At 43.0% G+C, this 59,794-nt stretch overlaps 2 protein-coding genes and 1 pseudogene across 4 annotated transcripts; all 3 read right to left on the bottom strand.

Moving 5' to 3' along the window:
• Nucleotides 1-4,354: 4,354 nt before the first annotated feature.
• On the bottom strand, nt 4,355-12,283 carry CDCA4 (cell division cycle associated 4). 2 transcript variants are annotated; one of them, XM_066321665.1, is made up of 4 exons: nt 12,192-12,278; nt 8,652-8,732; nt 6,494-7,103; nt 4,355-6,331 (listed from the first exon to the last, which is right to left on the bottom strand). In XM_066321665.1, the coding sequence occupies exons 3-4, from the start codon at nt 6,494-6,496 to the stop codon at nt 5,576-5,578; spliced, it is 759 nt and encodes a 252-aa protein (XP_066177762.1). In that variant the 5' UTR covers nt 6,497-7,103; nt 8,652-8,732; nt 12,192-12,278; the 3' UTR covers nt 4,355-5,575. The 2 variants fall into 2 exon arrangements, with proteins under 2 accessions (XP_066177762.1, XP_066177761.1); XM_066321664.1 differs by lacking the exon at nt 6,494-7,103 and having other exon boundaries at nt 12,192-12,283.
• Nucleotides 12,252-25,942, bottom strand: LOC136362028 (SHC SH2 domain-binding protein 1-like; annotated as a pseudogene).
• A 2,644-nt stretch (nt 25,943-28,586) lies between these two features.
• On the bottom strand, nt 28,587-38,766 carry GPR132 (G protein-coupled receptor 132). 2 transcript variants are annotated; one of them, XM_066321650.1, is made up of 2 exons: nt 38,702-38,762; nt 28,587-29,939 (listed from the first exon to the last, which is right to left on the bottom strand). In XM_066321650.1, exons 1-2 carry the CDS (start codon nt 38,702-38,704, stop codon nt 28,800-28,802), a joined length of 1,143 nt encoding a protein of 380 aa, XP_066177747.1. In that variant the 5' UTR covers nt 38,705-38,762; the 3' UTR covers nt 28,587-28,799. The 2 variants fall into 2 exon arrangements, 1 of the variants encoding a protein (XP_066177747.1); XR_010743846.1 differs by lacking the exon at nt 28,587-29,939 and adding an exon at nt 36,457-36,548 and having other exon boundaries at nt 38,702-38,766.
• Nucleotides 38,767-59,794: the final 21,028 nt, after the last annotated feature.

Raw genomic sequence — 59,794 nt, 5'->3', positions numbered from 1 at the left:
CCATTTTCTTCTGGTATCTCCACACTTGGAAACATTCTAAAAATGTAGTGACTGTGAGATCTGCCAGATTTGATTGAAATAAATTAGCTATTCTAAAGTTGAATGGCAGAATGATCCTGTTATACCCTTCTTCCGTAGGAAAGTGAGAAAGACAGAGCACATTGCACTAAAGCCCAGTTAGTTTTACCACCTCTTTTTGACGGTCAAGCCTCTGTGAACAAACTAATCCTACACTTAGTCAAGTTTACTAGAAAAAGCTATGACACAAGATGGTTATTATAAAACCTAACAACAACTTACTGAATATTTCTCAGAGTAGGAAATCAGCCACTGTTCTTTTTTGTCAAAAGAATCAAAATTTATAAGAAAAAGCACTTTTCCCCTATACCTTTCAAACAAAGCAGAGACACAAAAGCAAATGAGCTTCAATTTAAACAATTAACCATTCAACAATTTTGTCTTAGACTTCAGTCAGCTCACTGGACACAAAATAATCCAAGCACCCAGTGCTTTCCATATCTACCCTTTCTCTCAGTAATGACTTCAAACACAGAAAAGTTAATTTGTTACAAGTACTGTTTTTTGGGGTGTTTTAGCGTATTAAATTCTTTTGGTTTCTGAGTTTGCTTTTTATCAACATACCTCCTCTTCCCTTTGGAAGTCCTGTTTTGTACGCTTGCACAACCCCAGGCTGAAGTTGTGTTACTTTTTCTTGATTTCCTCTCCAAATCTTGTCTGTAAATGGAACATGAAAAATAGTATATACAGTTCTTTTGCTGCAGCCCACTTCCCACAAGCTCTTTGGGGCCTTTCAAATACAGCATACATGGGGATACAATTTTTGTTTAATTCTGGGTTTGCAAGTAATGTAATCACCTGTATCTTCAATTACTCTTCCCTAAAAAGATGACAGTTGAAATTACCCAAATATTTCCTTGGCAATGTAAAGCAGCCTCTAGCATTAGGTTTTCCTGTTGACATGTTTGTCATGCTTGAATGTTTACCACAATAATTCTTCAGGTCATAAACTACTCATTTTGGGGGAATGTTGGTTAAGCAAATGAAAAATTATTGTGTTTTTTAAGAAAGAGCTACCATACAAACTATGAAAATTATGTCAAATAATAAAATTTCTGTATTTTCCACTAGCTGTTTTTTTTTTTAAGGCACTACAAACATCTAAAATAAGTCTCTTTCCTGACAAATTATTCGATGGGATTTCACTTCTCCATGAAAATTCCTTGGAAAAAAGTAGGAAAACTTATCTTAACTGTCCTTTGCAAGAGACAACAAAAGAAGTTCAGACAATCCATGCAAAACTTTGTATTTGATAAGCCAGATTGACAAAAACACGTACGTTCCCAAAATGTTTATTTCATTTCTTTGAAACTTAGTGGCTTTGTACTCTTAATATTAGTCACAGAGTGTGAAATAACACTCATTTAAGAACTGATGAGCAAACAAAATTTGTCATCAGCAGTCTTTTTTTCTTTTTGCATATGGGACTATACGTCCTAGGCCTGAGATACAAGCTATCTCATACTTTCAAAATGAAAGTATGAGATACTTTCATTTTGAACAGAAGTAATTTTTGGAAGAATTTTTATTTGTCTTATCATAGATGTCATAAAACAAATGTTTTTTTTTTTCATTCTAACTTTTCACAGTTTGTTTACTTATAAGGGAGTATGGAATAAGTTGCAGGGCTATAAAGCAGTCACACAAATCAATATTCCGAGACACAAAAAAATCCATACTGGTCTGGTAATTACAATATTAAACTATACTCTCAGTCAATTTACAACAGTTCCTTTTAAAATGCTTACTAAAGCAGCCCAGACATACCTGACACTTCAAAAAAATTCTAAGGACAGCTTTGAGAACAGGTAATTCCTGGTGAGTCTGAAGGCTCAGCTCATGTATGAATCCCTAAGCTGCTCCAGGCTGAAACCCTTCACTGCTGCGCCTCCAAGGCAGTCTGGTCAGGAAAGGAGCTTTTCTTATTCAAAGACCTGATTCTGTCTTCAATGACCAAATTTGTCCTTTAGGCAAATATAGCTACAGACAGGCGATGTCTTTTGCTCGGCAAACTCCCAGAGCTGCAGCAGAGAGAGGGGGTTAAAAGAAACAAACACCCAACGGAGAAGCAATAAGCAGACCAGCCATTGTTATAGCAGCCTGGATCCTTGCACTTCTTGCCTTTGCAGAATACCCAAGTTCTGATTTTCTGGCAACAGAAAAGGAGAAATAAAGCCACAGGCACAGAATAAGGGGACAGATAGTCAGTGTTACCTGCAAAGGAAGCAGATTGGGTATTAGCTATATGCTTGACAGTGCTTTCTTTTGTGTGAGTCTACAGCCCAGTGACACCAGGCAGACCAACAGCCTTGTCTGACACACGGCACTGATGCTCTGCAAGCTCCACGACTCTTCCCTAGGAGTACAAGAGGAAAAAGGCTGCTAGGAGAGGCAGCAAAATCTGTCAGAAGCTTTCCTGATTTAAGAGGCTAAATTTTTGTGTTTTTTTAAATTTCCCATTTACATGCAGAAATTAAGAAAATCCCCATCAGCAAGTATCATCTCTCACCATTTGTAGCAACAGATCACTAAAGAAATGAAATGGCAGTTAGAAAATAAGCTTCTTTATTACTATTATTATTTTTAAAACCAGGAGAAGCAAAGTATGAGAAGCTGAATTAGACTGAGACACGTTATTAAAGCAATAGGGAGACAAGGTGATTTTACAGACTGGTCTCTGCAAAGTCAGACCAGTTAAAGGCACCCATCAGTTCTGCATGGTGACTGTGCAAGTTTCAGCAATACCAATTATTATACCTGCTGAGCCAAGATATTAGGCTTGTAAAAGCACATAAGATTTGGCATAAGTTTTAAGAATGTAATAGAATAGGATATATATTTGTTTAAATGTTTAACTCCACAAATACCTACTTACCTAACACCTTTCCTGTTAAGCAAAGTAATCTCTATAAATTGTAACTAGGCACAGCTTCCTCAGTAAAGGAATGCACCCAGCTACATGCTTTGTACAGTAATAGTTATAAATATACACATGTGCATTTGACCTACACAGTTTAACAGTTATGAACAAGTTATACTGATTCCTATCTGTAACATGCAAACTGGTGCACACTAAGGAAGTGGGGAAGAGCATTTTTAAAATATCTTAACATGAAATTGCTCATTTAATGAAAATAGAGGGCGTGGGGGCAGAGGGGAACAGCCATAATTGCTCAAACCTGTGGTTTTTCAACACATTCAGAGCAGTTTTGGGAAAGTTTCCCAGAGGAACAGAAGATATTTAATTATTCCAATCAATGCTGATGTTCCCTTCATAAAACTCAAACTGCCTGGCTCTCTGATTTACCCTAAGGCCTCTGCTGTCGAGTTCAGGGGTTCACACACAGAAAAGCAAAAAGAAAACTTACCTGCAGATTTATGATTTTAGAAGGAATCTCTGATGCTACAACAACCACTACCAAATAAGCCAGCTTTACTTCACTGTGAGATAGAACAGTCTGTATCTATATTTGGATCTTCCTGAATGAACATTTATTACTGCAATACCTAAGAGTGATCTCTCTTGAGTAAGAGAGATGGGTTTCTTGGTCCAGCTACGGACTGAACTTGTAAGTGCCTATATGCTATTTTGTCATTTAACATGAAGTTATTAATTGAGGTTTAAGTGAGAAAGTTTAACTGCTGCAACTACAAGTTAACTTATGCCAAATTTAATACAAGGAAACATCTTCCAGTTCACTGAAGACTCACACCAAGTGCATAGTTTCAGAAGATGAATTCGATATGCATTCAGCAGTTGAATTTGCAAAATTTAGCTAAATGATATGACCTTTCCTCAAAGCAGCTGATTCTAAAGCACATAAGCTCAGTGGTCTCCTTATTCCTATTCAAATGTTCTTAATACCCCCTTGGTACCTCCACCTCCAATCCCATTTCCAGGTTTGAGAATCTGTGCTGTAGGTCAGGTCACTCATGGGAAGACAGAGCCTGTCACACAGAGCAAGATTCTCTTTTCTTGTTCAGCAGCTTGCTTGGCTCAGATCTACAGAAAACAACCACGTTACTGACAGATGTCTTCCCCCACCACAGCCATGGCAAACACATTCCAGAACCCAATCCATATCTTCCCCCTTCCCTGCTCCCTGCTAGTTTGGGGGGCTTTTCCCCAGTAGCAGTTCTGATGGTAAACATTTGTTATTTTATAATAAAATCATAGGCTATACTCAAATTATCCCTTTCCCCCAAAAAGTCTCCTAGGAAGAAGCTTAGTTATATACGCTCTAAACCAAATGATCTGGAAGAAAAGACCACCATCCCATGTTGTATTACATTTTTGTTATTGAAAAAAGCCAAGAGGAAACCCTTGGTAAGAATGGAGCATATTAATTATGACAAGACATTATGACATACCAACCAGTGAGACTTAAAGGCCGCTAATAACATTTTTTGTAGTAATTAGTGCAAGATAGTTATCCCAAATAAACAAATATTTGATGGTAGACTTCAATGATAAACAATTCACTTGATGACATTTACATATAAATACACATAAATAAAAACCTACATCATTTAGGTTTATATCTAACAAAAAGTATGGCCTGAAATGAATTAAATGTAATTGTGTCTAGCTGGATCAGAGCTCTTCCTATAATGATACTCAAATATGTGGGGTATGAAAAGCATAAATGTACAATTCTCAATTTACTAAAGTACTACTCTATAAAACAGAATCATGAAAACAGCTCTTACATTTTAATGCAAAGTATAAAATTGCATATTTACATTTACATACACTTTACTGAACTACATTGGGTAGCTCATGGTAAAAAAACATCCCTTTTTGAAAATCTTGCAAAAAATACATCAGCTGCAGATATGATCAAAAGCTACTAAGTTAGCAGCTGACATAACATCTGTAGTAAAAAATATATTTTAGGAAAATACCTGGAAAAATCTAAACACCAATAAACACTTTAAAACTATTTTTGAAGTAAAAATTGTAGCAAAACCCAGAAGCTAGCAAGGATAACAAGAACTATTGCATACTGCTCTTTAAGAGCCATGTAGCGACTTAAAAAAGAAGCAGCAGGTATGGTAGGAGCTTTGTGGTGTAACAAAGTGGAAACTGGAGGAAAATAGGAAACCAGTTATCCGACTTCTCTGTTTATTACCATTTTTATGGGAGAAGTATAAAAAGATAAGAGAATCCCTCTCCCTGAGGATATCCTCCATCAAAGGCTAAAACAAATTGGTAAAAGGAACCCAATTTCAACAGCCTTGGACCTCCAACATAAAAACATTTACCATATGTACTTACAGTTCATTGGACGATAAATCAGATTATTACACTACAAGTTGCAGGTTAACTTTAAGAGTTAACACTATTTTGCAATATGAAGTGCTTCTTAATATATATATCTATATAATATATAGATATTTGTAAAATACTCGTGCAGATTTGATAGAACACTGTGGAAATTGCTTTCTCAAGTCTTTTCTTTCCACTAACAGATCTTTACCTCCTACACAAGGAGGTTCAGGATTCAACAAGGATTTCCACAATATGATCAAGGTCATTAAGATCAGATTTGCAATTAGAGTTAGAAGCTGTATTTGTTGGAGAAGAAAATGTTTCAAGACTATCACAGTGTCCCATTTTTGTGTTGCTCATCATGCCAGTTAACATAGTGTCGAGATCATAATAAGAATTGTCAACTTCTGAAAACAGATCTTCAACAGAATTAGGACTTTTATTCTCCAGTGTCTCAAATATTTGATCTAAAGATTTTTGAAAGTTTCCTTTATTGTCTTGTGGATTCTCCATTTCCCACATGTTGCTCTGCAGGTTCCTTGGTGCTTGTACTGAAGAGGCTGTTGACATAGTTTCTGAACCATCTTGTGCCTGGTCGCTCTCGAAGTCTTTACTGAAAGTACTATAGGGTGGAACATGCTTTCCCTCAGCCTGATCCCTAGATGAACGACAGAGGATATCTGTTGAAACAAGACGATCCAGGGATGCCTGCCCTGTACTCTGTGTATTTATCATCTGCCAAGTCCCGTCCTGAGTCATTTCCTCTTGGATCTGCCGTACCGTGTTGGCTATAAGAACTGAACGACACAGGTTGGGTTCCACCAGCATGTGACACAGCTGAAGTTTAACCAAGGACATATCTAAAAGTGACTGCCGCTGGAGATTATAGGAAGGGATAGCCTTAATACCAGCCAGAGTCCCTTCAATATCTTCTTCACCATCAAAACATTTCCTCTTTAATCCTCGCACAAACATTGTGTCCTGTTAAAAAAAGCAAACAAATAATAAAAAAAAAAAAAATTACAACATAAACAGCTTAAGAGGGAGGAGAAAAAAAAAAAGTACTAAGAAAGAGAACAGCAAAATTTAATCTTTTATTAAAAAGCAAATTCTTTAAAGATAGAAACATCGGAATTGTCATACCATGTTCTAGAATGGCCAGTGTGGTACAACAGGGGTCAGGAACATGTGGACCGGGTCCCAAAGGCGACTTTCGGGAACCAGGGCTGAGCAGTCCACAAGGCATGGCACCGGAGACAGGGACAGAGGCAGGGCTCCCAGCTCCTATTTAAGCTCCACACTAGACGCAAGTCAGGAGCCGTTGCCTCGCACAGAAGCAAACATCTCCCCGGCTGTATTTCACCTACTGCACAGGCAGTTTCTCCTCGCTCCTCCAGAGTTTCTACTGGCATGCTTAACCTCTAATTTTGGAAATAAAAATACAACCTAGCACACCATCTTTAAAAGATTTGACCCCTCCAGAACATTAATATGCCTAACAGAGTAACATGAAAACAACAAAACATGGGCAACACATGTGAAAAGATTTCCTTATTTTGGCTATAAAGAGAGTAATATCTAGATTTATTCCATGTAAATGGAGACATTCAGCAGAGGTGTCCAAAGCAGTCCTTCCGGTTGCCTTCCTCCGGTGAGCAAGTGAACTGTGTAATTCCAGTAAGAACTGGGCAAGTCCAGTGAGGATAGTCAGAGTCTTCCTCTGTATGGGCTTCTGTACTCCTTTCCCAGTTGACTGTAAGGTAGCAAAATTCCTGTATTTGTAGCTTAGGTTCCACAGCTAAAAATACACAGGGTGCATGTAGGCTTTTCAGTATTCACACCTAAAATCACTAGCTGAATTCTCCAAGGGGTGCTTCTCAAGTACCAGCTTCAGCTCTTCTTCTCAATTGCAATAATTTTGACAACAGTACCCCATGCAAATATTGCAGCTGGTCCCTTGGAATACAAACTTTTTTTTTTTTAATGCGGTATATATCACTTCTTTTAGTCTTACAAAAACTGAGCTGCAAATGAAAGATGGTACCTGATCTTTACATTTATGCTTTTTCCTTATTTTCCTTCTAAGCCTTCTGTCCTTACAATTCCTGTTTGCCCACTATTTGGGGACTTTTATTTTCAAGGTAGTGACTCAAACAAGACAGTTTTTCGACTAAACACTGATAAAACCAAAATACTTACTGCAGTGTCTTTCTATATAATCTCCCATTTTCCTTGATAAACCCTCAACTCTGCCTTGCTTTTCTGGTTGCTATGGTACATTTCACATATTTTCAAGGAATTCTCTTTCAGTTTTTTCAGAGACACTAAAAATCCACCAAAGGGCAACAACACTGTTCTTTTCAAAATACATTACATGCTTATCTACTGTGAAAACCTGGGGATAGTACAGTAGCTAGATAAACACTTGGTCTGACTCTGTACAACACTTGTTACATTGCTGTATATAACCATGAAATAACCTTCCTTGGGATTTGCCAACTCTTAAAAGATTTCTTTACGCTGAAGGTACAAAACTCTTTAGAAATCATAATGTGCAGAGACTACAGTATAGAATGAACTTGGTCTTGTAGTAATTTTTCATAACTTCTTAAAAGCTATCCATGGATTAGCTACATATTAAATACTTTGGACACTTCTTCTAAAATTTTATCCTGAAGCCTAACATATGTGCGTTACTCCTGTTAAATATAACACATGTTGTTGCTCAATAGATCCTTTTCCAGATTTTTAGACATTCCTGAAAACTTCCTATCAGAGGATATCCTCTTTCATTTTTCCTACACTTGTATGTACAGTAATTTCTGAACAATCCTTCCCCTCCCGTGTGAAACAACCTCTAGAAACGTCTTTTTGAACATAATCATGTATGATAGAATTGTCAAACATTAAACACTGTGCAGAAGCTTCTTTTATTTGAAGCTTCTTTTATTTCAACTTACATTCTTGTGAAGGGTAATTAAAACTTCAATTGAATGTTAACCTCATTTTCATCCATCTATAATTTGGCATTTATATGCCCTGTAAGGCACACCAACAGAACAGAACACAGGAGAAAACTTAAACATCTCAATACATCACACACACTTGGGCACCTAGAAGCAGAGGAGAAACATTTATCAATTCTTAAAGGTAAACCTTTTACAGCTTTCACTGGATTTTTTCCTAAAACTTGCTTTTAATTAGTATCTTACATCATAAAGCCAGTTCTTTGTCATCCTGTTCTCCTGACTGCAGAGAGTACCAGGTTACAGTTTCATTTAAGAAGTAAAAAGTGACTTACCAGGAACTGTGTTTGATGCAGTCCTTCCTCTTCTCCCATGCTACTGAGCAAGAGTCCATGCAGTAAAAGTGACAGCACCACCTGCCAAGCACAGGGGAGCAGGATGTCAGGCAGGGACAGGAGATGCAGAACAAAAGTTTTGCTTCAGTGTCTCTATCCTGTATGATGTGAGCATCATTCCCACAAACATCAATAGTACTATTAAACCCAATATACAATTACAGCACAAATGTGATTTGGCCAACAATGTCCCCAAAATCAGCAGCAGGAGGAAAATGCCAGTTTAATTCTAAGTCCTAGCTATTGCCCTGACCTTTGGACCAGCCTCTCCCTTATGCCTCACATTTGCCATTTAAAGAGCAAACAAAATTTTTTCATATGAGCATTAAAAGTGTCCACAAACAAAAGGTAAGGAAAGCAAGTCTTCCTTACTTTTATTACAAAACTATAGGTTTCACCTTTGCTGTACAAACCCATGTATATCTCTGTAGCATCTAGAGAAAATGAGGTGGCACAAACACAAAACTGTAACACAGCAAAACATGAGATAATTTTCCTTTGCCAGCATAGAAACTTTATGACTAAGATTTACTTTGCAATATGACAATAACGAAAGTAATGACAGTAATTAAACTTCTTTAATTATAAAGGTTGAGTTTTTAAAACCCATTTAAAGAGTAATAAGATTTGATATCTCAAATACAACTTCTCATTGCATGCAACAATTCCCTTAACTACTGAAACTAAAAAGAATGCTGTTCCAACAGGCTACAAAAGTTTTTATAATAAACCATGGAAACAATTCAGATACTTTTCTAGACATGTCTGTGCAGTACAAGACAGTTCCGTGTCTGCAACTGAAGTGCATACCTCGAAAACAAACAAATAAAGAGGATGCACATGGACATCTTTTCATATTTTCTGTTTTGTGTAGTAATAAACAATTTTTCAAGATTGCCTCTTGTCAAATGTGGGGGGGGGAAGCAGATGGCTGACAAAAGACTCGGGGGTGGGAGTGCAGAAAACATATTTTTCCTCAAGAAGCTGCATACTAGTTAAAATACCACAACTTTAATGGGGAATTTTTTGGGGAAAAAACCCTCATCTTTAACATTCTCAAGGCAAAATCTTTTTACTTGTTCCCAGATATTCAAACTAAATGATGTTATATCATGGAAACTGTATTTCAAGCAACTCACAGTCTCATTTTCTTTTATGGACTGAGCTCACAGCAACTTTAGAAACACTGTCTTAAGGCATCTGAACTACGACTTCAGTCAGACTCCATATCAAGTCAATGAACTATTTCTTATTTCTGGCAAACTTTACGACACTATAAAAGTTCAAAAGTTTTTGCTCTCCAAGTAGACTTTTAAAACATTCTGTAAATGAGAAGTGATCTCTTTAAGACCCTGTGTCTGGTATCAAATCCCAAAATTTCTGCTTTACTGGAGGGTATGTGACAAGAGCATAAACCGAATTTGAAAAAACCCAACCACACAAAACCCACCAAACACCACCCTCCCCATAACTACAGGTAAATATGGTGCAGTCATGAGAATAAGAAATTGAAGTCTTTTCTGATGATATTTGGTATATTAGACAATTTTAGAGGGAGAGACTGTGGCCGTTTGCCTAGAAACTAGTAGACAATACAGGAGGGGACCGTTGCTGTTGGTAAAAGAGCCATTATCACATCCACAAACTAAATGAAAGATGCTGGCAGACCAGTCCAGTCTGTAATTTATTTACATACTATAGAAGGAAAGTTTTCCCATGCAGTACAATAATGTGTAAAACCTGCTGCATGTGATTCCAGGTTCTTCCCTAGGGCAATACCAAACCACGTGGACCTCTGTTAAGTATAAACTTGAAGAATATGCCCATCACAGCAGTCATTTCTTTTGGTTCTATAAACTGGCATAGATATGTACCTCAGAAACCAAGTTCTCACTAAAAGCACATTAACTTCATAGCTATTATCAGATGCAATTAAAACCTTGCACACAAGTGACCTCCTGTAGACTTCTCTGCATTATCTCCAATAAGCGCTCATCTCAAGGGAATGCTAAATTTGAAGCTCAATTAATTAAAAACTAAGTACCTTTTCCTATTGATTTATGTATTAACATACTCGTAGCCATTATGTAAATCCTTTTGGAACATCAGAGCAAGGCTGCTGCTGCTTCAGAGTCAGTGTTCAAAACCCCCTGGTAATTTCAAGCAGCATCTTTCTCTGTCCAAGAGGCACAACCTGGATGAGCTACATCATCTCCTTTCTTCCTCTGCTACCCCAGTGTCATGAACCCAAATTTTGTGTTTAACTAAACTGCTGTTTGAAACAGCTATGCAAAAAAAAAAAAAAATGTTGTCAAGGAGACAACAGTTAGCTCCACCATAGTGCACTAGGAAAAAGGAGTTCTATGGGTTTTGCTGTTTTGCTTTTTTTTTTTTTTAAGTAAGAGCACAGTATTAGGGAATTCATTACAAGTTTTGCTTTTAGGACCGACAAATTCCCAGTCTGCTTTACAAATAAAGTGCTTGAAATTTGATCCAATTCTTACTAGAGCATCAGCTTCAGAACTCCAGGCTCACACTTAATCCAGACTCCTATAGTGATATGCTGCCAAAGATACAGTTAAGTACTTAAGGGAAAAAGCTGCTTCCCATTAGTTGGGGTAACAGAGAAGATAAGCACTGCTGAAATTCCCTATCTTTAGGAGAAAGCAGACAAGACCTACCTAGGCTAGTGCTGGAGGTTCAGAGAAGCACAGTGCTGCTTTTTGTACCGTGCTGCCGTAAGTACAGTGATGATGCTTAGCACGGGGAGACAAGGGGCCGTATCTCCCCTCCACCACTCTAATTCTCTCCACTCCAACACTGGCTTTCCTAAGAACCGTGGGAAGGAACCAAAGCTCTGTGTAACTGGAGAAAAAGACGGAAAGAGAACTACTCCTTCTCTTTAACCATGCACGTGTGCCCATACGGTGGTGTTGAGGTATAAAGTGGGATGCAGACACAGCAAAGGGCAGGTAAGGCCAGAAACATCTCTATTGGGACTGGAACAAAGGCCCCTATAGAGCACTGGGGTCTGCCCACCCCCGGGCATAGGGGGCTGGCAGGCACCTCTCCGAACTCGAGAGATTTGGGAAGGGGTTCCAGCACCCGGGGAAGGACAGGCCGGGCAGCTGGGGCAGGAGCTCGTGGAAACGCAGGCGGGGGCCAGGAGCGCTGAGCGGGGGGAGCCCGCAGAGCCAGGGGGAGAGGCGGGACCGGGGCGGGGAGCGAGGGGGAGCTCCCCAGTGGTGGGAGGGCAGCGGAGTGCCCGGGAGAGGCGCGGACGGGACCGAGCGGAGAAGTGCGGAACGGGCCCCCTATCCCGCCCGCCCCGGCCCCCTCAGCGCTCACCCTCAGCAGTTACTCATCGCCCCGCGCTCTCGCCGCCATTTTGAACCGACCCCATCCCCTCCACGGGTTCCGCCAGCACCGGCTTCCCGCGGATCCGACCCAGCCCAGCCCGACACAGCCCACGATACTCACCGCCTTGCCGCTGCTGTCGCCGGCGCACGCCCGTGCAGGAATCCCCGCTCCGCTCCCGCCTCACCGCCCACTCCGCGCCTGAGGGACGGGCGGGGCCAACCGGCCCCGCCTCCCCCCGCCCGCCATCTTATTGTCAAACCCCACAAAGGGACCCGCGTCCGCCGGGGGCGGGCCTTCCCCGGAGACCCCGCCCATCAGGGAGCGGCGGCGCCTGCTATTGGCTGCCGCCAGCCCTGCCGGCGCCACTCGCCGCTGCGATTGGCTGTAACGCACGCCTGTCCCCCCGGGCTCCGCCCCCAAGGCTGTGGGGTTGCCATGGCAGCTGGACCCTTCCCCTCGGCCGTGAGAGGCTGAGGGAGGCAGGGGTGGGGGCGAGGCGGGGCTGCCCCGATTTCAAATCGCAGCCAAGGCCCTGCGGCGCGTCTGGGCTCCCGGCCACGGGCTCCAGCGGGAACAGGTTGAGACCTGGCCGCGCTGCTGCCCGCGGGAAGCCGTGGCGGAGGAGGGGAAAGGGAACGTCGGCCTGGGCGCTCCCCGCCGTCAGGCGCCGCATCCCTCAGGGCTGAGGAGCTCCGTAGCTGCGGCCCGCGGGGCTGACAGGAGGCCTCAGCGCGCCATTAGCAAGGCCTGTGGCATTTCCTGTTCGGGCCCGGCCGCCCAGCCTCGGGTGTCGCAGTCAGAGCCAGGAACCCGCGTGCTTGGGGCGGGGATGATGTCTCACACCCCGCAGGGAGCCGCTGTCTCAACACGAGTCAGCAGTGAGTGCCCAGGTGGGCAAGAAGGCCAGTGGCATCTTCCCAGTAGGACCAGGGAAGTGATCGTCCCCTTTACTGGGCACTGGTGAGGCCATACCTCGTGTGCTGTGGCCCCTCAATTCAGGAAAAATATTGAGGGGCTGGAGTGTGTCCAGAGAAGGGAACAGAGCTGGTGAAGGGTCTGGAGCACACGTTTTATGAGAAAAAGCCGAGGAAGCTTATGCGTGTTCAGCCTGGAGAAGGCTCGGGGGGGACCTTATCACTCGCCACAACTCACTGACAGGAGGATACAGCCAGGCGGGAGTCGGGCTCTGCTCCCCGGCAACGAGTGACAGGGCAAGAGAGAACATAGCCTTAAGCTGTTCTGTAGGGAGTTTAGGCTGGACGTTAGGAAGAATTTCCTCACAGAAAAGGTGATTAGGCACTGGAAAGGGCTGCCTAGGGAGGTGGTGGGGTCACTGTCCCTGGAGGTGCTGAAGGAAGACCGGATGTGGCACTTGTGCCATGGTCTCGTTGACAAGGTCCCGTTTGGTGACAGCTTGGACTCGATGGTCTCAGAAGTCTTTTCCAACCTGATTGTGTCCTAAAGCTGCCGCCGCCCTACTGGGTGAAACCCCCTCCCCAAACCTTGCTCGCTGCTGTGACCCCACCCGGTGCAGCTGCACATCTGCAAGCACTTAGGCCGCCCCGGCGCGTCTCGGTCGCTCTCCCGGCCGAGCAGCTACGTGCCGGCTGCTCCGGAGCCGCCCGGGGGAAGGAGGGGCGGCTGGCCCGGGCTGCCCGAGAGCCGCAAAGGCGGCAGCTGCCGCCTCCCGCCCTCGGGGCGCGGCGGGACGGGGAGGGGAAGGAAATGGAGAAAGGGTGGGATAGGCAGCAGGGAGCTGGAGGATCCGCGAAGTTTGCGGCTGAGCTTCTGTAGGAAAGGCTGGGAAACAGCAGAGCCGTGGCGTCATACAGTAAAGCAGGAGGAAATAACATCAATACAAGATCTGCTTTTAGGACAAGACAGTTCACTCAGTCATCTGTCACTTTATCTGGCTCTTCTTTGTAGCAGTAGCCCCAAGTTCATTTGCAACTTTGAAGTTGCCTTCAGTTTGCTCAGAAATGTCAGCTCTCTCGTGAAGCTGTGCATTCAGGTAATTCTTCATGCCTGAAGCCTTTACACAAGCTGGCCATCCCCCAACTAGGTGGGCTTTCTGTTCTGGTTGCTGAAGCATCCTTTACATCAGAGACAATAATTGATCTGGCCAGGACCACACCATATCCTTTATTATTATGGATCACATTATTGACCATGGTTACCTTGGGAATGTCATAATATTCACCTAAAAATTGCCTATAAGTATTCCCTTCTTGCAGCAGTACATACCATTGCTCAACAGAGTGCATGCACTATGTGGATATATTTCCACACCTTGGCATCACACAGATCTGAGTTTTTCATTAAGAGCTTGGCTGATGTCTGCACTGCTATGCCTCTGGTTTCACACTGTAACACAAAATTTTTCCACGGAGGTTTTCTCATGATGGACATTTAAAACCTCCTTCACAACTTCATGTTGCACTCACTTCAAACTGGAGATCTTTATGTTGGATTCTATACAGTCAAGAAAGACGTCTCTTTTTTTTTTTTTAATTTTTTTTATTTTACCACAATATAAAAGCCATAGCCTTTGTATTCAACTGAATGAGTGCTGGAGAACAGACCCTCTAGAACATGGAGACCAGGACAGATGATGACTGTGTCTGCTTCATAACAGGCATTTACACCTGTCAGTGGATTACAGTGAAACTATATTTCTAGGGCTTTCCCACAATCAGCTACAAGCTCAGAATTCCACCGTGTTCTCAGATGTCAGAATGCAACTTCAGTCAAGGCTCAACACATCACACAAAGTAATCGAAGTCATCCTCCTTCTCCCTGTCCAAGTCCTCCAGATGCACTGGTAGAAAAGCCCGACATGCTCTACAGCTTGTGCTGTCTGGTCAAACTCTCCTGACTCACCACATACAACCCACAGCTCCCACACTGGTATCTGGTATCCCTTAAGTTTCAACGGTTCCAGCTGTCCCATGACTCACACAAGAAAGGTTGAGTTGCGCAACTGCTTTCAGAGCTGAGTACTCCATACCAGCCACCCCAACCAGAACTTCAAACACATTTGTACGCCAGAATTCCTGCTGTCCAAATGGTGCAAAGACTTTGTCCAGGTACTCAGCTGTGAATTGTGTCACCTCTGAAGTTTTGCAGTGTTAAGGAAGAGTTTGGACCTTAGGTTCTGAGCCAGAGTCAGTTTCTTTCAGCTCGAGGTGGTGCCTCTGGAGAGGGATCCCAAACAAAGAAATCCCTGTGCCTTTATATCCTCACAGTCTGTGCACCTGATCTTCTTGTGCCCAGTGGTGATTTCTGATCTGGAGTCTTTTAACATCTCATGGATTTCTCCGTGTCCATGTCAGCAGGCCATTAATTGTTTTTATCTTCCATCCTGGGGCCCTTGAGGATCTCAACTCTTATCTGAAGATACCCAGTCTTTCTCTGTTTACTCCCCTGCTTAGCTGTCCATGCTAACAAAGTTTATTTAAAGTTCCCTGACACCGAGCTTTGAGCAGGACCCACTCATGCTAAACTGTCAGCAAGTTACAATTAAACTTAACCCTAGACAATTAATTTCTAATATTTTATAAGTAAGCGCTGTAATCCCCAACATGCAGTCAGCCACGATGTAATCCTGGTAATCTCTAAATTCCTCCTGAAACAAAAGGTGATCAGTGTGAAAAATATCTGGAAAAAGTACGTTCCCGTTGGACACAATCTCTCCTAAAGCAGTGCCTGTTTTGTCACGATGATGCCTTATTTACTCCAGACACAGCATATTCCGGGAGCAGTTCTAGGCTCTGCCGCCACGGCTGCTCCCGCAGGCCACCGCCTCCCACAGCTGGCAGCAGCAGAGCCTGACCCTCCTCCCACGGCCCCCGGCAGCCCCAGCTCAGCAGGAATTCAAATAGGTATTCCCACAACAAATCCTGCAAGAACATTTGAGCCTCCGTGGAGGCCCCTTTCGAGGCAGTGTGGGGGTTGTTCCCTGAAGGATCACAGCTCGGAGAGTTCATTTGCATTGCTTTTTCTTTTTCTCTAGCGATAGCATCATCTGTATAGAGCAAGGTACTTAAGTCCCCTCTCCTTATCCTTTTTGCTTTTTTTTCTGTGTAGCTACAGTCAGAGGATGGCAACATTTTGTTTGTTTCCAAACATTCCAGCAGTTTTCCCCCCAATAACCTCTCCAGTGAAACTGGAGAATGTCTTATGGCTTAAGAACTACATCATCTGTGTTTCTGATTATACCAGTGAAAGAAAAATTGTGAAAGATTCTCCATCTTTGTTAAAAATCTGAGAAACTAGTGGTCTCATTTGATTATTCTTAGCAGAAAGCAACTCACATCTCACATGTGTGAGAATCAAAACTTGAAAAGTCAAAATGGAAAAATCTGGACAGATCTTTGCAAAACAATGCAGCCTGAAATATTTACTAGAAAGCTGGAAAGTGATGTCTGCAAAACAACCTGACAGGAGAAAAGGAAATGAAGAAAGTAACTGCATACAAAGAAAAGTAAAAAAATGGGGGAATCACTGGCCAGGATCATCAGGAGAGCTTTAAATCAAAAGGTAATTCAGAGCATTAAACCCAAAGCTTCTAGACAATTGCGAGGCATTGCACCTAGTAAGGCACTGCAGAGCAGCCTGCCTGCTGAGGAAATGAGTAACATGGGTGACAGGGAAAATGGTGAAAATCAGCTCAGCAGGTCTCTCCTGGGAAGCTGGGTCACCACTGACACATAGCAAGATCTCCAGAGTGAATGGAAGTCTGAAGGGATTTAAAATCACGGGCAGCATGTATAAAATATGAGTGGGACGCTCTCTTTGTCTGAAACAGGAGGCACAAAGGCTGGGATAACAGGAGCAGGCATTGCCTCCACCATTCCAAGCAGGTCCGAGGTGTAGATGCGTCCCTAGCGCCTGGAGGGGGTGATCTGAGCTGCAGCCCCAGCCTCAGAGCAGCAGGGCCGGGTCGAGCGGAGCTGCTGCCCTGAGCTCCCCTCCCTCGGCTGGGCAGCGGACGCCTCATGCTCGGTGGAAGGACGGGCTTGGCTTCAGTCCCTGAGAGCTGCGTGCGCTCCAGCCGTGCCGCCTCCCCGAGCGGAGCATCCGCGGCTGCGGGAGCTGTGCCGACAGCCAGCTCCGGCTCTCCCCATCCATCCCACAGCCCGCCTGCTCCGCCGGGAGCCCTGCCTGCCTCTTCCTCCAGCGGTGGCTGGTACCGGGTGGTGTGACCTGCGTGCCATGGGCGTTGGAAAGCAGCCACTGCTCCCTCCCGCCCAGCCCCCTTCCTTCCCGTCTGGAGCAAGCCTGTGCTGGGCTGTGCTTGATGCCTCGGGAGCTTTGGCTGCTCCTTTCTCGAAGCTTTTCAGCCCCTGCTGAGCTGGCCAGACTTTCACACATTGGCTGTGACGGGAAGGCTGCTTGGAGCTGGATAATGTTTATAAAACCGCAGAAATTAACAGAAACGCAGTGTCCAGGAGCAAGGGCTGAAACTACCCTTTTAAAAGACAAAAAAACCCCAAACCTAGCAAAACCAGACATGACTCAGCCCTGAACTGGAAGCTGTGAGCTGTCGCCAGTGCAGTGCTGTGCTCTGGCTAGCGACTCTTTTTCAGAGTCAGTTTTGGAGAGACAAGGTGTGTTAGCTCAAGCTCTGTGCATTACCAGCACAAACTGCCTGTGGTTTGGAAGTTTTTTGGCTGTGATCCCACTGGTTCAGAACGGGGACAGAGCTTGCTTGCCTCTGCCTGCTAAAGACAACGTGGACTTGTTCTGAGTCTGTATTGTTTCGCTCATAATTACTGTTTGATTAAAGCATTTAAGATATATTTGTCTTTTTAATTTGGCTCTAGAATAGGACAGGAGGCCCATTCCCAGTATACACAGCTTCCTCTATACCCAACCTGGCAAATTCTGATTACTTCTGAGATAGGCAGCATTATGAATCAGTCCTGAGTGCTTCTGCAGACAAGCACACTCCTGCAGCAGAGCTCCCCTAAAAGATCCAGAGGCAGATGGAAAAACAGCTAAGTAATTAAATGTGGCTGTTCCTCAAGAAACAAGCCTATAGTAGCAGCACAGCTGGGCCTCATAAGCCAGGTACATGATGCAACTTCACTGTGTGCACTCTGCAGTCACAGTGCACTGAAGGAGGAGAAAGTGGTTTTGTGTTGTTGCAGTGTGTTAATGCATGGATCACCAAAGGTGGCTGGAAGTTCTGCTCAGCCTTCAGTGAGGGCAATCTTCTCTTTCACTGCTCTGAGCCTGGATGTTACTCCTACCTGTAGGAGGGGTTAAATAAAGAACAGTGGGCAACCGGTGCCTGTAAAACAAACCCAAAGGTTTGTAGTAATCGAGTGAACATTTGTGGGCCAACTGTAGCTTGATGTTGGATGATAATGATGCTGGCATCAAATGTTAGTGGCTTACAAAATGAGAATAGCACAGTCAGAGCACTCATCACCCCAGCTAATCCACGCACCAGCTAATACATGTCTGAATATGGCAGTGTTGGCTCAGCTGGGGGTTTGACAAACTGAACAGTGGTAGGCAGGTGATGGGAGGGGTGTGTGGCTGTCAGCACAACAATAGCAAAGCATTCTGTTCTTAGGCAGAAATCCGTCTGCCTCAGGCCACCAGCCTCAGGCCTTAGGTTTTATGGCTGTGGTATCTGATCTATCTGCTAGGAGGCCATGGGGATTAGGAGTGACATGAGCCAAGAAATGAGTTCTTTGTAAGAACTTGTACAGACTAAGATACTGTGTGAGCTAAAAGCAGCACTGCTGTTTTTACCCAACCCAGCTAGTAGCTTTATGGAACCAATAACAAATTGCTGAGAAGAGGTATTAGTACATTTTGATTGCCGGAAATAGAGTGAAAACAGGACACAGGGAAGCAGTTAGGCTTGCAGTAGTCCACTACCTCTCTTAGCCTGCCTGGCTAAAGTGGTTTGGTTGGTGTTAAAGACCCCTCACAGCCCTCACTGTTGAAGTCAATGACCATGAGTTTCCTCTTACAGTGGAAAGGCACTGAAAGAAAAAACGCCCTCATTACAGTATTTGTTTATGCTCTTCAACCAGGAGGATATGACAAAATAAAAGTAAAACCCAATGTTTTCAGCAAGATCTACAGTTGCCAGCCAGTTCAGAGAAGAGGTTCTCTATGGCAGGTGAGAAGTGTGTTGTAGTGGATATTGGCAGGGAGGAACAAAGCCCAGATGATACCAAGGTAATAACAATAGGAAACTCTAGCGACAAAGCACCATATACTGGACCAAACAGCAAAAGTCTCCAAATGTTGCACCAGCAGTCAGCAAAGATGGATTTTAAAGTGCTGAATGTTTTTGGTGTTTTATTTGAAGGTAGCTCATTGTGATAGTTCAGGTTGACGTTTGTGAGGGACAACATTGTTTTGTTGTTGCAAAAGTGCTGCCTTAAAAAGGATTTTTAAGAACTAGAAGAACACACTTCTTAGTAGGGAATTTTTAAATGTGCATTTTGGATACCTGAAGTGCCATGTTATCTGGTGCTGCTTAAAATATGTGTTCTGTATCTAAGCATAAATACCATAGGCTATGACAGTTGCTATAGCAACTAAGCATCTACTATTAAATAGCACCCACAGGCTGAAAAACCATGTGCAGCCTGTCAGTACACAAGGTATTCCTTTCTTTTCAGCCAGCTAAGTACAGTATTTTCATCTCAGGAGCTCGTCTGTTTCTGATGAATGTGTTTGTGCTGGTCATGTGAAGATCTTTTCTCCGCCATCAGCTTTACCTTCCTTTGAAACAGCAGATACTGTAAGAACAAAATAGCCCGGAGTGGTTGCAGGCTGAAGAAGTTAATGAATAATTCCTTTTTTGTATATTTTTGAACATACATTAGAGTGTGGCTTTCAAATCTTTTAGTACAGATTTTGAGCTTGCACCTTTGCTGTTCTGCATCTTTTGATATTACAGTGTTTTGCTCTTGAAACCTAGCCTTTCAGGAGGCACCGTGCTGTTCCTAGAAGCCGTGTCCTTGAAAATTACAATATCAGTGGGAAACTGATTTCTGCAGTCATGGCAGACTGGAGAGTTACAATTCAACAGCACAGTTAAAACTAACAAAACTTTCAGGAAGATGTGGTCCAGTTATTTATTATTAAGCTTGCCTTAAAGTTGGTAAGCATTTGGACCATGAATTCTACCGGGAAAAAGTAGAAAAATAGGAATACTGAGTTTCATATGCAATAATAATTCTAGTGGTTGAGATTTCTGCTGTTGACAGCATTAACTATTTTATATCTTCCAAGTCAGAAATATGATTTTCTTTAGACCCATCATAAATTACAAGGAGAATAAAATGAAGCATCACTGAGAGAAATATGCTGGTTATAGAAATGAATGCTTTACCTGTGAATTAAAATGACCCTCTGTGAGCCTTGAAGAGTAGGAGGCAGCTGTGATGGCTTATTGGAGTGTTTGGATTATTTCCAGATTTTGTTTGAGAGTCTGATGAATTGACAGGTTAAAAGGAAAATGTACTGTAGCCACAAATGATTACTGATGTTGATTGGCTGGTGGCTTAGCAGATTTACATAGTCTGTAAAAATATAAATTATAGTAGGAACAAAACAATTACAGTTTAACAAGAGCATAAAAAAAGTGAGGATAAGAAGTGGGTAAACTAAGGCTTGAAAAGGCATATTAAAAATGTGATTTTTTTTTCCTAAGAGAATGATTGCTAATACCTGCGTGCTTTGTCTGTTTAAAGGGTTAACCCAATTAGAAGCATGACTATGAACAGAGATAACAGGCTGTGAGCTGGTCTTGTTCTCTGCTCTGGTCCTGCACCTCGATGGGAATGACAGCCTTGACTTTTGTAGCAGTAAAGGAATGTTAACTCCTGTCTCCTGGTGGTCTGCCAGTAGCCAGTGGTTTCCCAGCAATCATTTCAACATGTCTCGTATTAATGGAATAATAAATCTTTAATTGGCGTTACTTACAAATAGCACCAAATGCCAAGAGACTTGGGATAAAGTCACAGGAGCTGCTGTGAGCGAGCAGTGGTGCAGGATGATGTGGAGAGCAGTTTGCTGAAGCCGAGAGGCAAAATGGGGCTCATCAAAGAGTTGTTTAGAATTTGCTGGGTGTTTAGATACTGCATGGGCAGCTGAATGCCTTAGATGGTCTGCCTGCCACTTACATCCTCTCCAGGGAATCACGAACAGATCCCGGCAAGTTCCATCATCCTCTATTTTTTTATTTTAATGCAAGGGAATTGTCTTTTTCTCCCTGTGATTTCCCTGTTTGTTTTCAGTTCCGTTTTTTTCCCCCTTCTTCTTTCTCAGCCTGTTTGTAGTCATCCTTTGAAAAAGGTTGTGTGTTTCTGCCATATTTGGATAAATATTACAGCCTGATCTTGTGTCTGGCTCAACAGCTATTTGTATGGTAAGAATAAGCACACAGACACACTCCTCTGTACAGACTGTTCTACCTAAGAGCAGCACAAAGTCTTACAAATTATGTTTACAGGACGTGAACTTTAGGGAGATAGTGATGTTTTTTTCTTCCACTCAAGTCCACCGTGCCCAGCAAGAGAAATAGGGTAGAGTCTGGTGCCCTCTTGTGACTACATTAAACTTCTGGAAAAATTTTATCTCCGACTTAAAAGCGGTCAGAGCTTGAATTACACTGGAAAACACACAAAAAAATCCTAAAAAAAAAAAAAAAAAAAAAAAAAAAAAGCTGGAAGTATAGAAGAGGATGAATTAACCTCTAGTGTTATTTCTGAGATGAAAATTCTACGTGGTCCAGAATAGAAGCAGTAGAGTCACAACTCATAGTTGACTGATCTGTTGAATATTTCAATGATATGTTGCTCTCATAAAAACTTTTCTTCATGCTGTTGAACTAGATATGATACTGAAGGACGGACAAGTCAGGGTTATACATAAATACTGCCCTACATCATGGAAGATTATGCACAAGCTACATTTCTAAATGAAAACCTCCCCAAATCCTCCAAATTGTGTGGGGTTGAAGTAGTTATGATCTGAAACTATGGTCCAGCAAAAAAAGTTCAGATTCACATTTAATTTGCCACAGCCTTAAGGGAGAAGGTGGATGGCTATTTTTATGGACTTGGTTTAATTTCACATTGATTTATTTGGAATGGGTTTCAGTATCTCCAGAGGTTAAAAAAAAAAAAAAATCTGGGATTTTCCCTTGTACAATGTTATTTCTTATCTTGGAATTTGACTTGTTCTAGTATCTGAAACCGAATGCTAGGAAGACAAAAAGGGAAGTATTTAGTATAATCTCCAGCTTCTCCCCTCTCATGAGAGGGGAATATTTCTGGTCAAAAATGGCAATGACTCATCCTTTAACAAAGCAAGAAGGGTCCACTCAGCCTCTCATTAGGAAAAGCCCCATGCTGAGTTATAAAATCACACACACCTTTGAATTCTGATTTTGTGTAAACTGAAGTGGCCCTCTGGCCTTTAGTTTCCCATCAAAACTTTCGACTTTACAGTCTGCCTGTATCTGCTTCACACCACTGTGTACAGAGCAAGACTCTTATTTGTCCTCTTCCTGTTTCTGATGAAACTTCAGATTTGTTCTTGGCCTGTCTAGAATCTCCTGACTTTTGCTGGTGGGCCATTCCCACAAGTCAAGACAGCAAGAAGTTGGTGATACTTCTGAGTCCCCTTACTGTTTAATGTACATTTTTCTTCCCTTTTCCATATCACTCCATTCAGTCCTGAGTTTAGTGTCAAACTTGTGCATTTGTCCCCTTTTGGGATACAGTTGTACCTGCCAGAAATGCAGTGGTGCACCATTCCACTGAGAGCCTTATTTTAGGAAGGATTTGAACAAAAGAATTAGAGACAGTTAGAAACCATACATGCAGCTAAACAGAAAATTATAGGATTTTTTTTATACCTTATCAAACGTCCTGTATCAAACACATTGCCTCATCACCTATAAATGTCAAACATACAAGAATAAAAACTACTTGTGGTGGACTGTACGAGCCTAGTCTTCTTGACTGTATTTGAGAAAGGCAACACTCCCCTGCCCCAAATTAATCAAATCAATAAGTAATAGTGCTGTTGTCTCAAGTTTATCAGACTGCCAGAGACTCATCCCAGAAAACTGCTGCTAAGAAAGTGCTTCCCAACTCATGAAAGTAGTGTCAGGAAGGGAAGAACTTGAACAGCAGAGTCCGCATGGATAGATTTTCAAGAATAGGGATTTTAGAGATTATTGCTAGTGGCCTCCTTTGTACAGCAGTGCAATAGTGCTACTGATGTCTTCAGTCCTGTAGCCAGACAGGTACTATGGACCTTGTGAGTGCTTGGCCGTGGGTGTTTCCAGTCTGGAAATCGACTCTGTAGATCAGTATCACTCTTATCTTTTGAAAACAAGACACCTCCAAACACCAGAATATCACAGTGAAGAAAATCTCAGCAAAATCCCCAAGGGTCTAATGCCCATGTTACCAGAAAGAGACACAAAGTTAAAATGAAAGTCTGCATATTTTTTTTTCTGATGCCCCAGCATAAATAGAAGCAAATAGAGTACTTTGAATCTGACCCTGAAAGTGCCAACTAATTAGAAGTTGTGCTTTAATACCTTATATTTGCCTCTACACTGTTCACTGCTCCATTGCAATAAGCTCTGAATATGCAGAGACACACCTGCTCACGCTTTCTAGTATCTCCTGCAAGGACTTGTATTTCAAACCAAGGAGCTAGACAATGCTCAAGGGAAGAAATGTCACATTTTACAGATGGGGAACGGTAATACAGGCTGCTGCATTTCTAAGTAGTTTTCTGAACATGAATATTTGCATATTTGTTCAGAACATCTGTGACTTAAGGTTTGCAAGGTTTTTCAGGACTTTGTATATCATACAGTACCTTTTTCCCACAGGATCTCTCTTCTCTTTGATTCTTCATTACCCTCAAGAAAATATTTCAAGACAGACCTTTGAACATAGAGGGCTGCTCTGTGATAATGGGCTGAAATGCTGTAGACTGCCAAACAGGATGGATCATTTCATGGTGCAGAGAGAGGTTGCTCTTGTAGACAATATTCATGTGATGTTTTGTAAAATTTTTTACCACATGTCTTATCATATCTCCTCAGCAGGCTTTCTGTCTGAAAGGCTGGTTTTTACTTCCTTACCTCTGAGCATTTCCTACAAGGTGGAATAAGACAGTAAAGTCCTAGAAGTTACCAGTGATGTGAATTACAAATTAGACATGATTTCAGAGCCCTACCCTTTCTTACCAACAGCTCGTAATGGCAGCTACTAACAGCTGTTAGTATTAGTCCAGTTTGGGATAACATTTCTCTTTTCGTGCTTCACATTTTTGTCACAGAATCATGAGGCCATGCTGCATCCCTGCTGCAAATAGAAGCACTCTGTCCTGTGCAGAGGTTCATTTTGCAGGGAAAGAGGGATAATAATGCCATGCAGACCACGCACTTCCAGCAGATACTGGAAGAGATGGAGAGGACTAGTATCACATCCTCTAGACCTGGGTGCAGAAGACATGCTGGGAGATCCAGCTCTGGGGATGTTGGCACCTGTGTACTTCCCTGCATGCCAAAGAGGTTAAAAAATTATTGCATCTCTCTGATACAGTCTCCCTACTCTTATTTGCTACTGTTAGTTTGTGCTGGTTTGAAAATAAGACAGGCATTCCAAACTGTCAGGGAACTTTGGCATCGTTTCACTGTACAGAGGAAGTTTCCTACAAGACCTGCGTCTCACAGTATGAGCTATAGAATTACAATATCCTTACTAAGAAAAGCCATTAGGTTCTGGATGTTTTTGAAAGCCTCGGTCTGAGTTAGGTTTCATCACTCACTACCCAGCAGAAATTTGACATTAGGTTGTACGTGAGAGCAGTTACAAGGTCACCAGCTGCAGAAGAAACCAACTGAAGAAGAAACTTGTTACAGGTAATGTCTGAGTTCATTCCTATGGGGTTTTGCCAGATTTGTAGCAAAATTGTAGCAATCTTCCTGATGCAAAATTTAATACAGAAGATGAAAGCATTTCTTAGTCCAGAATAGACTTTTATAAGTGAGTTACCCAAAACATTTACTTTAAAATTTTTCAGTCTTCAGATATAAGTTAAAATTGATGAATAAGCAAACAAATCACATATATGGTCTGCAAAAAACTAGTCTGGCCAGTTCATAGCCAGAAATGATTCACTTCATGTTTTATAATCCTACTTAAAATAATCAGCAATGAGCTTATCTCCCAGGTATATTATACATGTCTGAGACACATGTAAAAATAAAATGTTTTATTTATACAGTAGCCCACTCTTCTTTTAGTCAAATGATAGAAATTATACCTGAGTAAATGCTGAGTATAAAAGAGTGAGATTTTCTAATCCCACCCCCTTACACTAGTGACCAACTTACCTGCTCTGAGCCTTATGTTTGGAGACCTGGCCATATAAAGACCAGATTGTGAGGCACAGCCTAGGTTTGGTTCTGTACTCAGACCTCTAACTTACCTTGTAGCTTGGGCTGAGTTGGGGAAGTTGGGAGCCTGATCCAAATGGGTACAGATCCAAATGGCTGTCTTGAGAACTGCTGATCTGATGTAGCAGGTGACCTTTTCTTCACAGCATGAAGCAGTCCGTGAGGGCTCACTGGTGGTGTCTCTGCAAGAGGAAACCATGGAAAGACCCACACAATCAATCCACCCCTCAGATCTGCTCTGAACTGAGAAGTTCCCTTTGCTGTGTAGCTCACACTTGTTCCAGTGCTGAAACTTTTCCTTTGCCTGAGTGGCACAGTCAGATATTGTCTGACAAAAACCAAATTGTGTACTTGAATTATCAGACAAGAAACAGTCACTTTACCTGATGAGATATTTTAACAACATGGAATGTTTCTTGATGCCCTCACTCAGCCATAAAGCTGCTTTTCTGCTTATCCAAAGAAGCCAGCATTTGCAGTTTTCCCATGTGAATACATTGCTTGGTACCAGGCCCCTAACCCCTTCAGTAATCTATCACAGAATATTTTAGTTTGAAAAGCACCTCTGGAGATTATCTAGGTAAATTCTTAAGTTAGGTCAGTCTTTGTCACTTCTAAAGACTTTGTTTCAGAGTGTGTTTGAACAAAGAAACTCCAAGGATTTTCATTAAGAGAAGATGCATAATGACATAGTAATTTAGAACAGCATGCAACTTCACTAAGGCAGAAGAACTGCAGCTGTTGGCATCAGACCCTGACAATCTCTGGCCCCTGCATCTATGGCATTGGGTTCCAGTGTTGCTTCACAGAATTGTAGAATATCCTAAGTTGTAAGGGATCCACAAGGATCCTCAAGTCCAACTCCTGACTCTGCACAGGACACCTAAGAATCACATCATGTACCTGAGAGCACTGTCCAAATGCTTCTTGAACTCTGTCAGTGTTGAGGCTGCGACCACTTCCCTGGGGTGCCTGTTCCCATGCCCAACCACCCTCTGGGTGAAAAACCTTTTTTAACATCTGACCTAAGTCTCCTCTGATTCAGCTTCTGGACAACCCTCAGGTCATGTCACTGTCACCAGAGAGAAGAGACCAGTGCCTGCTCCCTTAATTCCCACCATGAGGAAGTTGTAAGCCATGATGAGGACTCCCCTCAGTCTCCAGTCTAAACAGACCGAATGACCTCAGACACTCCTCATATCCTCCCCTCCAGAGCTTTCACCATCCTCATGACCTTTCTTTAGTTGTTCTCTAATATCTTAATGTCTTTTTTATATTGTGGCTCCTAAAACTGCCCACAGGACTTGAGGTGAGGCTACACCAGCTCAGCGCATAGCAGGACAATCCCCTCCTTCAACACTCATTTTTTATTAGAGGAAAATCATCAGAGAGGTTTAAATTCATCGAGGTCAACAGCTAATTTACATCCATGTCAATCAGTTCAGAAGCCCGTACCTCCTTTTTTTTTCTAAATTCACTGCTTTTATTCATTAAACTTTGTTTTCAGACTATGAAAATCCTGCAGTTGGGGCACCTTGCATGTGTGTCTTCTGAGATGAGGCACTAGCACTCTGGCAGGCAGGGGCTGTCATGAGAATTCTTTAGCAATGAAAAGTTACAGACATGCAGCACTTTGTGGGTCTCTCCTTGATACGTTAGAGAATTTGATCTCTGAGATGCATATAAAAATAGAAATCCAGAATTTTTTAATTAGCACAACAGAATTTCACATCTTTCCAAGAAACAATCTCCAATTTAGTATTATATGGACTACTTTTGAGACAAAACCATTTCACGGCTAAATACCAGAGAAGTAATTAAATAGTAAAAAATTATGTACGAAATAAATATAATAAATTGAGGATATATAATTTGGGCATAATGGTACAAACATAAGAATATATAAGAATAAAACAATATACAAAAATATCTATAGCAATTTTAAGATTATAAAAAGTATTGTATTTATATTAAGACTGGTTAATATTAATTCAGCGCAGAAATGTCAACATCAATAACAATTTCAAAATGTCAGACATGCAACACCACAGATTAAACGGAATGATGCTATGAAACACTCTACAAACTCGTACTCAAACTGATTCATGATCTGTCTGTTGAATCACATAAAAAGATTAAGAAGTTGTTTAGATAAACATTGCCAGATTTATATAATTCTTATTTTTTAAATTCTTGTTTGAAGGCACAAGGAACTACTATCAATAAGTTATTCATAAGAGAAGTGGCAGCAGCAACAATGAAATTTGCCCCAGCTTATTTGAGAGAGTTCCCAGCTGTGGGGAGGAAGGACTGTGCTCTCCAGATTGCCAGCCTTCCGTACCATCTGTGATCCTATCCGTATCTTCTACACACTCCTACACAGTAAAAGTGGGATCAATAACAAAAGGGAAGGGTTAGCTTAGTCAGAAAAGAAACACGAGTTCAACACATGTTTGGAGATGGCATAAAAACTGTCCCTGACTCCCCTTGTAAATGTATACATTTTCTGAATATTTCAGTGCATTCTAGATCTGACTGCAAAACAAGTAAAATTTACTAATTGTAAACTACAAAGCATTAGAATTGTACATTTAAAGAATTTCAGGGCAGCGCAGTATCTTGATTAATGCAGCAACAGTACTGTTGGTCTGTCTAATCAGGCCACTTTTGCTCTCCAATTCTCCTGGAATGTGTGATGTACTCAAAGTCACATACTGGAGTACGAGGAAAATGTTCAAGGCTCTTGTTGAAAGACTTACTCATTTTAATATTTTCCACTGGTTAACCACAAATGTTAACAGCACAGCACATGTATGAGAACCTGAACATGAACTTCAAGAAGCAAAATTGTCAGTCGTAAGAATAGTACATTGTTCTCCTCAGCAGCACTGTTTTTTTATTTTGCTCAGAAGATAAAACTGGTTTTATTTCATATGGAAAAAAGAACCAGTCCAAAAAAAAAAAAAAAAAAAAAAAAAAAAAAAAAAAAAAAAAAAAAAAAAAAAAAAGAGCAAAAAAAAAAAAGCTTTTAAGATCCCAATTTGAGTAAAAGTAAATTACTTAGTTTATTCCACATATCTTTAGCAAATCAGTATTTTCACCAGTGATACTGGTGGGCAAAGTTTATTGTAGGAGACAAACAGAAATGTGAATTATTGTTCCCGCAGTGTCCTCAAGGAGTTAATGGCCCATGTAGGACATGCAAGATGATGTCAGCACATAAAAGCTTGTGTTCTGCAACTGGCATTGGGATCTTATTAGTTCTAGCAGCTACTAGCTAGCTTCCAGTTTTCGTGGTCTATGCCGGTAGTAGAGGTCTTCTGAATGTCGGGTGAATCTGTTATTTCTTTGTTTTCTTCTCTTTGGCCCCTTTCCTCTGATTGTTTCAGAGGAATTTCAAATTTTCTGCTCTCAGTATTGTGATCAACGGATGAATTTAGCTTGGATGAGTTCCATGTCAATCTTCTCAGGTTTCTATAACAGTCTTCTCTGACATTTTCACTGACCAAAACATAGATGATTGGATCGGCAACACCGTTTGCAGTGCCTAAACACAGAAACACTGTAAAAACTGGATATATCTTATTTTCAAATGGACATGGGCAGTCCTGATGAAGTAGAAAGTATATGGCTCTTATTATGAGAACCACATGGTATGGAGCAAAGCAGAGCAAGAAAATAACAATAATGGCAATAGCCACATACTTCACTTTGGTTTTCTGGCGACAAGTCAGGGTGTCGCTTCTTTTTACAGCTTGGAAAATTTTGTAGTTTGTAAAAATGAGGATTGTGAATGGTATGGCAAATCCAATTAGGAATCTAGCAAAGCTGAAAGAAGCCAGTAACATAGTAAGAGGCACTGTCTCAAAGCAGGTTTTTGTGCAGTTTTGGTTATCTTTCATGAAAAATACTGGTATGTGGACTCCTGCAACGACAGCAAAGAGAACACAGACTATTATGATGGCCAGTTTCTTTCCTCTTCTCCCCCTTGATTCCAGAGAATATACCAGTCCCAGGTAACGATCCACAGAGATGCAGCACAAAAGCAGAATGCTGATGTAGATATTGCAGAAGAAGATGAATCCTGTTATTTTGCAGTAAATGTCATCCATGGTCCACTGGTGCCTGTTTTGCACATAGATAATCCAGAGAGGCAAGGTACTTAAATACATCAGATCACACAGTGATAAACTGAAGATGTAGATGGCAACTATGTTATTCCTTTGGATTTGTACAAATGTAAGCAGAGATGTTATGCAATTTGCTGGAAGGCCTATAGCAAAAACGATGCTGTAAACAGCAACCAGAAGTGTCTGACTCTGTTCATAGGGAATTTCTGTGCAAGTGGAGTTACAAGTTTTGTTTAGACAACGTTCCATTATTCTTTCTTCAGCTGATATTTCCTGTGAATCAGAAGACAAGGTGCAAAGTTAGCACTGCATCACTTAAAATGTGTCAGTAAAGGTCATGGTCCCATACATGCCAACTTGACATGCAAGTGAACAAGTGAGACAGGAGATATTTGAAAGGTGCCTCGTCTGACACAAATGGAGAAAGAGAGGGTCACATCCCTCCACCTCTGAGAGCTGGACTGGATTCTGGAGGGTGTGTGGAAGCTCTCTCAAGGGGGATCTGAAGCTCTGTCCCTGGACATAAAATTATCCATCTCCTTTTTGTTAGTTCCCATTCTAAAATCATACCATAAATGTTAAAACCACTGTCATTCCTCATGCCATGTATCACCTGCACCCAAAATCTCACATGGGGATCAGCCTACAAAAGTAAGGTAGATGAATATGAGGTCACAGAGCAGCTTAGACATATTTAAAAATATTTGGATTCAGTATTGTCCCATCTTCAGAATGACTGGAGAAAAGAATCCTCACTGCTTTGTGGAGAAGATTGCATGGTACTCAGACCAGTGACAGGACCTGAGGGAATGGCCTGAAGTGGTGTCAGGGGAGGTTTAGCTTGGATATTAGAAAAATGTTCTTAACCCAGAGGACGGTTGAGCTGGTGTTAACTTACAAACACAATGGTTGCAATAGGGGCTGGTGGTGACAAGTTTTTTGCTGCCTCTGAGCATTTGCCACCTTTGCCGGAGGAGGGGTCTTTTCTGGGCCACCTACCAAACTGCTGTGTAGAGAGGATAAAAAGTGCTTGGTTTCAGGGTCAGCAGTGGTTCTCTGCCCAGGCCTCACCTGTGAACTGACATACAGAGCTTGTCTTTGATTCAAACACGCCTGGCAATGTGAGAGCTGCTGCACACCTGCACATCACAGAGGGTCTTGGAGACCTCCCCTTCCATGGTAAAGCACAACAGGTGAATACAGTTCATAGTCAGGCAGATGGTGACAGCCAGGACAGGGACAATGGCCCAAGTCACACACCCCCTCAGTTACCCATCAGCTTGTCTACCCACACAGCTCAATAAAAACACCTTCAGGAGTGGTTGAGGGTACTCTCTCCTCCCCTCCTTCTGGCTTTGCACACTTCTCTTGAGCCTGTGCTTGTCTGAATATTCTCCTTTCTGTATGGCTTCCCCCAGAGCAGTCAGTGATGGTGCAGGGCAGGAAACAGTATGAGAGTTCTGTGGACACATGGCTCTTAATGCTTGTCTTCCCTCCTCTCCTCCCTTTTTGCGCCAAGTCTCCTTCCCATGCTCAGCACCCATGAAGGAGCCTCAGGAAGGAGATGCCTGTGACTTTCTAAGCTATCTGCCTGGAGCAGACATTTTTTCCTTGGTGTTTGGCATATGGACTAAGCCACAGGGCTGGGGCTGAGCTGAAGAGACCTTCACCTGCACATGGCTGCCAGGTGCGATGCCTCAGCTGACGATGTGCAGCCACAGGCGTGGACTTACACTCCACAAGATAATGCAGGTGTTGAAGGACTATCCTGAAGCTTTGGCCTGTCAGCTTGGGAGATTGTAGAGCATTCCTGCTGGGAAGGGTAAGTCCCAGCCCAGTATAGGGAAGGACGAGAGGAGGCCACCCATTTGCTCCACTCCTCACCTTCTCCAGGCTCTCCACCCTGTCCAGGGAAGAGTCTTCTTCCACTGACTATGGCATCCAGCCCCAGTTTAGAGCTTCACTTGCCTTCACTCAGCTCTCCAGGCCTGCAGAGAGGTTTCCCCCCGAAACTGGAGATCACAAAGCAGCACTAAGCAGACAGTTTGTGAAATTTCTTGTGGTAACATTTTCCGTTTTGACACACCCTTAAAGGAAGTAACGCCTCAATCCACTTTGTGATTAAAGTCAACTTCTCTGTGCCTCTATACTCCCTTTCAATTGAAAGCACATTTATATCTTCTTCTCAGACCTTTAGAGTTTAATAGTTTGATGCTTGGCTCAGCCCAGAAGATTGCCAGTTCTGTCTTCCTCTGGGATATCAAGGCTAACCTGCACCTCAATATGAATTAAAATGAAAAACAGTAATAATTACACAGATTAATAAACTATACACCACTTTCTATTAATATTTGTGATGATCAGTTTTGGCTTGAACACCAGAACTCAAGAGATCTATCACACCCAGTAATTTTCAAGCATTTATAAAGGGTCAAATCTAATGAGGTTGACAAGGATGAGCAATATCCAAGAACACATTTGTGAGATACAAACTGTTCCAGTGAGTTATCTTTGCTACCCTGTATTGTTCAGTAGAGCAAAGCCTCTCCAGCACAGCTGCTTTCACCTTTTTATGGCCTATCCTGATCTGCTAGGTCTCACCAACCTCACCTAGGTGTTACAGCAGATACTGGGTGTGTTTTCATCAACAGCTCAATGCATTTTTGTCAGCACTCTGAGGCTTCTTGCTCTGTCAGAGTGTCTGCACAAGACAAACTGCAGTTGTCATGTGCTTGTTTCTCACCTTCAAGATGTGCAAAGCATCCTGTCTTCCAGGACAGAGAGATCACGAAGAACCTGAGCACAAATCACTGGAAAATAGAGTAATCTGCTAAGATTTGCTGCATGCCTGCTCTGTATTTACACTCTTCCATTTCTAATATTCTTGTGTTGTGTCCTCACTGTTAGGCAATTAAATTATTACGTTTCATACTTCTAAACTGTAGAGGCTCCTGCTGCTCATTTGGGCCAGTTGCATTAATCTTTTCTCAAGAAAAATCTTTTCAGTAACACTGAAGTGTAAAAAAAAAAGGAAGTGAAAACAAACAGGAAAGCAAAAGGCTTTACGTAGTCTATTTTTTTTTTCTATTTGTGTATGAACTGCTCATGTGAAACCGTTTAAATTTCCAAAGGAGAAGCTGGAGTGGTAAAAGAAACCACTATTAGAAAAAGTGAAAAAAGGAAATTACAAATATGGCTACAAGGAAGAGAAGGATAAGTAAAAAAATGCACAATAGCTGGACAGAGGCTAGTTGAAAGTCTTTGGATTAACTCGCCTGAGATACACAGAAGAAAAAAAAGACACAGTGAAATCCATAGCATGAATACAATTATATGAGCAAAGCACATTAATTCATATATTTTTTCATTTTCTAATATTTTTCTGATCATCCATCTTTTCCAAGGATTGTTTTTAGAGTCAAAAGTTTTGAGGTATTTATGTGGATATTAGGAACAATTTAAAATAACTGCTATGATGGTTAAAATTAAAACAAACTTTCCTTTCACACTTTCCTTCCTGTCCCCAGTATCTGTTGAGGAAAACAACCTGTGTGTCTTAAAGCATAAATCAGCCTTCAGTGAAAAAGGACTTGAGTTTTTCCTGAAGGATTTTGAGTGCTTTCCTTAATAGAATATGGTGCTGGAAGGATTTGACACAAGGGTGCCAGCTGGACACTCAAATCTAATATTGAAACACATCAGTTCCCAGATGTGACATTTATGCCACCTACAATGCTCGTCACCAGCAATGTCACTCCTCCAGTGTCTGAATCTGGGCTTTTCCTTCTCATGCAGAAGTTACACCACCTGCCTGTAAATTATCAACTGATCAACTTTTTTATCTGTTAACTTGAATGTAAGAAATTACTGTGGATTACTTGCTGTGCGGTTCTTGAAAGAAGGAAAAATGTTTATAGTATCTTTGAGTAGAAACAGATCATGGCCCATTTGCCCAGCAAGTCAGTAAACTGCTTTTTTTTTTTTTTTTTCATTATTAATAAACAAATTAGTAGAGGAAGTCACTCTTATAAGCAAATCGCAGCATAAAAAGGAGAAACAGTCATGGCTCCACTAGGTTACCCATCAGACCAATCTTTTTTACTGACACACACAACACAGCGGGATTTGAAGCTATGTAATTTGAAATTTCAACATAAACTCATGTATTTTCAAGCAACATCATTTCAAATTTGAACATAATATATGAATACAATCTTGGCATGATATAGTTTCAAAACTCTGTTTAGAAAAAAAAGTGTTTTAAAGCTTTGCTGGGAATCCAGTCTGAGCACAACTCTATCATAAATTGTCTTTCTTCCACTGGTGAAGCAGGTGCCTAGTCCTGGTTAAAACAAGTTATAGGGCATTTGTAGGCTGAAAGCAGCAAGACTGGGATTAGTTATACTGCCTTTAAATTTAATTCTATATTGTAGATATGAGAGATAATGCAGATATAAGCAGTCTTACAAAGATACTAAAATTAAGAGAATAATAAATATAAAAATAAGGAAGATATTTGGTAGAAGAGAGAAGTTATTAATAAATTGCCTCTCAGGAGGGGAGGAGCTCAGCAATCTTTCCTGATGATATTTGATTTACCTCAAGATAACACTGTTCACAAATGTGAACTCTAAATGACTGTAGATTTTTAAACACCTAAGTGCAGGTTTTTACATAAATCCATACATCCACTTCCCCCTTTCCAGTGTCTAGAAATCCCACAATAGAACTAAATGTGCTAATTTGCTAAAATGAGCAGCTGTGGTTTTACTGAGGGGAACTGTCATAATTCAGGTTTGAAAAGGCCCAGTTTTAAAAAGTGATCCTTCCCTGATCTGGGTGCCCTAGTGCCATGTTACTTGGAGAGGGACTGCACAGGAGAGAAGAATGTCTGATGGGTGGGAGAGAAATACGTTGACAAAAGATCCTGACACTGGGTTTAAGACCATGTTATTCAACTCATATAGAAGTGGGAAAAACTGCTTAAATGTCATACATTGTAGGTAGGGGAAGTTCACATGTGAAAAATAGACCCCAAAATCGACCTGGTCCAGGAGTCTTTTATCTCTGGTCTCATGATTCAAAGGTTCTGAGTCAGGATTTTGGGACTTCGCCGCTAGCAAAGTTTCTCAGTCCTCCCTGAGAGCATCAACGTGCAGCTATTGAAGAGCTGTACCTGTACAAGCTGTACCTGTACTCTGCTACCTTGTATGGAAAAGATCCCAGAGCCAGAGGAATGGCTCCATGGCCAGGAGAAGCATCAGGAAGCCTAGAAAAGCTGTCATAAATTTGAAGCTAAACTATAAATCCTGTCGAGTCAAAAGGCTGAGTGTAGGTCTTGGAGCAATGGCAGTGAAAGTGAGAAACTGAGAGCAGCTCTGCTTCACACCTGAAACCATCAGGTGCTCCACCTCAATGACTCCCTAAGGCTATTGCAGCTTAATTGGTGGCCTCGACAGTGGGGGTTGATTGTATATTGCTTTTGTTAAAGAAGTGGCTCATTTGGAAACCCAGCTAACCACACTTTCCTATTGGCTTGTGCTGGAACTGCAAAGTTTTAGAAGAGGATGAGAGTGGTGATTTTCATTCTGCTCTCCTGCCTCGAGTATCTCAAGGATGCTGAAGCACAGCCAAGTGCCAGCAAATTTGGCACTAAGGGCTTTTGAGTGGATGAATACTGCTCTGGATTCCCAAAACAGCAGCCTGGGACGTTGGAGAACAGGCTGGGATATCAGGGAACTGGCTGTTTTTACAAGGTGAGGAAGTCTGGCTATGCTGGCACACTGTTAAAAGTGAATGTGTCTTATTGCCAGGTTTAAGGAAAATCTGACTTCAAGCAGATGAGCAAAGAAGCACAAAGATCTATGTCCAAATCCACCAGTGTACCCCTTAAAAAAGAGTGCTCTGTTATCCTTTAGATTTTAGGATTTCCCCAGCAGCTACTTATGGATATTTTCCTCCTTATTCTTGGCTTCCAGGCCTTACAGGAGACTCCTGCCAAATCTTTGGCACCTGCAGTTACAAACACACTAAGAGCCATAGAAAGGTCCATTGTAGAGCCATGTCCACCAAAACTACTGTGACTCAAAATCATCTCTGGGGTAACAGCTGTTCAGCTGGAGTTGCTGGAGATTTCTGGTCTGGGTTGATACATCTCACCCCTCTGTAAACACGAGAAAGTGACCATATGTGACACTTGGACCAATGCAAGGCATTAAGAAAGGTCTTCAAGTCCTGAGCAACCACAGCCACCCTGTGGCCTAGAGAAGGACTTGCTCCTGCTAGGAGGAGCATCATTTGCAGACCTGTGAAGGTGGGATCTCCTCCAGGGCAGGCAAGATGGTCAGCCTGGGAGCAGCGTGGCCAGGTCTGCGGCTTGTGGCATCCCTTAGCTGGCACCTCTGTTGTGGGGCCTCTGTTGCTGCCACACAAGAACAGGGCAGTGTTATAGCAGAGTTGATGTGAGTTTTAGTGACCATTCCGTTATCTTACCTTGTGGTAAGTGTCTTTGCTTATTTAAGATTGGCTGCGGATGCTGGCTGGCCAATGGCTCTGTTTGTTTCCCGTGTCTTGATTTGTTTTTATTCATGGTCAAGGGTTGTGTCCGACCACATTGTGAGATCTTGTGTGCTGTTGGTCTGTCACTGCTGAGCCTTGCTCAGGCTCTGTCCTTTATGGCTGACCTGGTCACCTCCTATAGTCTGTCATCACCTGGGTCTGTCTCTTTGTGAATGTGGTCTCTGTACTGCCACGGTTCATTCCTGCCTTTCACCATCCTGCTGCTGCTTTTCCTCCCTCTGCCCCAAGGAAGCGGTTTTCAAACCACTGCCGTCCCAGGAGATTCACAAATGGTAAATCATACTTCTAATGTTGCTCAAGCTCCTGGAAGTCAGACGACACTGGATTAGAAGCAAATGTCCAAAAAGTGCCACCAGGCAGTGACACTTGTAGAGAATATTTATTCATAACCAAACACATCTGACCAAACTCCCAAGTTCACAAGCTTCCTCTCTTCCTGCACTAACAACTTCACTGCAATCATTACAGTCACCGGGATCACAAGCTCTTTCTGCATCCCTAAAATGTGTTTGTCTCTATCATCCCTCTTAAATCCCCCAGTCAGAGCATGGCTTAACTGTGCTGCAAAGACTGAGCACAGATAGGATGGCTTCTCTTTGCCAGGAGTAGGAAAATGCAAAGATAATGTTGAGGTTTGACCTTGTGACAGTAGATTATCTGCCCTGATAGGGGTCTTGACCTGCCCTTGTGCGTCTGTATGGAAACTGCTGTGATGGCATCATTAGTACCAAAGGTGCTGCTGGGGAAAAACAGAGCGAAGAGTTGCCCAAAATAATTTCATGATCTATCAGACTTGGGCCTATTGGCATACTGGTTGTTACTGGATAGTCTAGCTAGTTTCATCTCAAATTTTATTTACTTTTGTCTGAAGTGGATGTCTCTCAGCATGTAGGATTTGTAAAGCCTTGTGAAAACCACAGCTCCTTCTTTACTTTAAACAATCCTGTTTTTAAGAGCACCTGCCAATGATATTTAACAGAGCTCTGAATTTAGACACAAGTATTTCCTCCTTCTCCATTTACTATGAAACACAATTCCTTGGTTCCTTTTTGTTCTCTGATTTGCTCTCAACTAATTGGAGAACTTCCATTTTCCTTTTTGACCTGGATCACCTCCTGCAGCTACCTACTCCCATACTAGCAGCAGGGCCTTTCCCCTTAAGCCTTTAGTGATACCATCAAAAATTGTGATGCTCAGAGATTCCTCTTTGCATGTACACACACCTCTGACATGTCTGTCAGCTCAGTCACTTCTGCTAAATCTCTGGTGTTTTGTCTGAATCCTTATCTCTGATCTCTCCTGGCTCTTTATACTTCTACCACAATGAGCATCTCATTTTTTGTTGGCACACTTAGGGTCTACCCTGGAAGTTATTAATGTAAAAATCCTGGTTAGTAGATACTTCCCAAAGTGTCCTGACACTTGGCAGCAAAATTATTTGTGTGATCAGGGTGAGGCTGTAAGATCAGTGTCTCCCAAGAGGCTTGGGAAATGCTGAACCTGAAAGAACAGTCTGCACTTCCAGGAAGAAATCTGTACAGAGAGGGTGCCAAATTCAAACTTTAAATTTCTTTAAATATAGTGTCCTGGGTAAAGAACTTTCTAAAACATCTCAGAAGAATGTCAGTCTTGCCCATTTTTTTTTTTTTTTTGGGTTTGTTTGTTTGATTGATTGGGGTTTTTTTTTGTTCATTTGCATCCTTCGCCCCTCTTCTTTTTCCCCACAACAAAGTTTCTGAAGTTAAAGAGCTGCTGGTTTAGAGGCAGCAGCAGATCTAAATGGGATTATGAGAAGGATAGGTTTAAAATAAACCCAGATGCTCTTTGGTCTTTGGCAAAGTAGTCAACTCTGAAAATATTTGAAAAAAAGAAGTTAATTTAAACTCTTGCTAGCCTCCAAATTCCTGAGTGCCAGAGATCAGCAGTGCTGTGTGAATAAAAACTGGAGAAAAGGAATGTAGTGTATCCAATTAGTCTTTATAGACCAGCAGGTAAACTTGACAATTAAATGCCTGCCTTGGTTTTCCAGCAGAGTGAGGATGAGAGGAAAGGCTGGATGTGAATTCTCCTGAAAAGAAACCCAAGCATTCGTATTTCTTTAGCAATTCTGTATTCATGGCTCATGCACTGCAGTAATAGCTAAAGCCAAGCTCACAGCAACCTCTATTCTGCCAGAATCTTCAATCCTAATAATCGTCTATCCCTGACTGGAACTAAAATTGATTTCTAAGAGAATCTGTAAGGAAGACACGTAGGAAGGACTGCATCAACTGCAATTAATTAATACAGACCCAGCAACTACATCAATCACAAGGAGATTTAGACTACGGTGAGGCATCAACACAATCTGCATTTCTTGAGCACAAACACGGTGTGGAGAAACAGTGACCAAAACAGAACAAAGGAAAATGCTGCAGATTAGAAACAATGCCTTGAGTCAGAGACGGAGCACTTACCATTTTATTTTCTTCCCGGTTTTTGCAGAGGAGACTGGGGTGCTCCAGCTCGTGCCGTGCTCTGAGGCTGCTCTGAGACAATTTCCGGAAAGAGCTGCTGGTAGCACTGGCGGTCCTTAATGCCGTGAGCTAAAATAAGTTCTGTGACCACAACTTTTAAGACACACACTGCCCATATCTCTCATTTTCAGCTGGGTGTGAACAGAAACCAGAAGCTGCCCAATACCTAAGAAGAGAAGCAGCCTTTCAAAAAAGCGTTGGTTGTCAAATCCTGTCACTTGTACAGGGGCGGGAGGTTGTTTTTGTGACTGCCGGACTCTTGTTTGGGCTCCTGTTCTGGGCGTGTACCTAAATCACTACAAACGTGCCCCGGAGGAGCAAGGGACCGATGAATTGCCCCAAAACCCTGCGGCTCCGCGGGGGCAGGGGGCCTACCGTGCCTGAAGGTAATTACCGTGGAGGTAATTCTCACTCTGGGTGCGACACATGAACTCACCTGAGTATGTGTGAATTTGCTGTTGAAAAATGGGAAACAGTAGTAGAGCCCAATAAAGGAAGCGGTGATAGGAGAGAGAGCCTATTCTGGTGCCAGCTGGCATAGAAAAGGCTGAGAATGCTAAAGAGGATGTGATGGTGGTTTGAGCTCACTCTAGAAGAAGAATTGAGTTACAGGAGTTCTTGATAGCGAAGAGCATTGATAAGAAGGAGCATATGATCTTTACCAAGTGCCCTAGTTCAGGCTTTATGTGAAGGAGGAAGATCTCAGTGCTACATTGCCACCCTAAACCTTGTTTGTGAGACCTGTTCCACGTGCTTTTGGAGATGCTGTGTGTCACTCAGTGAAAGTCAGTTATGACCAGATTTATTAAGTTTTCAGAAAACTTCTCCATCAACTCCTACCTGTTCCAATTGCAGTGAGGTGCTTACAGGATCCCACGAGGGTCCGTCAGTGCTTGCAGACTACCACAGGCTGATGTGGGACAGGAAGGAACTGTAGGGTGGCAACCTAAGGCAAACAGAGAACTGAATTTACTTTTGGTATCTGTATTAAAAGTGAATAATTGTTTCTAAAAATGAAAGAAATGCTTGGTATGTACTTTCATTCTGGCGTAAAAAGCTACTCTGGTTCTGTACTGGAGAAGGTTTCTGAGGATGAGTCTTTCTGTAAAGAGCAATTTATTCTCAGGAACCAGAAGAAATTGGGGAAACAAGAGGCTGAAGCTGATTTCTATCTGTGGAGGAGAATAGGTGAAACTTCTGTCTGTACCAACTCAGCTTGACTAGACATACTGCTGGAACCAATCTGTGCACTGCCTCAGATATGTGATTTCATATTGTTCCTTCTCTGTGTAGAAATCAAACCAAAGGACAACACAATGAAGAAATAATGTAGATGAGATGACTACAGCTGATTTGTCTCTGAATTTGTCTTTCATTCAGACATGTGGGATAGAAAAGAGCAGAGTGCTGTCATACCTGAAGATGTGGAGTTTTCACGGAGAAGAGTGAGCTCCTCTGTGGTATTTGTGATGTACCAGCTCATGGTTCCCATTTGGCCACAGTCAGCTGTGAGGTCAAATACCTGCCTGATTTTTTTCTCCCTGATGTTTGGTTTAGGATAATCAGAGACACATTTGCATTTTCTGACTCAATTTTATGATGAAACTTTGAAAATTGCATGGTCCTCCATAGGGAGATGAAAGATGACACATCTCTGTGCCCTTGAATCTTCCAGTCAGACTTGAAAAATATTACTATTTATCTTCTTCATGCTTCTCTCAGCAGTACAGCCCCAACTGACATCACCCAGAACCATTCCCCTGCAAGATGATGACTGATCCAAGATTTCATGTTTTTTGAAAAATGCTTTGAAAAGCATCTTCTTCTTTCTTCTTTGAAAGAACCAGAGTAACTTTTCATTGAGGGCTTTTAAAACTAAGCAGCGTAGGATTCTGAATGCCAATACAATTAAAAACAAAACAACAAAAAACAACAGGATTGTCTTAATTATTGAAGTCCACCACCCTGAGTGTCCCCAGCCTTTGAACATCCTGCTGAACCAGTCCTCGGATTCTTATTTCATCTGTCCAACCATGCTTCTCAGTTCTTTGAGGGTGGTGTGGATGTTGGGTGCTTTTGATGTTAAATTCATGCAACAAAGTCCTTCAAATTCCTAGCATTCGTGTCCATGCAGCAGCAGGAGGAAGTCTATGGCAGCATGGTTTTGGAGGGTTGCCTGCCTGGTAATTTCCCCGTCTTCTAGGAGGGAGCTGATTGTGGTGGATGTTAAGTTTGCCTGTTTGACCATCCAGCACTCTAGATGGCTCAATTCACCTGGGGCTTTGGCTGCTGCGACCCATGGAAGGAAGAGGGACACAGAAACTCTTTTTGACTTGGACCAGGTCTTAGTAGAACACAGACAAATGTCTGTCTCTTCTATTACCAGGCAGTGCACTGAATGGGGACAGAGCTGCAGACCTGTCTGGGCAGTGCAGTGTGTTACAGGATGGCAAAAAGGACTTTCTTCATCATAAGAAAAGCAGAGAAGTGCCCAAGAGTCTCTCTAGGACAGCAGTGTCCAGGAGCTTAGAAGCACTGAGCACTGAATTCTGCTCTGTGCTCCTGTGGACAAAGCACTGCATGAGTGCCCCTGCACTAGTGTGATACACAACTGTGCCTATCACAAAATCTCAGTATCTTGTGATTCAAACCTGGGTTTTCTGTGATAGTGGCTGTGATGCTGTTGGGTTGGGATAGGGACAAAAGCTGACTATGGTGCTTTTATCAGTCTATATCAGGACCAACCACAGGTTGGATCCCTCAAGCCAGAATGTGTTAAACTCTGCTAAAACCAAAGCTCAGCTTCCTCCCAGCCACTTCCTAACTGCAGAGTCTTTCCTTTACACAAGATGCATACATGTACCACCCTGGCACCCAAGCCAGCTGAGTGGCAAAACCACTGAGCTGAGCCCAGGACTGAGCTTACACAGATTTCTGTCTGACCATGTATGCCCAATCCATAGCATGCAGTCTGCAGGGAATGCAGAGGCCTTCCAGTCCTGCGGCTGCAAATTAAAAACATGAGGCTGTCAGTCGCTAAGATTTTTGGTTCAGTGACTTTCCTACATGTGATGGGCAGGATGACACAGTCAGATTACTGCTGCTTAGTCAGGCTGCATAAATGCTTACATCTAACTTCTGTGTTGGAAACCTCTCCTGCTTTAAATTTGCCTGGTTTTGTGAGTGGTGTGTAGAAATTTGGCTGTTCTCCTTTTTCACTGGTGCAGTGATGTACCATGTGCCTCAGGGGCGGAAATCCACTAAGCTGAATGTGACTGATCATGCCCTCATCAAGGAAAGGTCTCTCACTCTGAAGAGAAAAGCTCTATCTATGTTTGACAGTCCTACCCTGTCACATACTGGGATTAATATGGTTCCTGTCAGGAGCTTACTGGCAGAGTACAGCTGGTTGTCACACAGAGCTTCTGAGAGACCTTTGACACCACTGACTTCTCTGGAGCAACAACAGCTTTATCCTCTGTGTGGTGGGAGCGGAGAGGTGCCAGTCTGTACCTTAGGGTCCTTGGGATGGGGTGGGGTTATATCTAACAGCTTCTTTGGGACACCCTGCTGCCAGTGGTGTGGCTAAAGCTGAGACAGTAAGTGTGCTGCTGCAGCTCAGGGAAGTTGGCTCCAAACTTTGAGTTCAATCTCTGAACATGTGTGTTCCCAAGCATCCCAGCCCATCCGCTTTGTCCTTTCATTCAGCTCCAGCTGTCAGAATAAAGGGAAACTGAAAATATAATGAGTTAGCAGGCACCCATCACTACCTGCCACACTGCACTGTGGGCTTGGCTCTGCTGCTCACGCCACACGTGCGGTCTTGTGACAGAAGTCTGGTTTTCTTATGAAAACCTGTCCTTATACTAAGAATCTCTAACACCCAGGGGTAGAAAGGTGACAGTTGTTAGCACAGGGGGTGCGGTTCAGAGAATACTCTAGAATTTTTTTTACAAACTCAAAGCAGCAGTAGTGCTGGGCCAAGACCTGAAATTAGTTTAGCCTTCACAGATCAGAGAGAAGTTCTAGCTGGTTTGCATCTTGTGCAAACAGGTAATATGGCTACCCAGAGCTCTGTGCTACTGCAGGGCTCCTATATTTTTTGATATTAAATATCAGGTTAATACAAAAGCTGTGTCAACCATGGAAAAAAAAATCATAAAATTAATTCTCCTATTCCAAATCCTGAGGGAGCCGAGTGGCTGAAGAACAAGGAATTGACATATACAGAAATACCTTGGACAAACCTGGGGTACAGATAAATCTCACTCAAACACTGCCATAAGTCCAATTTTTTTTTTTTTTTTTTTTTTTTTTTCTACCTTTGTTTTCCCCTTAGCCTCCTTCAGTCTGCTCTGCAGCCAGGCTGGACACAGCTGATACAGCAGGGATTCAAAGAGATTTGGTGTTTACATTGCATCAGCTCCTGCTGCTGTGGTTAGGGACCCTCTCTTGCCAGCTCTCCATGGCAAAGATCTCAGCAGTCCACCTTGCAGAGCTACCCCAAAGCCCTAGAGGTGGCTGGCTTTAGGAAGCTGGTACCCTGCTAGAGGAGGATTCACAGAGCTGGCAGGTGCCTGTGGGTGACTCCAACACATCTGTGCTGGGGCTTAGTGCCTTGGGGCACCTTAGAGAAAAGCTGCAGACAGGAAAGCAGGAAACATTTTGCAGAACAAAGATAACATAGAAAATAATGTTCTATGCGTGGTTTGATTTACAGATTTACATGTACGTGCCATGTGAGCACACAGGAAAAGGAAATGGAACGGAGGAGGAAGGGAAGAAAAAAGGCTAGAGGACAACAAAACAGGCTGGCAGGTTTCATTGGGAACAGGACTTCATGTGCTGGGCTTTTTTCCTGAGCGTGGAGTGTTGTAGAGGTCTGCAGTCACACATGGACACTCAGGATTGTGAACACTTTGCTTGAAAAGGATCTCTCTCTCTCTTTATCAAAATGGGCAACTTGCATCATCTTGGGGTCCTTCTGCACTGAGAATTCCCTGATGTATGCAGCTGGAATCACCCTGGGCATGCCAGACCTTATCTAGAGCAAACCAGTTCCTGAGCCACTGATCTGAACTTCAGCTGTGTGATGGAGGAGTCACAGAGGGTAGAGTTGTGAGCCCCGTGGTCTGTTGCTCAGATTTTCTCAAAAAAAAAAGACTTGAGAGGTCTCTGTAACTTCTTTTGGGATGAAACATCCCTTGAAATGAGCATCAGCAAGCAGTGGCATGCACACTCCTGCCAGCAGCAGGTCTCTCTGCAGAAACTCTGTGCACGAGTGATTTTTGTGAGCCTTTGCCAGACCTTTTGTGGCACCTCAGTGGGGGAGTTCACAGATCTGGGCAGGCTCTACTCTATAATTACATGCTTATTAATTTGGTCCACTTCCTTTGTGTCACTGTCCTCCAGTGGGGAAACTGAGGCTCATACGTGAGTGGTGAGCTGGGTGATGATTCCACTCTGCAGTGGCCAGCCATGGAACCATCTCCTGCAGTTGGGTGGTTACCTCTTATGTCTTTTTTGAGGCATCTCCTCTGAGTCTTGAGGGGTGTGAAAGACCCCTTCCAGTCTCTGCTGGAATCACAGAATAGAATCATTTAGATTGGAAAAGACCTCTAAGATCATCCAGTCCAACTGTTAACCCAGCACTGCCAAGTTTACCACCAAACCATGTCCCTAAGTTCCACAACCAGGCATTTTTTGAAGATTTTCAGTGAAGAGTTAAAAAAATGTATTGTTATATGCAACCCAATGTTTTGAAGAAAGGAAATTACCTGATGAAGGTATGATATCACTCCAACTAAAGTGAAAGATTTAGTGGGGCACATATTTGGAGATACTTTCTTCACTTTTTCTCAGATAAATTCCCTGATACAGTCTGATAAAGAAAGCATGGTCTTCCTTTAGATTTCTAGGTATGTAAACACTTCACGGAGGAAAAAATTCAAGCTTTTTCCCCTCCTTTCCCACCAGTTTTTCAGATCCTGTTACTCCATCATAATAACAGAACAGACAACAGAAAAACCTACTGGAAATCACCCTTGAAAACACTGACTTTTGAGCCCTGGCACATTTTTTCAGTATAAATATATCTTGCTATAAATTGGTCTTCCTATAGACACCTGGGATTTTTTTCTCTTTTCAGCAGTTTGCTTTCAGTTAAACAGTGAATTTACAGCCTCATTTTCCAAGCATTGTTTTCATGCCCTCCTTTCCATGCTGGGAATGTACTTTTTGAAGGTTCATTTGTGAAGCAACCATATAAATTGGAAAGATTCTTTGACATTAAAAAACATCCCTTCCATCAGCTTTTCTCCTGACACTAGCAGCTTCAATCATTTTGCAAATCAAATTACTCATGGAAAGACAGATGGTGAAGCTTCACCTGGTGCCGGGCTGCTACAAGCACATTTTAACACATGACACAGGGGATAGAAAGTCTGTCTGTCTGTCTGTGGTGCGTGAGAGTGATGCCTGTGGTAGCTTTTCTTGAGTGAGTTTGCAGAGTGGAAGCAGGTGAACCTTGACACCACAACTCTCTGTGCAATCCAGATGTGGGATATTTTTGCATGAAACCTCTGCTCAGCTAAACCTGCAGGTTTCACCATTTTAAGAAATGCAAATATTTTAAAATTCTCTGCCAGCTTTGGTAGCTAGGGTGTGCTGTCAAATAATGGGAAGATAACAGATACAGCTCAGTTCTGCATTCATTTTGTGGTCTCTTTTCATTAACGTCATCTCTGTCTGAGTTTTAGGTTTCTCTGTTTAGAAGACATCTGTGAAGCCTTTTCAAGACTTCTTTTGCAGATATTTTGAGATTAAGTATAACATATACTGTGAGAAACCCAGTTATTATCAAAAATTAAGAAAAAACACCTCCCAACAACTCTAGATGCCTACATATAATGAGACATGGAAATTGCAGAATTTTCCAGAACCAAATGCCAATGCCTCCACTGACCTGACTGAATGAAAAGTGTCATGGTGGGCTGTGCTAGCATCACTGCTCAGGCCCCAGGCAAACAGGATCACTGACAGAGGAAGGCAGACTGCAGATCAGCTGCATCCTGAAGCTGTGGCTTGTGGAATACACACAACAAATACATGGGTGAAAATTAAGGGTGTCTTGTTATGCTACCAAGCACCAAAGAACACAAAAATGCAAGCACACCCATATGTCTCCCCTTCCTCTGCAGAGGCACTTTCCTGTCCGATCAGCTTGGGTGACATCCTGGCACTTTCAGGAAAGGGAGGAAAGGGCTGTGAGGACAGAAGAAGAAGATGGTCCAGCAAGAATGCAGTGTCTTTTCTCTGCTTGGTTTCAAGATGTTTGAGATGCATGCCTAGCTGTCAGTGGGGGCTCTGGGCAATGATAAACAAGCTCATGTCTTCTGCAGAGAGATGGACATGAATGTTTGCAGGCAGCTGCAGGAGGAGCCACTGGTACCTTACACCAGGTTTTGGGTGCCCTGGAGAAACCTGACATTGTACAGCCAGGCCGTCCCTTTGCTCAGGAATTCTTTAAAGACCAGGAAAACAGATTGCTCCAAGCCCCATCCAACCTGGCCCTGAGCACTCCCAGGGATGGGGCAACCACAGCTTCCCTGGGCAGCCTGTGCCAGGGCCTCAGCACCCTCACAGTAAGGAATTTCTTCTCAGTATCTAAACCTGCCCTCTGACAGTTTGAATCCATTATCCATTGTCCTGTCACTCCACGCCCTTGTATAAAGTCTCTCTCCAGCTCTCTTGTAGCCCCTTCAGGCACTGGAAGCTCTCCCTGGAACTTTCTTTACTCCAGGCTCAACACAACTTTCTCGAGTCTGTCTTCATAGCAGAGATGCTCCAGCACCCTGAGCCTCCTCTGGGCCTGCTCCAGCAGATCCATATCTCTCTGATGTTGGGACACCTGGAGTTAGATGTCCAGCAGCACTGCAGGTGGGGTCTCACCAGCGTGGAGCAGAGGGGCAGAATCCCCTACCTTGACCTGCTGCTGAGGGCATGGTTGGCTTTCGACACCCCAAAGTCCTTCTCAGCAGGAGAAGAGAGTCCTGCTCTTAATCCATCCTGCTTCTGTCTGCTGGCTGGTGGAATGACAGCCAGGGATATGTCAGCTAATTTTTTTGCTTTGAAATTTTAGTTAAAAAAATTATTAATAAAATGGACACAGTGGATACCAGGCCTCTATCCCTAAAAAGCTTCTTAGCAATCTAAAGGCAGAGAAACAGGAGGAGAGAATGAAAGCTGCTATACTGTTTATAGGGGAGGTATCTTCTGGTGTTCTCTGTGACTGTTCTATGGTTCCCTTATAGTGGTTTAAAATTAAACCTGTAAAAAAAATTATGAGCTTGTCATGGTAATCTAAGATTTGTGCCCTTTTCCCTAGCAACAACATTTTCTGTTAGGACACCATCTTGTGTCTCCTGCTAGAGAGGGTCTTAGTAGAAACATCAGTGATAGGACAACAAAACAATAAATAATTGTTATGTTGTCTAAATCCTTTTGAAAAATGGCAATAACATGCTGGTATTTGCTCTTCAAAGTATTATCCATTATTTGGGAATGAAGGAGCAACATCTTGTTGTTAAAAACCTTATCAAGCTCAATCACAAAATCTGAAAAGCTGTATTCAAATGCAACCTAATTTATAAAGTAAATTATTACTTCATTGAATAAGAAATTTAAATAGTCTAAAATGAAAAATCAGATTCTATCAGCGCTTGATCTTTCTTTGGTAACCACCAGATTACAAGTAGTCCCTAATTCTGTGTCTGCTACTGAATTTCAGTTCACTTTTTTTTTGGCGTATTTGAAGGGAGTTTGTTTATGGTATAACTGTTGGGAAATTCCAGAAGGAAAGGAGGAGTTAGTACATACAGAGAGGGACTCTGAGCTTTTCTTCTAAGCCTTGGTTTTTTTCTGAGAAGGAAAGAACAAAACAACACCACCCCTTTACCAGTGTTTTTCATCTGGCTGTGTGGGTGGTATGTTGAAATAATAGTTTGGTGGAGATTAAAGAAAAGCATGACTGCTGTGTAGCTGCTATCAGAAGGGGGAATCCCAACTCTTTAAAGAGCGTGCACAACTAGACGTGAGCAGTGTTATTATAGGGTTCAAAAGAAAAACCAGCCTAAACAATCCTCTGCTCACCAAACCTCCCCTGAATTTCCAGTGCGTGCAGCAGTCACACATCTGTGACTGGGAGATCTCTGCCAGCATGTAGCTGTTTGGCTGAGTCTGCAGAGGTCCTTCTGGGTTAAAGCATCTCCTCCAGAGATGGGCAACCTTGCTCTGGAGATGCAAAGGATGGAGACCCCACCAGTCCCCTGATGTGTTTGGTGGTTTTTTTTGTGTTTGGTCCCAGTTACCAGAGAGCACTGGTGAAATCTCTCCTTTCTTCCAGTCTGGGCCCAGCAGAAGAGGCAATGTGTTGTTGGTATGAAAGGAACACACCTGCTTAATACATAAGAAACACACCTATTTCAATCTTCTCACCTAAAGCAAAGCAGTCTTTAGTTTCTGATGTTTTCTTCCATGTAAATTGAAGGTACACAAAAAGGCATAACTCCCAGAAGCCGCTCTTAACAGAATGGCAGATACCATGAACTCCGTCTTATCTAGATCACATTTAACCCACAGTCTGTTTCCTCCCCTTAGCAATCACACTTTTTGTCATCTGTGGTCCCCAGATACCTACAGATGAATCTTCCTGTGTGCCAGTGCTGAGCAGTAAGGCACCTCAGCAGTTTCACTTTTGTGCCTGGTAAAATTGTGGAGACTAATCTGGAAGTTATTAAAAAAACACTTGAAACAAAAGCGGGCAGTGGTCACAGGCAAGTTTGTGAGGGAAAGTCTTGCTTGACAAACTTTATTTCCTTTTATGACAAGGTAGCCAGTCATAATAATCCTTGATCAAGGGAAGCCAGTTGATGTAATCATTCTGGATTCCAGTAAAGCTTTTGACGGTGTCTCTCACAGGATCCTTTTGTCTAGCAAACAGCTGAATAAATACATATCTATGATTCCATGACTCCTCAGCAAGTGTCAGGTTCCTGTGGGTTCCTACAAGGATCTGGGTTGCTCTGGAGAAAGATCATGATGAAGAGAGGAGGGGTGGAAGAGGGTGAGGACTGTACCTCTCCCACTGAAAGCAGGTCAAGTATGTGGAAAATACATCAGTGTTTCAGAAGGGAAGCAGGTGGGGAACTGGCTGTGGCTGGGGAACTTGGCTCTCAGAAGGAAGTCCCAGCCCCTGGTGCTGAGGCTATTTTTGTCTTTTAAGAGACAACTGTAATGGATCAAATGGAAAAACAGCCCTGGCAGCTGGGTCTGAAACACGCCTGCTGCCCATGCACCCTGCCAAAGGTCATGCTCAAGGCCAGACCTGTGCTGGCAGTTAGAAGCCTGTGATGATAGGACCTCAAGAAGCAAGTGGTGTTTTGTGAGTATATTTGTACAGTTAGCCTACATGCAGTCACAGTAGACTGAGATGGATACAGCAAATAAAAGACCAAAGAGCAGAGTGAGTTCTGAATGTCACGCAGGGTGGTGTTTGCTCTGGTTTTTGCAGGTTGCTACTGCAGGTAGTTCATAGTTTCCTCTTTTCAGACTCCTTTGAAGAGTACACACATGTACAGAAGGCAGCAAGTGGCCTTCCTGGGGAACCAAAGGTTTGCCTAGTTGGAAATCCAGCCTCCAGTGGTGGCTCAAAGCAGCTCTTGGGGAGAAGTAGTAAAGGGGACAGCTCCCAGTGTCCTCTCCCCAAAGCTGCTCCCTCACTCTGCGAGTCTGCATGTCAGGGACTGTTTCAGCAATGATCTTTCTAGTGCTATGCATGAGCATGGAAATAATTTCCCTACATCTCTGCCTACATTAACACTGTGTACACACTCATGGTTCCTTTATTCTCTTTTCTCATAGTGCTGTACTGGGGCCCTGTCCTGTGACCATTCATTAGTATTTGCAATCTCTCACTTCTTCAGCTCTCAATTATGGGATAACTTTTAGTGTTTTACAGGACACAAAATTGTTCCCTGGTACAGCCTTGGAAAACCCTGAATCTGTCATGTCTGGGCCAAACTTATCAAAACTGTAACTCAGTTTGGCAAGTAAGTCTTGTTCTTTGAAAGATGCCAATTACCATTCACTATTAATCTCTATTTGAGTGTACTTACCCAGTTCATCCTCTTTACCCATTTGGAGTATTGATACACCGTGAGCACTTCTTCAAATGGAAGTGAGAGAGAGATTATGTAATCTCTTTTGGGAATGCTTATTAGCCGTAGTGCTTACTTTAAATATTTTTTCCCTGGTAGATCTTGCTTATGAGACTCTTGATGTAACTGAGCAAAAATGTCCATCAGCAATACTTTCCTTTTTTACATTACCATTCATTTTACTACCCTTCTCTAGTGATATTCTTCCACTATTTTTAAGCTCCCTTTTTCACAGAAGAAAAAGTACTTTCTTTGCTCTGTTGTAAGGTGTTTCTATACAGTTCTAATTTTACTTACTAATTTATCTCAGTTACTTCTATTTTATGTTAATTGGCAGCTGTTTCCCCCTTTCACATCTGTGATTGCTTTTCAGTTTCACATCAATTCCTTCACTTTGCTGCTGAACCAGGATGAGATTTTTAGTGTGATCAGTTTGCACTTTTGGCTTGGAAATCCTGACTTTTTGACCATCTGATAAACCCTTCATCAAAGGCCTGAACTTTCATTTGGGTTTTTCTACCCACATTTTGTCTAGCAATGAACCTGGATAGTAATTTTCCTTTGAGCTAGAGAATGTACCTTTTTAATGCTTAGTGTTTAGGGCGGGCAAATAATCAGGTCACAATCAGGTCACAATGATGCCTGGCATTCAGAGGTCAACAAACTTTCTACCCCAGAATTTGGTTCACCACAGTGTGTTGCAATGAACTGTCTCACCATGGGTGTGACCCTCATGGGTTAGAGAATTCACCTGTACCACCCAAATGCTATTTTTCTATTGGCTTATATCTCTAGCATGTGTCTCCCACGTGAAGCTCTCTGTGCATACAGAGCTCTTCTGTCCACAAATTGGATGAGGGTTAAATGAATAATGGGTTTAAAGAACAATCATCCTGCTTTTTGGCTCTGTGACTTTGTCTGGTGATCTGTAGCAGATCATTCTGCAGATACTCTCCCTGTTGTGCTGAGCATCCTGTAAGTCTGACCTAGCAACTCCCAAGACCACAGCAGTGCTAAACGGAACTGCCTCCAGTCTGCCCTTCCTAATCAACGGTTTTATTTCAGTATCAGGACAGTCATCTCGCCAGGCTTCCATGACATCAGCTGCATCAAATTCCATCACAAGTAACTTTCTGTTCCTCTCATTTCTCACCGGTCCTTCTAGCACCTATATAATTGACCATAAGTTCTCTTTTTTTGTCATTCAGCCAGTGAACTGCTGTCTGCCTGTGGAGTTGCATGACTTCCTTGGTAGTGTTTGTCGTTGCTGCTCTAACCAGTCCTCTACGACCCTCTCTGAAAATGAGGGCAAAAAACGTGTGACAGGTTTGGGGGGGTGGGGGGTGGGGTGTTTCTGTTTCTGATGTTACCCCTCTTCCTCAAAGACAGGAGACAAGCAAAAGCAAATCTGTTTGCCTCATACCCATTGTGCTGGCCATCTACAGCTTGTTCATGAGTTGTCCTGCTTTGCTTTGGTACACCAGAATTCAGTCAAATACAAATCTTCTTTTTTCAGGCTATTATTTTGTGTCAGCTCTAGAAGAATGAAAACAAGAAAGACCTGAATGCTCATGAGAAAATTTTTAGTTTTAGGATGTTTCAAGAACAGTTTTGCTGATCTCTTGATACACGTGAATATTGACAAGTGAAACTGCTGGTGGGTCACATCACTGTTACAATAATGGAAAATGAATCAGCACCTGTAGTATGTGGGCTGAGGGAAGGTGACTGTGAAACAAGCTGTTGTGGTGAGAATGTCTTTCCAGAAGGAGAAAAGGAGAGTGTGAGACAGTAATGACGAGTGTGTTTGGGGGAAAGTGAGAAACACCATGGGCCAGAGAGCCTCTCACTCTGGGAGCTGCTGCAGAACATGACAGGGCAGTGTCCAACAGCACAGTCCCAGCTCCTCTCTTCCAGCTCCAATCCCATTCCAGGGCAGCCGAGTCCACTCAGGACTTACCCAGGTGGAGATGTCTCTGCTTCCAGCTGCAAAGCCTGGAATGGGCTGGGGGAACATAATGGAAATCTTGAGCCAGGTAAAAGCATCTTCTGTGTACAGGCAGAGGGCTGATGAGGCAGAGAGAGACCAGGATCCCATGGATACTGCATTAGGTGGTGTGGAGAGGGTCAGAGAGAGCCTTGAGAACAGTAAGGAATGTCAGGATAGAGAAGACTTATCATTGTGCCATATCTAGAAAGTCAAGACAAAACTTGTAGAGAAGGTACAAAACTAAAAGGCAGGAAGAGTGGTCTGGTGCAGGGAGGTAAAGGGGGTTTCTATAGCCATGACATTTGGCATGGAAAGTTAGGGCAGAAGAATTTTGTGCTGCTGAAGGTGGGGATGATGAAGGAGGTGTGAGCAAGATGAGAAAAGCCCTAGAGTGGTGATGCTATAGGCAAAGGTAGGAGTTACTGAATTTCACTTCAAGGAGAAATTTAGGAGACAGGAGAAGAAAACGAGAGTGAATCTGCCATTAAAGTGAAAGAAGGCATTAACAGGAATGGGTCTACAAGAAATTTGTGTAGGAAGAGCAGTCTTTGAGCTGGTCCTCCTGCAAGAACATGCAAGGGACATGCAAGAGCTCACAGTTAGAGAGCGGTCAGAATAACAGTGCAGATGAAAATACCCTTTTCAGTAAAGTGGTTACTGTGATGGGGAATAGGGATCAGTCTGCCAGAGGAGGGACTGGCGAATGGTGATGGCACCTTCATTGTCCTGCAGAGCTGATGTGAGGAGCAGACACCAAGTCCAGCTCCTGGAGCAGACTGGGCTGGAGGTTCACCAAGGAAGATCTGGATGGAGTCACCTCTGGATTTGTTAGCTTCTCCTCAGAGATGAAAATGGTAAGGAGTAGCTTGAAAATAGATGCTGGGCAGGTGGACAGGCACTGTCAGTTGTCCTGGGAGGTGAAGCATGAAGCCACTGGTTTTGGAAATGAGATGTGGCTGCAAGAGATCTGAGAACACCTTCCCCAAATGGGGAAAGGGCTGGGAGAGCTACTCCAGGGCTTTAAGGAAATGAACCAAGGAACTCCCCTCAGGAGGGAGTTAGGAGAACATCTAGTGATGGCCTGGAGTTTTGTGGGGTTTCCCTCCATCCCTGTGACTGGTGGCTCCATGGTGTCTTCCCAATGACTCAGAGAATTTCCCGAGCTCTCTGCATGCATCAAAACTGGCTCGTGGTTGGTTTCTTTTGAGCATCAAAACTGCAAAAGAAGTTTTCTAGCTTCTCTCTGTCTGGGAAATAAAGTTGTCACTGGGAAAGCACATGTCAGACAGGAGCTAGGTTGTCTGTCTGTCTGTCTGTCAGTTTGTGTCTCCAGGCAGGACCTCTTGGATGGTTGGATCGTAACACCTACAGCCAGGGCTGTTACCACCCTGCCACCTTGCCAGGGTCACAACTCCAGGTCTAAAAGAGAGACAGTGTGATTGCAGCCCTGATTTTGGAGGGAGAGATAACTTCTCATACTTAAAAGTAAAAATTCTATAATTCTATTTTTTTTTTTTTTTACCTCTTAAGACTAGAAGTTTTATCTCTTCAATGCTTTGCGACTTTACTGCTTTACTGCTCATGGACAACCACCACAGCTCTTCTCTCCTCACGCACATGTGTTTGTTTCTATGTGTTCAAAAGATTCCCACAGATGGAGAAGAACAGCTCTGCCCAGAAAGCTACTGGGGAGGAAATCTCATGCTGCCAGGAGCAGCTCAACAGAGCTACCTGCTGCTGCTATCAAGCTACCTTTAGATTTTTCCTTTTTTGTTGTTTGTTAGAGAGCCCCCTCAGTGGTGGTGAGGAGCCTGTGCATGCTCTTGGTGTGTGAGCACTAAGCTGGTGCTCATTTACATTTCCCCTGTGTTGTGTCAGGCTGGCTGCCTCAATAAGTACCCTCAAATGCATCTTGCCCATGCTGAGATTCTCTTGTCCTTGCATGACTGGAGGGATGTCACACACTTCCATGCAGAGGACTCAGAGGTGGCACAGAAAAACCATCACAATGCATTCATCCAAAGAGAACCCTTCACAGCTCATGCATTCAAGGATAGCTTCTTGTTGTTTCTTGAGTCGCTCATTGTAAAACTATTCAAGCTACTCAGGGATAGAGAAAGTTATCAAGGAGTTTAAAAGAGGCAAATTCAGACATGTCTTGGCTGTTCAGGCTGCACATCCAACCTTTTTGCTTGTAGATGGAATGTAGCTGTTTCCATGTTGAAAAAATAACATGACTAAGATGTAATGTGTTTGAATAATAAAGCAACGCAGTCAGGGCCCCACTGAGTGTGAAAGCAAGACTCAGCTTGTAACATGTGGCTTTGAAGCCTCTGACTGATTGGTGATGTTTTGTCTGAACCTCTCAAACCATAGGAATTCAGGAATGGCCCAGGCCAACTCTACAAATACTGTGCCTGCAGAATGGATGTCATCTTCCAGGCATGGAATCACAGAATGGTTTGGTTAAGAAGAGACCTTAAAGATCATCTTGTTTTAACCCCCTGCCATGGGCAGGGACACCTGCCCCTAGACCAGCTTGCTGAAAGCCCCATCCAGCTTGGAATAGACATGACTGTTCAGGTGTTCTCCTGAGCCTTCAGTCCCCTTGATCCACTCCTCACAGTCACAGCTTGTCTTGGCTATGCCTGTTTGGATGACCCTGGTCTTGGGAAACACTCAGATTCACTGCCTGGGTCATTCACGTTTTTTCATTAGTGTTTTGGAGAAAAAAAAACCATTAAGGTCACAAATTTAAAAGAATACCCTGAAGCCTACAAAGCTGTGATTGATTCTAAGGTCCTTTTCAGCTGTTGTTTCAAAGTTTTTGGTCAGAGCATTCTTGGGGAGCAGTAGCTTCATTTGAGTGACTGACACCTGTCATTAAAAATGTGGACTGATGAGGACTCCATTTCCAAGAATGGAGACTATTCCCCTGACCCAGACATGAGCTTAAAATCACAACCAGGCATTACCTTCCTATGCTTTGTGCCAGATTTTTAGAGCTGGTACGTGGTCTCATCCCACCAAAGATTTTATAGAGACTTTGTTTTACCCAACTCAGCCAATATATTTTTCCTAAACCACCACTGCCACCACCACCACCACCAATTAATAAATAAATAAATAATCATGCATCCCAAAAACAGATCAATTATTCAGGGTGCTTCTTGAGTATAAAATCTCTGGAGCAGCAACATTTAAGAGGCTGTGGATCAGCTACTTTGCAGTGTCATGAAAACTTCATGCTCTCTTGGCAAGGAAGTTAGTGAGTCAGGCAAATGAGCTCTTATGCTGTCTCCCTGACCTGCATACAGGCATACACAGTTTCAAATTACAGCTCTGTGTGTGTGGCTCAGAGAGGAGGGACCAAAGTGCATTTAGGCCTTTGACATCCAAGGAGCCCAAGTTTAATGTGCAACACCATTAAACAGGTTTTGAAAATTTTAGACCCTAAAAAAACCCCCCAAAAAACCCAGAAGTAATAATGATAATTTAAAAATTCCTTAAACAGGTGGATAATTGGTTTCTAAATGCAGAGGTTCAAGTCATGCACAGACCATCTACCCAAGAGTAACTTTATTGGCCTGATGGCATGGACTCCTCTTGCTCCTGGCCATGACTGCTACAGCCTCAAAGCTCCTTCTCACCTGGTCTGCAAAGTGTGGCTGGAGGTGGAAGAGAAATGGAAACAGAAAATGTGTCAACTGGTTGCTAAAAGATTGAAGTTTAAAAAAAGCCAAGTGTGGGGAAAATGAGGGAAAAGGAAGAAGAAAAAGTAGACCCAGCAGGCGTGTTTAGCCAAAGCAGGAGCAATTAGCACAAAGTGAGGATCTGAATCTTTGAGTTGCTTACAGCTTGGTTACACCGACTTTGTTGTACTGTGTTGCTGCTCCTGACTGTCACACTCCCACGCTCTCCTGCAAGGCATCAGGACCAGTTAATTCACCTCGCAAATCTCTGCTTCTGCGATGGGGCTCTGCCAGCCCGGGGATGCTCCAGCCTGGGGCTGAAGGTACCGGCTCTGGCCAGACGATGTCACGCTAATCCCGCGGATGCTCGGCAGGCAGGCGTTCATCTCCCCAGCCGCAAACACTGCAGCGGAGGTGCCTTCTGTCCTGCTGCATTAATGTCTTCTCAAGCTCTCCTTTTTGTACCAGTCGCACAGCACAGAAGGTGCCATTAAGGCTTTAAAATTTAATGAGCTGTAATAAAACCTCTCCCTGTGATATACAACCCACTAGGCTATGCTGCAGGAACATCGTATTGTGTGTGCCCTTATATCTTTCTGTCTTCTCTGTTTTAACTGTAGATTCCCAATCACTTTAATAGCATTTCTGCATCTTTGTGTTGTGGAGTTATTGCAGATCAAGTCCATAAAGGAAGGTAGGTGTTTAATTGTCTAACGTGGGGTACCTGCCCCACCCAGCCCGGAGCATTTGCATTCCTGACATGCTGATAAGTGCAAACCCGCCTAAACCTTGGCTTGGCTGAAGGGATCATGCCTAAATCCTACCTGATGACTTCCCAGCCCACGGAAACAAACGGGAAGTCCATCCTCCCTCCTGATTTGACCAAGAGTTCATCCTCTAAATTTACAGGGTGCAAGAAGCTCTGTAAGTAGCTATATCTCATTAGCTTTCTCAGCACACCAGTGTTGTTCACTGGAAACAGATGGCACTGGTCTAAGCCCTCTCTCAGGCTGTTGGAAACCCAGACTGAGCTTCAGTTTCCCATGTAGAGCCTCCCATGTCCTGAAAACGTGCTGTGAGCATCCAGCTGCTAGATCCTCAGGGGTCTGGTCTCAAAGTCTCCTGCTGAAGCTGTTCCATGTGGCATAAATAATTAAAGATTCACCAGACCAGAGAGAAGAAGTGGAAGATGGACTCTCCTTCCCCATGGTCAGGACACTCAGGTGTGTAATGTGGGAAAATCAAGTTATAGGTTCCTGCTCCAGTGAACAGCTAACTAGCAGCACAAGTTGGACCATCTCCAACAGGAAAGGCTGAGACCCCTCTTCCCAGGACCATCCAGGGCCTGCTCATTTGGGATTTTCACTGAAACAAGAGAAAGAAAACCAAGAGCAACCTGCAAAATCTTCAAGCCCCTTAACTACTGAGCAAGATATCTCTGTGGGAAGTACCTGAGCTACCTCACATGAAGCCTGAAGGATGAGTGGGATCAGAAATGTCCATCCAGCTCTGTGTCTGTCTCCAGCCTTAGCTGAAGGCAGATTCTGGTGGAAGAGCAAAACCACAGAGTAAATGTTTAATGATACCTCCCCAAGATACACACTGGACCCAAGTGGATCTAACCTAGATCTATCCCAAGTGACCCACGTGGTCGCCTGGTGACCTATGTTCTCCCTGGTTTATTCTTGTGCTTTACCCAGTCATTTCCTGTGAACTTCAGCTCCTTATTTTTCTTGTACCTGTGGCAGAGGGCTAGACAGCCAAATCTGAACTGGGAGATACCTGGGGTGGCTGTGTGCCTCAGGGGTGAGCCCAGCAGCTTGTCTGCAGGTCTGCTGTTGTACAGCACTGAACATCTTGCACATCTGAGGGCCACAGGCACCACCACAGCACAGACCTTGGTCTGGTCCTTTGGTTTGCCACCATAAGTGACACCAGTCTCTATTGTCTTTCACCTGATATTTTCTTTAATGACCTGGGTGTGCAGGACTATCTGAGGTGATTTTGTTTTAGTCTCAGATCGGGTTTGCTCATTTTGCAAAAAGAAAGGGGAAAAGAAAAAGTGTTTCTTCTTGAAATAATCCTCCAGCAAAGGTTCTCTCAATTCCCCAGTCTGTTGCAACAATTTTAAAGAGCAGGCAAGGTGTGGAAAGAGAGTCAGTATTTTCCATTTGGTATATTTGGACAGAAAGGCAAGTGCCCAGGTCTGAAGAAGAAAACTCCAGGCTAAGTTTAGAAGCTTCTATTTCAGACTTGGAAAGCTTTAGGAGTATCTGAATTTATCCAGATCAGTAGTGGAGCTAATGAAAAGTGTTTCTTTGCAGATCTTCCCCAAAGGATATCCTTACATCAACTTAGCTGGCTGTGACACTTGGCAGAAATGAGTGGAGCTGCACAGGTGTTAAAACTCAACAGTACACAGAAAACCAAGGCTCTCATGTAGGCTTCTTGTTAGGAATGTTTTTAAGCACCTATAAACATGTTTGCAATTCTCCTGATTTCAAGTCAAACTCCTTGCTTAACACATTAAAAGGCAGAATGACTTAGCTTTGGAAGCCCTGGAGACTTCGTGGAGAAGTTGTTTGACCTCCTTGTGTCTCAATCCATCCAGAACATGTGAGTGAAAAATAAACAGCACCTCATTAAAAAAGAAATAGATAGTGTGACTGACCTGAGGTTGCCTTGGTAAATAAATTACAAAGCCATAAAACTGCTTGAGGAGCTGCTTTGCCCCTTTGAAACAACACCCACTTCAGGCACTCTCCAGGCACCATGCGTGGGGTGACACAGAGTGATCACTGAGGAGCTCCAACCATTATCTGCCTGTGAAGCCCTCATACATTCTTCCTTGTCTGAGCTAAGCAGAAGTTACAAACCAGTGATGAGAGGTTGCAATAACACCAAAAATTATTGCAACCGCAGAGCTTTAAAGTTATTTACCCACGGAGCTTTCCCAGCTGTTCTTGCCACCCAAAAGCATCTCAAGGTCTGATTTGTACAGGTGTCCTTCTCTGTTCCCAAAGGACTCACCTTGGTAGTTCTGCTACACAGGGTTTAAGATGCTGCTGCTGTCAGTGCTGTTTTCTGGGAGGCCCTGTATTTCCTTGGTAAATATCAGGGTTTGTGAGGCTGGCACAAACAGTTGGACTGGATAATGTTGCTGTTGAAGTGGGTGTCTTCCGGCTCAGGGTATTCTGTAATTCTATGAATAAGGAGCAAAATGGCCAAGGACTGCTGGGAGAGGGGTCAGAGGAGTCATCTAGGATCTTGAAGATTAAAAGAAAGAGCCAACCAAAGTTTGGGACTGGTATGGGTCTCTTTAGGCACTGAGATGACAGAGATTGTCTGAATGGAAGTCAGTGCCTCTATTTCAGCATCAAATCTGCATGCAGAGTGGAAAAGTCCCGTGGGTGCGAAAGCAAAAGTTGTCTCTAGAAAAGTGTTTGTAGGGAGTTCACCAGAGATGGGGATGGGTACTGATATAAGAAGATTGAAAGTGAGGAAAGACTCCATATACCACACAGGTGAAGCATGATCCCCTGGCACACCACTGTTTCAGAAACAACCCAATGCACAGCATCCCATGAAACAGCAAACTTCAGCTTCCTGCCCAGTGCTGCCTGGATTATCTGCCCACGGATTACCTTCCCATGACCTGAAACTCTCATCCTGCCCATTCCCTCATCCTTGGATAGCCTCTGTCTTTGGGAATGCAACCTGCCAGGGGTCACATGAAGAGATTACAGCCTAGACATTTAAGCTACATTAACACCTGTCCCTGTGCTGTGTCCTAAAGGCAGGATGACAACAGGATATTTGCTCTCATGTGTAAACAGAAGCCTTGCTGCTGGACCATGGTCCCATCAAAGAGAAGGTGCAAACTTGCTTTTCAGTAGCAGCAGAATCAGTGCTTAACTAAGGTGGAACTGCTGAGGAGAGAGAATTTCTTGGCATGGCCTTTCTATGTTACCTTTAAATTCTTGTGTAATTAAAAAGAAGCAAGGGAAAAAACCCCAAACCACAACAAGCACCACTTTTGATTGCTCCCCCTATGCTTAATGAAGTCCTAAGGATTAGAGGAGTGTGCAGACAAGACACCTGAGCATGGCAGACCAGAGCTTGTGGGCTGTGCCCA

This window comes from Sylvia atricapilla, chromosome 6, assembly GCF_009819655.1.
Source record: "Sylvia atricapilla isolate bSylAtr1 chromosome 6, bSylAtr1.pri, whole genome shotgun sequence".
Classification (NCBI taxonomy): Eukaryota; Metazoa; Chordata; class Aves; order Passeriformes; family Sylviidae; genus Sylvia; species Sylvia atricapilla.
Note: the sequence above shows the minus strand (reverse complement) of the source record. Positions and strands in the feature narration are given on the sequence as shown.

Coding starts and splice junctions, on each gene's coding strand:
- CDCA4 (XM_066321664.1), bottom strand. CDS start 8,690: ATGGGAGAAGAGGAAGGACTGCATCAAACACAGTTCCTG. Junction 6,332..8,651: donor TGCATCAAACACAGTTCCTG/GTAAGTCACTTT, acceptor TTTTTTTAACAG/GACACAATGTTTGTGCGAGG.